Source organism: Diuraphis noxia, unplaced genomic scaffold, assembly GCF_037042655.1.
Source record: "Diuraphis noxia isolate RWA-SAM2 unplaced genomic scaffold, SU_Dnox_SAM2 contig0004, whole genome shotgun sequence".
In the NCBI taxonomy this organism is placed as follows: domain Eukaryota; kingdom Metazoa; phylum Arthropoda; class Insecta; order Hemiptera; family Aphididae; genus Diuraphis; species Diuraphis noxia.
The window spans coordinates 34,128,435-34,200,523 of NW_028301714.1; the positions used below are offsets into that span (position 1 = coordinate 34,128,435).

Sequence of the window (72,089 nt, forward strand, 5' to 3'; positions counted from 1 at the left end):
TTTATTAATGATAAATCATTTGTATTAGATAATATCTAAAATTAGATATTTCATTTGTAACTCAAATAATATTTATTTTTAATTCACCAATGCCACATAATGATATCAAATCAAATTCTGAACATTGAGGTTCGACGACTGGAGTACAACTGCAAGGCATATCTATTATAATTATTTCCTTATGTAATAATATTGTATAAAAAAAAATCACAAATAGGATGGTAATGATATCATGGTAGACAAATAATTATATTATGAACAACGATAAATTACAATAATGAAGACAAAATGTCTCAATTTTCTTTGTATAAATATCATGTGAAGTACCTCTATGCACTTACGGAAATTGCAACGCAGGTTTTTTTAACGCTGACTCATCAGTTTAAATGTAGTTAAACAAAAATGTAATTGATGTATTGAGTTAAAATTGTTAAGTATATATATATTATATATATATAATGTACATACACAAATATTACTTAGATATATATCACGTATTTGCGTTTTTTATAATTTATTATACAACCACATAAATAATTTTTATGAATTATATAGGTATGTATAACATAGAAATAACTTACAACTAATAATATAGTAAATTGTAAATATAATTCGACTTTTTTTTATATGCACCAAAAATGTGTTGTTTAAATCGTCAAATTTACTGTCATATAAATAGAAAATAGTTATTATTTATTATACTTATTAGATAGGTACAGTAAAGTTAATAGTCAGATAGTCTGTAAAAATCTAAAAATGTCTACTCAATAACATAAATTTGAAGCAACTAATTGAATATAATATACATTATTACATATTATACCACCTTCCGGCTACCATACATATAATATTTATAATATCTATATTATAAATTATATATTATAATAGTAAAGTTTAGTATCTACGATTTACCTATTATAACAATTTCAATGAATTGGTCAGATAATTAATTTTTTGTTATTATATTATATTGATAAACAATGAATTAATTGTTGCTTATATAACTACAAATAAAACTCGTAACCTTGATTTTATATTTAAAGTCATCAAATGTCAACTATAGTGAAGATTTTCTAAGTAAAAATTATATTTGTAATTATTTATTAAAGTTGATTTTATGTTTTTGTTTACAATCCCTTACAAATTACACGCTCATAAGATTCTAACGGTTCTACGACATTTTCAAAATAAACAAAAATGGTACTAAATACTAACAACCGAAATTGTTTATGAGAAAAAAATGTTTTCCTTAAATAACCCATAAAGGTACCATATGAATTATGGTTCTTGTCAATCGTTATATAGACACGACATCGCTTTGGCCCATAACAGAACCGTCAGAGCCAGTATATTAATTATCATTTATCACCCTTAAAACAAATTCTGAAGCTAATATATCCATCGACACGACCCTTTAAGAAATATTCCGAGTAACCAATCAAAGGTACATTTTCGGTAAAACTGTAAAAGTGTTTCACTTTCACCGTTATAATGCTAATATATTCACGATCATAAATAAACACTTATTCAACAATAATTATTGTCAACATTCAATGTTTTCAAAAATTGAGTACAAAAACGACAACACAACGGATAGGCACTTATATAGTCATATTAAACTGAGATGAAATAAAATATAATGAATTAAAACTGAAAAAAATATTTTCTTGTACATTTAAAAACGTTAATGCCTAAACTAAAATCTGTATCATTAAATAAGTACTAAGTACCTACATATAAATACAGCAAAAAAGTGTAATTTAAACTAACCACTAGAGAGCACTACCGGTCTTGTTATAAGATATTAATGAAGCCTTTCACTAGAATTTATTGCACTTCAACCCCTTTTAAAAATATTATTCATACTTATTGATATGTGTAAATACAAAGATTTTTTTTAAATTTAAAATAGGTATTTCTCGTTATAAAATATTTTCAATGCAATAGAATCTGAAAAAAAATATCTTAATCACAATAAAAATATTAAAAATAATATTATGCCAAGTCATAATCAACTCGAAGAAAATATTAGCAACGATTGTGTACATAATAAATGAGTTGTCTTCCTTTTGAGTATGTATGAGAAACTACATATTATTTAATATTTCATAGAGAATTAAATGTCAGTGTTGTCCAGTGTTTTTCTAAACATCGTGAAAATCTATCAAAAACAGGTCACGATAATAAGCGTCGGAATTAATTCGTCAATTGTAAGTATACTTAGGTTATATCAACGTCGAATCGCTTTGATTGACGCGGTTAGATCGTTTTGTGACTTAAGTTTTTTCCCAATTCTTGGACGGAATTTTTAGAAAAATGTGGACATTTCAATTTTCTTCTCGACAATATGTCTAATGAAATTCATCAAATTCGATATATGTATTCATCGCCACGACGTTCTTCTGACCGCGTTATAATGTTATATATTGCTTATACCTATGCTATATAATTATATGGCTATATAACCTGCAGTTAAAATCTTGGAGCCTGTTAATTGCTAATAGAAGATATTATTCCGAATGATGGAATTGACTTTTTTATAAAACACACGAACTGTCGTGTATATATCATATCAATTTGTAAAACCGCATATTCCAGTAGGAACTGTTGTTATATAGGTCCACATAATATAATGACATTCAGTCGCCAGTCAGTAATACGCGTTTTAGAGGATTAATTGACTTTTATACTACGTACCTGCAGGCGATGGAAGCACTATAATAATCGCCAACGTCTTTTATAAAAAGCACACTCGCGGATAATTCTTCTTATATATATATATATACTTTTTTAGGTATAGTGCTACCCAAAAAGTACAACACGAACGTTTAGTTCCGGCGCGTCCATACACATGTCACGACGTATAATAAAATATTACGCATTATATTATACGATCTATTATTACAATATATACCTACGCATCGCGCACATCACGACGTCGTATACCTTCTAATACATAATATTATATCGGACGCCGTCGCACTTATTATACAATATATAGGTAACGCAATGACCAACACAATAATAATATTATAATGTATAATATTGTATTATATTATGCGGAATAATAATATACGAATGCGTATCCCCCGGGGCCGACGACGACGTCTTGATCGCGCGGTAGCCGGGCCGAAACATGTGGCTCGCCGCCTTTGGTTGGCGCGTTCTTTTCTGCGGTTCTCGGTATCCGCGATATAGGTATATATTATACACACACACACACACACACTCACACACACATCGTAGATACACATGTACACGGTATTATATGCTGTTATTATTATTATATTTATGCGATTATGTTGTTCTTTCGGACCGCGCGGCATTTTTTTTTCCTCTTTGACAACCGGACCCCATCACAATCTCGGGCGTGCTGACGGGGGCGTGTGCAACGAAAACAACAACTGTATACACCGACGCCGCACCGCCGCCACTAAACATGTATATATACAATATACGCATACATATGCATTATATATATATATATATGTGTATATGCACGAGATAAGCCGTGGCGGCGGCCGTTCCGAGGAATCCGCAAGCATTTTTCACAACATAATAAATTGACTTCTGGAGGTTTTTTTCCTCCGACGTATCAAAACACTCTCGTCCGCCGCGTGTTATTTTCTGTGTGCGTGCGCCGCGCAGTCGAAACGTTTCGACATCAAGACGAGGGTTGTACAATATTATATAGTATTATACAGAAATATGTATACCAAAAACACAATATAATATGATCTGAACCCCGCGAATGGAGGTGGCAGAATATAGTAATAATAATAATAATAATAATAATATAATATAATCGTTATAACGTGTGCGACGCCGCACCCGAAACGCTGCTGATTGACTGCCGCTGCCGCTGGCCGAGAGCGGTTGCCGCTGCGGCGACAGAAGTCGGTTTTTGGGGTCCTCAGCTCTTTTGTGCGGTCGCGCGCCGACGTCACGACCGCCGCGTATATTATATAATATCTCTTTCGACGACCGAAAAAAATATATAATAACCTGAACGACCGGCTGCAGCTACTAGCTGACCCGTTGTCGTTACAATATTATTATATTCTTATAATATATTCTTATTATATTTACCTACATACACAAGCCGCGACACATTAACACGAGCCCGTGTACACATTAGAGGTGCTATCTATTATATGTATACCGATTGCGTAGCATGTATATATATTATTATATACATAATACAAGGTGTGCGATTCTTTTGTACATCGACTTCAGACATTCAAGTCAAATGTACATAATATTATGTATATATGTTTTTTTTGGCAACAATGTTTTACCATGTTTTTTAAATTTGTAAATATTTCAAACTCCTAAAGCCGAATATTTTTTTTGAGGATTTAGATATCTTAAAATGTCAAATCGGTAGTTGTTGATTACAAGTGAATACCTAAGTGATACCAAACTGTTGTAAATATATTTTAAAGATGAGATAAGCAACTAGAGTTTTGCATCAGCATTTTTAATAAGGGTACCTATGCCCCTTGCTGTGATACAACTTATCTTCCATTCATCTATATACGAAATAGTAAATGAATATTTCTTTCAAAAATGATTTGTTATAAATTAAAAATGAGGTTATAACTAAAGGTTAAGAAAATTACTTTTACATACACTGCACAATGTAAAATATATTGTATTTGCAATAACAATAATAATATATAATATATAAATAATTACACATTAGATTAATCATTGCACGGGAATCTCACATGGGAAAGACAACCTTCATTAAGTCCAACATGCAATTTACAAATTATTATTACAATTAAACAGCACGTTTAACATTGTTCTAACACTATTTATGCAATTATTTATTATTACATAATTATTATTATTACATATCCTACCATTTGAATTGAACTAAACGAGTTTTACCCTGCCGATAACCCGACCCGTACGAAAATGGTTTGTTATTATAACATGTTATATTGAATTATGATGATAGATACTTTAAGCACCAGTAATAATGTCACTACCTAAGATAATCCATTTTTTTGATTTAATTAACTTGTTATTTAGATACTATTGTGAACTTGGTGCATAAATGTAATAAATACATAAATACATGTATATTGTATAATATAATATAACAAAACTAAATCTGTTAAATTTAATTATTATAAATTGTAAAGTGTAGCCGCTGGGTTACTCCTTTTATCAAGCAACTCATGTCAACTTATTATTACTTATAGCTCATATTCTTATTGTAAAAAATCTAATTTACAGATTGTATAAATTGTATTAAAAAAAAATAAAAAAAATTATTATAAATTAATTGTCATTGTCTTGAATTGAAAACTTTTGTGATATACATCATGATTTAAAGATTGAACTGCAGTTGCAGGTTTCAAATAAGGTCAACGTTATAGGAATGAATCGACTGATTGTTTCCTGCATAACCGAATGGGATTTTAATTATTTAGATAGTTTATACCTACGACTTAAGTAACGGTAACCTAAATCTATTATTAGCAGTTTATACTGAATTATGAATTATTATTTTGTATATATGGACATGGCATTGACAGCGTTGTTGTAAAACTGTGTTAAAAGTTGCGAAATTAATAAATATAGGAATAATAATAATAAAAACAATTAAATACGAGTAAAAAGACCTCGTTGTAGTAAAATTTATAATAATGTATTATTATTATTATTTATTATGTAAATTCTATAATATTAAAATGTACAAATATATAATAATTATGTAGAAGAACAATTTCTTTTGGAGAAAATTATAAGTCATCAGTGTGACGCAGGTTTTATGCAATACACATGCAAATAATATGAGAATGACCATAATATATAGGTAAGTTATATTTAGTACATTGAGGTATATTAATGCTTTTATGAAATCTACTATATAATTAAAGTACTAAAATAACAATAGTCAATAAGCTATACTAATCAGCATCAAGCGATTGCAATAGGTTAAAATATTATTATTAAAATTAAGTTACCAGTACAGTAACTTTTTATAGTAAATTAATGTGCAATTTGTTAGTTTTGATTTTAACATCGTTACATTATTAATTATTATATATTATGCATTTATACCTAATACAAACTGTAGAGATAAAACAATATACTATATCGATCAAATATTTAAAAAATGCTTGATGTACTACTTAAAAATATAACCACTAACGATTATATTGTATTATATAGTTACTGTAATGTATAATTTATATAAGTATATAACTAATAACTTTTCGGTATTGAATATATAGGTAGGTATACATAAATATTTATGATGATTTGTAGACTACGGATGATCAGGACATATTATGCCTATTATGTACCGTATTTCATACGTATTGTTATTTTGCCCATGATATACTATATTATGCTACAAGTAGTTTAGGTAGCTCATTTTGTTTGATATGGTATTTAAAAACAATCAATTAGATGCCGAATAATGCGGATAAGTAGATAATTGAGATACCTATAATTTCTAGGTATTAATGACTATATATTTTGAGTCGATCCATTTTTTTTTTGCATTGAAGTGTTCGTGTATAAAACGATTCGGTTAAAATTGTTTCTCTGCGATATTTTTCGTGTTATTATATACATTATTTATCCAACCCAAGAATATTTAAATAAATACTCATTATAGTTACCTATGTCTGCAATACAAATAACATGCGTAAAATCGATTCGTTTAAGTTCGATCTTGCCGATCTTGGGGTACATGTCACGCCACCAAGAAAGACCGTAATTGCGCGTTATAATATTTTATGCTCAAAAACAATATAATATTATTATACCTTTATATTATTTGTATAGGCAGGTAGGTACCTATATTATAAAATAAGTGTGAGGTGCCTATAATGTACATATCTGATGTGATCTGCTCGGCGCACTGCACGCGACGACTATTGGCGGCGACCCGGCGACGGGACGATGGCAATCTGACGCGGCGGCAACAGTGAAAATATCCTAAAGTAATTTATCGTTTTATACGTCGCGCGTGACAATTATTATTATGCGATCGATTATCGTGTGTGCTGCTCCCGGCAGCTGAATATCCATAATGAGAAGAGGAGAAGCGATCGGCAGGCGGGGTAGGTATATATGTTGCAGCGAGTGAGATGGCTGGAGGGGTAAGGTTTGATGAAAAAACGAAGAAATGGCACGCTGAACCACAAAAACGTTGCACAAGAATATTCGCTAATATAATAATAATAATATCTTTGCAGTCGTCCAGACAATAAATAATAATAAATAACCACGGTAAGACGACTGTATAGATTTGTACGTATTATTATATTATACTGGTACCTACTCTACGTGCGACAGCCGACGCCCGACATTAGGTTATAACAAAATATTATTATCATGTATACATACTACATACAAGCGACAGAAGACGGCTACTATATAGGTAATACCTGTCACACTCATACAATTACAGCAATAATAAATAATAATATATATTGTAGTTAATAGGTAGGGTCCACGAATTATTAAACTGCATGTACCAATTTTTTCAGATTTTCGTTTTGGAAAATCGCAGAATATAAACCAGATATTTACCTGCATGTCTATATAGGTATTATGTGAGGTGGACAAATCTCGCATTCCGTACCATGTAGGCTTTTAGGATAAACATAAACCATAAAGTCGGTATAAGTACTTATAATATGACATTAATAAATTAATGAGATAAATGGAATACAAGATTATTATTATATATTACCTACACGCGTCAGATGAATATTGTGAATATACCGTTTCTGTTTCGTTTTAGTGTTTCGGAGAAAAATTCTACACACATTAAGACGGGTCGATATAGGATTTTTGTTTACGTTTAGAAATATGATATATATTATTTTCTATAAAATCCGTGATCCGACTGCCGGGGTTATTTTTTTAAATATTGAATTAATTATATTATACGAGTGAACGAAAGTTCCCAATGGTAAATTCAGAAATGTTTTCTAGTAGATAGCAAAAAACTGAATATTGTAATTATAATAAATTACTGATGAAGATTAAAAAAAAATATATTTTTTAAATTTCAGGTAAGCTTGTTCCGTGAAAAAAACATTAAATCAAACTCCTATAATACCTACTATTACGCATTATCACATCATATGCTACAGTGTTCATTTATTAAACTATAGTATTATAAAATACAGGTAACTACTGTATATACAACTCTTAACCTTAATATTATGTATAATACCCACCTATTTACTGCCAGCAGTGTTAGCATATAGTAAAATCGAGATATATTATTTATAATATTGTGGTAAATAATATCCTAACCTATATGTATATGGACACTGATATTTTAGTTTCTCGCAGATGGGAAAATTTGTAATTTTCATAATATAATAAATTATTTACATGGAAAACATAATACCTATATGTATAATAAGTAGCTTTTTCGGCGTGAGAAAATAAAATTTTACTACTGCGGCATAATATGAGCTACAGTATAATATTTTCCGAGTATTTGGGCGATCGTTAAACGAACCGGAACGACAATAATAATTACTATTATTATTAATTACTATTAAGTAATTATACACAAAAACATCGATTGGTTGTATACCTACATAAACATATTATTACACTCGTTAAGATCGAGTATATTCACACGCTCTAATAGTTATGACTTTATGAGCATATAATAGGTAAAAATGCACACGGGGGAACCGCACGTATAATATACATCCATGTACAGCACAAACAATACAAATTGGCACCTATTATAATACATAGGTACCTACCTATAATAATATATATTAGTAAGTTAGTAGTAAAATTATGTGATAAATGAAATATTAAATAATTATCAATGAAAGTATACGATAAATAAATTTATTAGTCGTTATAATAACTTATAACCGCATTTACAGTGTTATTAAAAGTATTTACGTGCAAACCGGATGATTAGTCATGACAATATAATATAATGTTTTATTTTATAAGTTTTTGTACACAATCATTGGTTAATATTTAATACTCAATCATAATATCATAAATACGGGAAAAATATCCCTTTATTGAATATAATATAATAAGTATGATAGGTATTTTTTTTTTATATAATAATATATAGCAGATATAATAGGTACACGATGAAAAAACGATATTGTTAACAAAACGAATAAATATTATATTACTTATTAGTTATTATTATAATTTATAAACAGGATTGTACAAACCTACAGAGAGTTGAATAAGTTATGATTATAACAATATTTTGTATAATATTCAATACGATCGTATAATATTATACACACAGTTAAATGGTGAACATATTTTAATCAACTAATATGTATAATATATACATATAGCTCAATGTATCACAAATGTTTCGCTCCGTGTATTTTAGAATAATAAGAGATATTATGTTTAATTGACAAAAAAGAAAATTATTTTTTAATATTTACTATGAAAAAGACTTGACCGTTTTGCTTAGGCACTTCGTTGTTCATCATTTGCAGCAAACATGATATATTATAATAAATTCGTCAATAATCCTTTGTCGTTATCGAAGGTATTCTGTAGTCTCCACATAACTATATATAATATTCCTACTTACTGCATATAATAAGAATAATTATATTGATATAACTTATTAATATGATATTATATATTTTTTATTATTTTTATATATATTTTTTTATTTTATATTATATACAATATATTGTATACCCTATTGGTACCTATATATACTATGTATTGTAATGAGTCCACGTCTAACCATTATTATTGATTTGCGAGATCGAAAAAATGTAGGTACCTAATAGGTATATTATAATAAATGATGCATTATAAATTTGTCCATCGGGCGTCGGCACTATAGAAAGTACAAAAATAATAATATTTATATATATAATTATAATTTAGGTACCTATTTAGTATGTACAAGTTTATTTGGATGATATTACTTATTATTATGATTTATAGTCAATATATGTATATCATTGAGATTTATATCGAATCTTGAGAAAATAAATTTTATACATTTCTTGTGAGATTTAAATAACTATATATAGGTTCATAAATTACCTTACTATATTTATGAATGAATCCGCATGTTTGCAGCCGTCGTATAAATATACGCTCGTATATTTAAATTTACTTAATATAATATAGCTGACAGTTGGTCGGTTTTTAACGACTAGGATGTAATACATATTTTATATTATGTATGCTAATTCTCATACACAACCCTATTTATTTAGTGCACCGATAACATAATATTATAGGAATATATATACCTATACTAAACAATATTGTAATACAATACATAGGTCAACAATCGTCACAATATGCGTAGATAATAATATTACAAATAATAATTACGTGATTTATAATTTGTGTTCTTTTTTATTCGCAAAACGGATAAACATCGATAGTACATAATAGCTACGTCGAATAATACACATAATTTGTCATTCACTATACAAAAAGTATAATATTATGTATCATGATACAGTTATACCATGATACATAAATGCGCACCTATCTATATACGGACTATTATATACGTATATTCCTAAATAATATATAATATATATAAGTATTTTTTGGTAGGTACCTATTTTCATAAATGTTATTTGCATAGTTGTATATATAGTATAGGTATGGTATAGGTCGTATACGGATGCAGGCGTGCAGCACCAGCTAACATAATATAATAATATTATTCGGTTCAACATTTTATAGTAAAATATATCGATGGCCATCGTATTATATTGTTGTATAGATGCATTCAAATCGGAGTTCAGACGCGCGATTTAAACGTTTTACGATCGTCTTGGACGTTTAATATTACCCATAACCTATACTATACTTTATATTATAAATATATGAAAAGAATAATTGTTACAGTGGTCAATGGTCATATATAGTGATGACACTGTACAACTATTATAATACTATTGTATGATATTATTTTAAACGCGGCGATAAAAATTCCAAACGTAAAATTTAACCGCGAAAGCGTTACATATATTTTCACATATATCCATAACTATATATTATATTATAAAGAAGTCTTGTATGAAATTAAAAAAAAATCTCCTTTAACGAGTTATGTACATACTGCACCGACAAATCCGACGACGACGTATACGGTATATCGTGCGGGGTTTACACATTGTCCTCAAGTTTTTGTAGACACTTTTTTTCTCTCTCCTTTTTTCCAGAATATTAACCTCGCACAGTGTGCAGTAGGTATATAGTAGTGTACACGACAACACACACACACACACACACACACACCCTGAATATACGGTTCTTTGGGCCGCCTAACACGCAAAGTGACACCGAATTATTTATCGGCAAACTGCATCGAACATCTGCTTGTGAGATATATATATATATATATATATTTTTTATACTTTTATTTTATTCGTTTTAAAAATACCGCCACTGCGGTGTGCGCGTATTATATTATCATGTATTACACTCAATGTGACCGTATCATTATTACATACCTATATATTATATAAATGTATGGTTTACGGTTATATATGTATAAAACGACATTACGACGTGCAGTTCTCGTGCCCGCGGTCGAGGGTTTATTACGCGCGCGCGTTGCCATTGTATATAATAATATATATGACGTGTACATACGATGTATATATATATGTTCTGTATACGATCGGGAATTCAAACGAATTTCGTATTTAGTGTGACACTATATAAAAATGAAGGAAAAATAAAAATAATAAAATATGTAATAAATGCGTTAACACATCAAAAATTGTTCAACAGGCCATTTATATGATAAAATTATAATACCTATATTATGCGTGTACGGCGTAGGTATATTGAATATTATGATTATATTCGCACGGATACATTTTATTAGCCGTTTATATATATAATCCTACAGCAAACTATATATATTTTTATATATATTGTATTGTATGTATACATATACCTACTTAATATGATTTCAGATGAATAATGTTATAGGTACTTATACATATATCTAGGTAACATTTTATTGAGCGATAGGTATTTTTTTTTCAAGAATTAGATCATTTCAATTTTTTTATACAATAATATTTTATAAATAGGTAACCTGCAGGTGACCTTCTTACTAAACTTATTAAATATATATAAACGCGTATTATATTAGCTTTTTGGCTTTACATATTATATTTATCTTATACTTTTCTAGATAATAATATATAATATATATAGGTATACCCTCACTCACCCGCTCTTACTATAAAGCTATAAGACTTCCGTAAACCAAACAATTTGAAATTTGAAAATTTAATTTTTAAGATATATTTACTACTTCAATGTTTGTCACATGAATTTAAATTTAGTTTATCGGATTATTGTAAGTATATTTATAATTGTATATCAATTGTTTAACTCTTATTTTTGCGCGAATACAACTGATTTATAATATAGTTATTATTATTAATATATTACCTAATATCTACTCGTTTATACATTAATATGGCATAATTATTAATTTGGTTATATATTATATCTACGTTCTACACTATAAACATTAATACATTATATACCTATATATTTATTAAACAATATATCGGTGACAAATTTATCAGTATGATGAGACAGTTTCTATGACGAAACAAAATCAGAACGTTCAAATGTTGTATATATTATCACAATATATTAATATATATATAGATATAGATATAAGGACGCGTAATGGTTCACGTGCGAGTCATATGCTTATGGCGCTGTTTTTCTTTACCACAACCCGCCGCGGGTATGTGCATTTGTCGGTAGCGCGTATCGAAACAGCAATGATGAATGATGAGTTATTTGGTTTAACAGTAACACATATTATATATATATATTGTTTATTGCTTACTGAAAAGCGTGCAAAAATAACAAGTTTATATCATGTGAGATAATATTATAGGTATATACATGTTGATACATGATTATATAAATTATAATATACGAACATTATTACTAAGAAATATGCTGTACACTTTTAATACCTCAACTTGATCTAGAATTGTATAAAATGAAAATAAAAAACGGATGATGAGTCTTGATTAATATACATGTACTGTACACGTTATTTTAAGCTTAAATGTAATTTATATAACTAATATATTAGTGTATTTATACTTATAGAATCATAATATTTATTTTATATTTATATTATGGGTACCCATAATTATAGTAAGTTGATATTATAATAATATATAATATTATATTATTATCTTATTATCTATATTATCTTATCCTAATTAGCATCAGTAAATTGTGCCCAACTATAAATTTGCAATGTGCTATATAGGTATAATAGCTATATACTATATACATACAGGTGAACAATTAAGGGGTTTTACTTGTTAATACGTACCTATTATGTGTACATGATTATTAAGACGACGTAATAACTCCTTGCAGAGAACCTATATGATTTTATCGTTGAACTATGCAGATACAATAGAAGATTATATATATAGTTATCCGCCTTTCTGCAGATTTTTTTTCGTCACATAAACCACCGAAACAGGATCGCAGCGGAAAAAATATTAAAAGATATTATACATAAATATGGTAAGATTCTATATAACCACGCATAAACCTATATCATATACAGTTATTATATTCTTCAGTTGCGTAATATGCATATGTATATAGAGACGGCGTGCATAAACTTATACGCACATTATATTATAAACCCTCCCCGAGTCTACGTTATAATACGAGCGGGGGCCTCACACACTGACACTACATATCCGTGTCAATATTGGCATAACAACATTCGTCAATATATTAATATTTCGTGCATATGTGTGCGTGCAAAGTACAGGGTGAGAGGGTGGCCGGCGGGCAGTTAAAAAAATAGAAAACATATAAAAAAGGAGAAGGGATAATAATAATAATAATAATAATAAACACAATACCAATGACAATAATAATAATATATAATAATACGCGATATAATACAATACGTACCGCTGAAAAGGGGGGCGCAGCTGCGACAAATGGTGTCCGGACGACGACAGCGCCGAGCGATGCACCACCGCAGTAGACGACGCTGGGCGTGGCACCGCTGCCATTGGTCGGGGGCGGGCGGGCGTTGCCGCCGCAGCCGCCGTCGTCGGGACTGCGCTTCGGCACGGCAGCGACCACATCGTCGACAACGATCAGTCTTCTGACACTGCACGATTTGTTTGCACGCGCGCCCTAAACATCGCATCGTACCGCACCGCTCGATTTTTATTTCCAGACTATAACGTCGTTTGGTCCGTATCGTTTGCTCGACGCCGCGGCTCTGATCGCGTGCGCGCACATGACACTATCCGTCGCTCGTCATTATCGTTTTATATTTTCTATCGACTCGTTCAAGTTATTTGTGATTTTGTGTTTTTAATCCCATCTCCTTAAAATGGTGACCAAATCGCTGAACGGACCTAGTTTCACCATCAACCACATATTGGGCCGTCTGGATGTGGACGACGAACGGGATTGCAAGAGCCCCGGACCGTCGACATCCCGATCGTTCACCACCGGCAGTGAGGCCAGCGACTGTAGTGGTGATGACTGTCTTTGCGCACCGGTCGACTACAGCACGCGGCCGGGCGGCAGCCCTTCACCGCCAGCGACGCCCGGTGACATGCACCACCATCACCGCGGTGGCCATCACCACCAGCACCAAAACAGGCGCCCGCATCCCCCGTCACCGGTCACGATTGAAATTAAACCGGAAGAGGATGATGACGATGACCTACCAATAAAGGGTGACAAGTCACCGCAGCAGGACGATGCTTGCAAGAACAAGGATGAAACGGCCACTACGCCGCCAGTCGACGACAAAAACAAAAAGCCCAACTATAGTTATAACGCTCTGATCATGATGGCCATATCGGAAAGCCCTCAGAAGCGACTCACGCTCAGCGGCATTTATGAGTACATCATGAACAAGTTCCCGTTCTACCGGATGAACACTCCCGCATGGCAGAACAGTATACGACACAATCTTTCGCTGAACAAGTGCTTCGTCAAGATTCCTAGGAGCTTTGACGACCCGGGTAAGGGTAACTATTGGATGATCGACCCAAACAGCAGCGATGTGTACATCGGCGGCACCACCGGCAAGCTACGGCGACGGTCCACACAATCTTCCCGGCACCGCATCGCGTACCGACCACCCATGCCACCTCACGGCGTGGTCATGCCACCGTCACCACACCATCACCATCACCATCATCACCACGCAGCCGCTGCAGCTGCAGCCGCGGCCGCCGCCTTCTACCATCACCGCGGAGGGCCGCCACACCACCCAGTAGCCAGCGCATCCGGCTGGCCCGGAGTGGCCGATTACCCGTCCGCCGCGGCCGCTGCGGCCGGCTTCGACTACCTACACCAGTACTTCTGGCCGCCATCCGTCGCGACGTCCACCAGCGCTTACCAGCAGCGGCCGTCACCGTCACCGCCCGCCACCTCCACCGGTTACTCGATCAGTCAGCTGCTCAGGCCCACCTTACAAGTGCCGCCCAAGAGGCCCACGGCTGTCATGCACCCCGCGGCCGCCGGCGCCCTTCTGCAAGCTACCATGAGCAGACACCACCATCTGCAGCAGCAGTAGTAGACGCGATGTAAGAGAGAAAAATTATTTTTCTTTTCAAAGTTACCCTAAAAGTGTGTCACACACATGTACATAATATTAAAATATTATTACGCCGTTTCGGCGATTGACTTCTGTGCTAGGTACACTATTTTATTTTCGTTTCGTTTTATATATTATAGTTATGATCTCTTTCTCGAAAAAAAAAAAAAAAAACTATAATATTATTATCATTAGGTACATAATATTATATTTACGTCGTTCACACGTATAATATAATGATCTGTGTACCATGTATTGTGTAATACATGTTAATGTTGATATTACTGTTTATTTCGTTTAGATTTTAAAAATAATTCACCACAATTTCAGACGAGAGAAATTTTTAAAATTTCTCAAATCCATGTTTTGAATTTTTTTTCACCTCTTCACTTTACATGATATAAATATTGTATATGTTATGTGTCTATGTTCTAGTCACACGAGATCGGCCTATATATATATATACGTATACGCGAAACGCGAGTATATTTAGGTGCATTATATGTTATAGGTATATTTATAATAAAATACAAAGATATAGGTTTTGCGTGATGCTTATATGAATATGTTTCCTATGTATATTATATTAGTATATAATATAGTTATATTATTACGTATTGATATTTATAATAACAAGCATGTCACAAGTGCCTTAAAATAATTATTCATTTATGTAGCGTAAGGCCAACTATATAATATAATATATACTATCTAGAATATAGGTATGCAGTAAGCCTATTACCTAAATTTAATATATTACATGTTTTAGGAAATAGGTACAAAATGTTTGTTGAATAATTATTAAAATATTATTATTAATATTAATATTATTATGTTAAACGTTTGCAAGTTCAATATCCAACGGCATCGTTAAAAAATATTAATAATAATAGTTTTATATCATGTACTCGGCTATACTCAGTTATTATATTATATTGTAATATAATAATTATCTATGAATTTTATTATTATTATGTGTATACTCAATATTATTATTGTATATTATTTTTATTTAATTGTTGTCGTTATAATAGGTACCTATATATACCTATATATAATAATATTATTAATACAATAAACGATATTTTATTACGATAAACCAATTGGATGTATTTATTTACTATTTTTTTTATTAACATATTTAATAAAGAGACGCCGCATATATTAAAAACATATCAAATAAATATTGAATAATTTATGCGGTTTCAAATTTACGAAAAAATAATAATATTCGACGAAGATCCGCGTTAGAGGCTTAAAGCGTAATACCTATATATTTTGTTTGACTTGTTGTTTGCGGATGATAAATTTTAAATATTTGAGTTTATATGTGTACGTTGTCTATAATGTGTTGTTGTACGTGCTATTGGTATGTGTGTACATTAAACGAGCACACAAAAAGATCAAATTTCGACGCACATAGACTAATGCTATAACTGGCAATGAATGGGCGCGCGCGCGTATTACAATCCTTCAAACGGATTACGGTGAGTCTGCGAGTGTTCGTATTTAATAAATATGAGTGAGTCCAGACTATTTAAGTATGTATATTATAGTAATGTATGGAATTTGAGAAGAAAAAAATTAAACGTTCGAGACGAGAGGTTAAAAAGAAATATTGTATTGGTATATATCGCATATATTATTATCACTTAAAGATATAGTACGATATTATTAAAAATTACAAAAATATTTCATTTATTGTATGAACAAAGATAAAATAATATATTCGTGAGTATTCAACCACGCTGTAGATTGACCTAATCTAAAAGACTTGTATTTGAGTATATTTAATAGTTTTTAAAGATATAAATATTATTTACTGAAATACATTTGATTGATTATATAATATAATATGTAGATCTATGAACTATAAATATTATACCTATTTGTGTGCAATGCGTACTTATGCTTTTAAAACATAGTAAATGTTTTCTATTTTTTGTATATGCTATGGAGGCACAACACACGAATGTTTGATACATCGAATGCACATATTTTTGTGTTTGCTGATATAGGCATCAAGAAGTAATATCAATATTATTTACCTTTATACCTATTACCTACCCATACAAATACCAATTTAAGTTGTCTCGTTATTATTATATTATAACAATCGATTTTGTACAGTAGTCATTTATCCTATACATTATGAAGAGAAAAGCCACAATATGGTATTTTTTTTACGTATTTATTCTTATAACGCCTACTCATAAAGAGATGGAATAGGACCGTAAGGTGCCATACCTAAATATAAATGTACCTTTAATAACATATTTTTATTATTGTAACACAACAATTGGATTTCGTGCAGTGAAATATTGGCATGTGCACTGTGGGTGTTCTTAAAATGCTCTATTTATAGGATATAGTCATCAGTCATCAATTTATTATTCTTCAAAACACACGCATTTACAAAAGAGGAAAATCACGGTTTGGGTTTTTTAGGAGCACATATTCTTATGGTTATTTATCATTTAGTTTAGGTATAATGCACCATGTACCTATCTACCTATTATATATTTAAATGATCGATTTTGCGGTTTTAGAAGATGCGCAGTTTTAAAAGTAAAATAATTTTGTGTAATGTAAGTATAAGTAATCTACAGAAAACGGTTACTCTTAACTATAATTTACTTGATGCAATAATAAATATTTATTAATATAAATAAACGGTCAATTAAATGTCATTCGCTTTTCGATAAAATTCGCATGCCATTAATTTAGTCCTCAATATAATATAACATATATACCTCATATTATATATGTACCAGTTATTAACATTTAAAAGGAGCTTCGTGATTTGAGCAGATGCCTCTACTTATATATTGTGTAGTATCCTACAATTTCAACGGAAGCAAATTCACGGTTGATAATTAGATAATGAATATTAAATTTTCTAGCTGCGGGTAGCGGTCTCTTATTATAATAAAGATTGATTGGCAATCCTATAAACCTGAACAAACTTCTGAATAGAATAACATATAGGTACCTAGTGATAACTGATAAGTTTAGGGCTGCATAGATGTATTGTACTGAACCAATATGCACATATTATATCGGATTTATATTGAGCTAATATTGTTTTATAAGTAATAGGTATATAGTATATACAGTATAGCTCCTATACCCATATACGATATAGGTCCATTATACATTTTATTGCGAATCATTTGAATTTTATAATTAACTTTCTATGCGACCCATCGCGGCATATACGAATTGTACAAAACTATTGTTGAAATAATTATACACAGAAACTGATATATATATTTTATTTTTTTTAATGGATTTTTCTGCCGGGCACATACAATATAACATATACGGTATACCTGTACCTCCTACCCATGTGTACGGCGGGGGGCGCATCGCGTATGACAATTTGACATTGAAGTTACACAGTTATATTATGTACAAAGCGTGTTTCTAATCTTCGTGCGATACAACAACAGACACCCTGCTGCAATATACAGCATAATATTATGTTATATAATAATAATATGTACATGTATACACCGCTATGCCTCAAACGGATTCCACGTATATAAAATAAGTACATACACGCTACAGTAGCTATATGTATAATAAATTGAACGCATGAGATCTACATGCCTAAAAATAATAAGCTCTGAAGTCTAAACATCATAAATATTATAATCGAAATTGAATAAATACAAAAACCGTATTATTATTTTTATTTAAAATAAATTACATCATATAAACACATATATATATATATATTTATACAGAACATATAAATGTATTCATAATATTCATATTAATAAATAATAGACATAGGTAGCTAAGATTACAGAAAATGTGGGTCATCGATGGTTTTAGATTCAAAAATATTAAATGTATTGTACCTATAGTATCTAAATATAAATTCATAAATAATTTAATAATGATAATATTTTATGTGTTTGAAATTGTTATACTTTAACGATTTTTTTTCTGTCTGACTTGTGAGATTTTTTACAACTGTGCTACAACAAATAAAATTGCTAAATTATCATCAGTTAGGTATATATTAATATGTGTGGTAATTTATTTAACAAAATTTAAAATCTCTATATAAGTATTGAAAATAAAAATTCCGTTTTTAAACAAATATCATTAAAGAAAAAACTTATTAGCAAACGCGTTTGCATAATAAACCAATAACGCGATATTCTTTTTAAACTGTTATATTAATAAATTAAATTATAATAAAAAAATAATCGATTTTATATGATAGGTATAATTGAATATTTTAAAGCATATTTAATATTGCGATGACGTTATGTTTTTTTTTTTATGTTTAACAAGAAATAAAAGATGTAGGTACCTATAATATGTTTATAGACGAGTGACAAAAACGAATATTTATGCATCTTTATCATTTAAGTAATTACTATATTATATGCATGTATATTCTATATATTTTGTATTTGTATAATAATAATAATATCTGCAGTCGGCTAACGAAAATATAATTATATATAATACGTAAATATACATGATAATTTATATAAAATACCATTAATTATGCTATATGCTGCAGAATATTATAGTAATGCTTTTTTATTTTTAACAATATTATGTATCTCGATTATACATAATAACATTTTTACCAAATTTTTTCTCACGGTAAATTTGTACAGTCTTGTCCACATTAAATATAATTATACCTATTATAACTATAAAATAGGTGAGTAGTTCGTGATTTGATGATAGTTGATAATTTATTAGGTTTATATATAAGAGCCTTGACAGAATTTTATGATTCACGTGCTGTTTCTACAGATAAATAATTTAATATCATAGGCAGAATGTATGCCGTATGGCGTATACGGTGTTAATGAATTTACAAACCAAGTACAAAATAAATCGATTGTAAAGGTCACCTAATTTACATATTTTAACAATAATTGCCCTTTTAGGGTACTCAAGATTCACATTTTCCTAGTTGCACTGAACACTCATATTAAATATAAGAAAAATATGCTACAGACAAAATCTATATTAATTGTTTTTTTTTTAAATATTATATTAAGAACTTTAGTGTATATACTTACGTTACGTTAATAGTGGTGTAATGACATATTAATAATATCAGTAACGAAACGTTTCGGGTTCGTCGGACTTGTCGGATGTTGTCGAAGCCAAAGAAGTACGCGGCGTATACCTACCCATTCAATAATAATAATAATAATAATAAGTGACTATTATTAAGACATAATATAATAATAATGATAATAATAATAATAATACGCAAGAGTAACGGTTACTATAATATGCGGTAATGTGGTATAAACGCTGTGTAAACAGTTGTACTGCAGTATTTATTTATAAACACAATATTATATAGGTACCGACGCATACACATAAGCGGCAAATGGCAATATTATCACAGAATAGATTAAATCTATTCTATGATATTATTAAAGTCAGTATATAATATAATATTATTATTATTATTACACAACAAACATTTACCGTTCAACAGATATATACAAATTCTGAATTCAATAAAAAAATGAAATAATAATAATATGTTGCATCCGACGCATGACATTCCGTTTTTTTGTAAGTACACATAGGTACACATAATAATATTATACTACTAATGCCACTGTACAAATATGTACCATAATAAACGATGGTATTTTACATTATATGTAAGTCCAAAACACATTACAATTATTATTTACAACTAAACTGCATTCACGTGTACCTATTATAATATATATACCTTTACAACTTATTCACGCGTAGGTATTTATTAAACTACACTACTACCTACCTAGATTATAAATAATTGCTACCAAGTCAGTGTTACACTCATGTAGGACTGCGTTTGATTGACATACAGACATTTATAATTATGAGATTGATCATAATACACAATTATTGTTATTAATATTCTTTAAATTAAAATTGTTTTTTATATGCCACGTGTACCGCGCAATGATTTAATAAACACAAAACTAACTCTTTAAATTTAACTGTTTACACCTACCTAATAACGAGAAAAAAATATGAATAATATTAACGAAAATTATTTTCACTGCCGTTATAATAATATGTGTTCTCGCAGCACCTATATGAAATATAATAAGATGTACAATATAATGACGACTGTTTGGGGGAGAGGGCTCACATTTCCGGAAAATTTTTTATTTTGTTTGTGAAAAATTAAAAATCCATTCCTCCATAATAGAATAATTATTGTATTTATAACCCAAAGTTTAAAATTCTACGACGAAAACATATCATCGGACTGTTAAAGAGTGGAGGGAATATTCGTATCTAAATATAATATTATAAACTAATTTAATATTATTTTAAACAACATTTATTTATTATACTCTATCTGTATACGACAAGTTCGTTATAGAATACTCCTACGTTCATACATTATAATAAAGACATTATAGCATAAGCAATAATAATAATAATAATAATGTGCTCGGATACTAGTAAAAATAAATATTATTACGACCACATTTGTAACGCTTGTAATTTGAAATTATGCACACTCTTAAACGTTAAATGAGTAGAAAATATGTCTATAAAAAACACAGCGGTCGAGAAATAGTAAGTATAATTATCTACCTGAAATAATTTATTATTTCGATATGATAAATAAATATACAGTCAAACGACTAATACGTAGAAATATTACTGAAGTAAATATTTTTACTCCGAACTTGAATAACCTATGATAGGTACTCGGTATAATGTTATTTGCAAATTATGTTTATATATCCGTATGTATCACTGGAACACCTCTTATACCAAACTTATATTCACACACACAAATATATTTTATAATCATCAACATCTTAAAAAATACCGTTTCAAAAATTCTAGGAATAAAAGTTTTTGTCATGATTTTTCAGTATCGACGATACAATACGAACAATTTTTATTATGCATAGCTGTTATATTATTATATATACCTAATATTATTTATAATGACACCGATGAGTTTTCAACGTTTCAGTTATTACTAGCTACCTACAACATCCAGTGCCGGATGAAAACTATAATAATAAAATGGATACTTATAACCATATAATGGGTTCTATATGTATTTATTATTATTTTTTTTATGTCAAATACTACAGATGGAATTTATTATTTACTACCTATATGATGGGTATAACTGCCTTAATTTATTGATGATGCACTTAGGTACTCCTTAAACAATTCACAATAGGTTACGAGAAATAGGTAAATGCACATTTTTTTTTACGATTCAATCAGATTATATACGAATGATAAAAAAAATATCACTGATCAAGATATCACTTGTATAAAGCTGTCATTATAATACAAGTGATATGTATGGTAGAACTTGGAATATTGTACTTGGAAATGTACAGTATAGTGTTGAAATGTTTTACATTGAAGTTATTAATTTTTTTTTTTAATCAACAGGTTGGGAAACATGCATATTATAATAGATTTATGTATACCGAAATGACGTAATATAAAATATACAAAGAGCGATTTCCTCTCAGTCGATATAATACATATATGTATAATACATATATGTACATATTATAATATGTACACGAGTACCGTCAAAACGATTTGTATACATCGTCTCTCCCCTACACTCATACAAATAACATAATATAATATGTAGATATACGGTAAACGTGTGCTCGGCGAAAACGTTTTCACTAATTTTGTCGGGACACCGACGACGGAAAATGCAGTGTTATATATTACACTATTATGTGTATTATATTAAATATATAGGGCGTGCTCAGTCGTTTAAGGGTGGTTTTCTCATGGGAATTATTGGGGTAAAACACAATATTAACGTAAAAATATATACAACGTGGTCGCATCGTGTCGCGGTGATTGCTGCAGTGGTGTGGTCGATGGCGAAGTCAAAAGGCGAATTCAATAGATATTGGATAACAAAATATTACATTATATTGTATGACATTGAGTCGTAATATATACTGCAGCAGTACAATATAAACGCACATTGTGCTGATCTATCGGTACTGAAAAACGACTTTCGCGACGATATGGGTAATAATCACGTACAACATTAATATATATCGTCGATCAATCGATCATCGAACGGTCTAATATATTGTATTATACCTGGTGTGTACTTATATGATGAACGTACATCCGGAATCGAACGATGTTTCGTCAGTTCGTCACACGCGTTTACACATACACATCAATTTTCGACCGCGACGAAACTATTTATATTCGTCCATCAGCATAATGGTATAAGAATTTTATTTTTTTTCCAAATGGATACCAACTGTTTTACTGTAAATTTATACGAAATAAATGATTAAAATATATATATATATATTGATGTAATTTTAATCAAAATTGTAGATTTGAACATTTTAATCGTCTCGACCAGGTTTCCCGCCCGCCAGTCACGAAGTCTCTACATTGTAAACCTCATATTATATACGTCAACAAAATAGTTATTACATATTTATTTTTGGGAAAGTTTTGAATATTTAAAAAGTTATTTGCAACTCACCTTAATTTATTAAATAATTAATGGTCATTTGATATTTTGTAGATGGCCTCCTTAAGCCCGTTCACCCTCTCCCATATCATTCCTCGACCATGATATAATTTTGCGTAATTTTATAACAAAAAAAAAAATTAAAATGGAAGTAGTAGTATTCTTCTATATATGTAGCCTATCTACGTTTAGGTTACGTCCACACAATAAATGAAGGATTCGCGGGTAACCTCTTTCATCTCATTTAGTATTTCGTTCGATGTGTCTTTCGCACTAACTTCAAGGTCATAGCCTATATAGGGTAGTTGTTATAACCATAATTCATAGTCTTGTATACCTCTATAGCTATAGATAAAAAGCACCTATCTCAGAAAATGTGTAAGGACTCCATCATGGTATCTGCATATGTTACCATTAAACATTATTGATATAACATGTATATATAGCAGGTATAGGGTATAATAATCATAGGTACAACACCTTTAATGACCATTCTGCACTCGCTGATTGGTCGAATTCACTGCTAGTTTTGTAACACATATACAAACTGTGGTGTGTCCCGGGTTAGACACTACGGGTGAGACCGTTTTCGTATTATGATTTTTAGATCGGATGGTACTATTATATTGTTGTCATTATCCACACATTCCACGGACGACGATGCAGTACTACGTTAACATAAACACACAAATCACACACAACCCATTATAATATTATATACGATTATAAAAACTATAATGTAACACGTTGTCGCCGTATAAGTACATTATAATATAGGGTTTGCAGCTCCTATACACAATAATATAAAAACGATGATGGGTGTACGCACACATTCCATAAACTCGCGTGCAGAGACGCACGAGCGCGATCGAAAAAAAAAACAATTCGTAGAAAGGAAAAGTATATATAAATGACTAGCACGCGGTAACGGCGCGGCATCCCCCCGGTAACGGACCGTGAAACCGGGAGCAGCGGTGGCCTCCGGATGGGTGTCCGCTGACCTAACAATTTATATATACATGTGTGTGTTATGATGATAATACGTGCAGCCTAGTAGCCGACCTACATGCGACCAGTTCCAATTCAATTTGTTCGGGTCGCATATGATGCATATAATATATACAAGTATCTTGCAGGAGGAGAAGGAGATGGAGGTGGAGGATAAGGCGAGAGTAGCACAGGAGTGGCTCGACGTGATTTATGTCGTGGACTACGGGAAGGGTTGCACGCGCGGCGGGCTTGGTCAGAAATCGAGAGTGTCCGAATACGCATAAAAACGAGCTATATATGGTCGTCTCCGACGGTGGTCATCCCCGCGCGTAAATGCGTATAACAGTGGGTACCTATCGTATAATAATATAATACATATTATAATACGAGTGCTGCAGTTACCCTTTTTTTCCGCGGTTCTAAAAACCCGAATTACCCTTCTCCACTAGCCACGGTCGTTAACGTCTCGCGTAAATCAGTCGACTGCAGCAATAATAATAAGGGTTCAACTTGGCAGCGGTGGTGGTGGTCTATATACTCTATTTTATACATATATATATACAACTAATATGCTCACGCGTATAAAATAAATCAGAAGCTATCACGCAGCGCGTCGATATATAACAAGAATATAATATAAGAATAAGATGAAAAGAAAGGATTATATTATATATATATATATATATATGCGCGTATTGTACGTAATAATATGTGTTTATAATAATAATAATAATAATAATATGCGACCGGGACTGCTGCAGGGGCTCGCGCGAGCGGGTGCACATTCGTCGAATTACACGGTCCGTGTTATAAAAACACTGCCCCCGATGGTGTCCGTCCGGGGCCCGGTCGTTAAGTTTCCTGTCGTTTTTATACATAATGTACTTACTCGGTTTTTTTTTTTTCTTCACCCCGATTCTGCAGTCGTTCATATACTTATACCCGCGCGCGTACACACACACACCCATGTTCGACGAGTCGCTCCGGTATGGAGACAGTTATATATAGTTGATGCACACAATACTTTTATCTTTTTTCTACTTATTCTTTCACTCCTTTGACCCGTTTTATGTGCGTCGTTCGTGTATACATATTATTACGTTTGTGTGCTGCACGGGTCGTCGCGAGCACGCGGTTGCAGTAAAATCGGACTACCGATGACGGTAACTATATTCATAACATATTATATTATATTATGCGTTTTCGATATTTTTTTTCTTCGAAATTCCACAACCCTTATACGCGTACGAATAATAATGTAGAGAATATATGTGTATACGCAACGACTTTTTCCTATATATATGTGATACACTGCTGCGGGACACCCGCCGTGAATTGAGTGCGCTGTATATACACGCGACGTTATATTATGCACTGCTGCAATTGTAAAAGGCCAGCAGAAGTCTTCCATACATATAACATAATATATATACATAATTTATTTGTATAAATGTCGTACACTCGTACACAACAATAAGCAAATTCGGTTTAATTTCCAACCAAAATTTTTTTTCCATTTCCAAACGGGTCCAAGAATAAGGGTGATTTATAATATTTTGATTATACCCGTTTGATCCGTTGTCGTATATGATAGGTAATAATAATAGGTATATAATACATTATTATTGTATATAGTAAAAAAGATTAAATTGCAATATTATATAACATATTATTATAAATACATAAGAGTTTATAACTTATACAGAATTTTATGTTGTTCTGTGTGCACAGTGCACGTCATGCATAAGTATTTATCATAAAACGACTTAGAAATTCTAAGTCGTTTTATGATAAATACTATTCTAAGTTAGAATAACGACAATGCCATGGAAAGTATGCTGATGGACAACTTGTTAATAATAATAATAATATATAAATACATTACATATAGTTATAATCATAAATTAAAAAATGTTTTAACCTGATTTATCTCGTGAAGTTTTTAGATTATTTTGAATAAATTAATCTAAACGAAAACGATTTGATTTTTTAAATATTATTTTTAAATTTTTTATAACTACTAAATTTTTGTATGATTTCATTAAATGAGGTAATCATAGTTGTATAATTGAATAATACTTTGTTTGAAGATAAAATTAATTGGTTACTTATCAATGTTATACTTATGTTTGTTACTTATAGTAAAATGTGTTATTATTCTTTTGTTTAACCAATTAGAGTATCGAGAAATAAAAAATTAAGATGGTTAGGGTAACTTATATGTAAGGACAATGGAATAATAAAGTATAAGTAGAAAAAATACTGACAAACCATGATTAATTACTATAACTTGTTACATAAAATAATTAAAATAATTAAATAAACGTCTTAACAAATAAATTTCGCAGTCGGTATGACTCTGTACAGTCGCCATTATTGTCGCGTCGTTGGAATATTATAAGCGGCTGCTAATAATATATAATAATACCTAACTACTTGCGCATCCATATTTTATATATTATAGACGACGTGAGCATCGCGATAGGTGATAGGCAATAATAATAATATTTTATTACTGAATCTCCATTGTTTTGGTGGCCGTCTCATTCGACACCTGTCACGACCTTCTATACACCGAATGAACTGCAGCGTGCGCACATAATATTATTGTTTTATATTGTTCTCTGATTCATATATATATATATATATATATATATATATATATATAATATAGTGTTTTATGTACGTATTATAATAACATAGTACACGAACTTACACATATATGTATTTTGAAATGTATTTTCCCGACAAGGATGTGCGCCTTCCTTCCTCGCCTCCCTTATTCTTTTGCTGCCCGAATATAATATAATATGTGTAGTATTATTATTATACTACTTAGTGAGCACTCTTATATAGTGCCTGCCTACTATTATATAATATTATTCACGTCATTCGTGGCATTATTTCATCTCCGGATAAAGAAGAGCACTCCGAACACGTATAATATACCTAACTCGTCTATATACATATAGGTATAGTATATATGGCCTATAATAATATAATCTTTAGGGTAGGTGTACCCGCGCGCGTAACAGTAATTAAATCAAATCGAGAGGGAGGAAAACTAAAGACTGTGGTACGTATATAATATTTATATAATATGTATTATATATCCTTCAACCGAGTGTCACACAAAGGACCGCCGACACCGCCCATCGAAAGATTTTACGAAGCCCTGTGCACAAAAGACGATGCAATATTATCGTCTCAGTTTTTTTTTTCATTTTATTTTATTTTTTATTATAAACGCATTTTTTTTTTCTTTAACCCAAACGTTCAATTTATTGTTTTGTATAAATACGATCAAAGGCCCGTCGTTGTGCCGACCGGCGTTTCCGATTACTACTTATACGCATACACGTTACCCATACATAATAATATTTTTATTATACGAACGCCAATTTTTTCACTCTTTATTCTTCAAATCCTTTTTACAGCGGTGGCGTGTACCTATATCGGTTTACCAAAGTACACCGACCAATAGTGACGTTTTCCCCCTTTTATTATTATTATCCTTTTCACGGGTTTTTTCTTCGTTTCACCACATTTTGTCCATGCGCATATATATATAATGTAGGTACCTGCAACGTACATACACACATTATATATATTTACTTGCAGCCAACAAAATAAAAGTGCGTACGCCTTTAAAGCATATTATTATATACGAAACGTTAAAAAAAAATCGGATTATTGCAATATATTAGATTTATAATATTGTACAAATAGGTATGATCTATATTGTCGTGTCCCTTACTTTATATTACATAGATACGTACTGTATAATATCATATTCCATTATTTTAATCATTTGCCGATTCAGGCTGCGAATGACTCAACGATATCTCCATTTTGATATTGTCAATTATTTACTGTTGTATTAGGACCCGACACTATAGAAGCTATTTTAATATTTTACGCGTATACATTTCATAATATTAATCAACAACTTACAGTGACTGCATGCACATATATTATATACATATTACATATCCTCAATATATGCAGTATCTTGCATATATACGTAGAATCCAGAAGCCACTGTTAATAAAATGAAAAAAAAGCGATGTAATGCGTACGTTGACTGGTTATCGTATTATAAATGCACATACTTGGACCTCCGCCAGGTATATGGATCTCGACTGATGCAGAAGGATTAAAAACCGTACTATGCAATAAAATGTTGTCGTGTTAGGTATAAGGTGACTATAGAAGCAATATATAACTCATATATTATATACGCAGCTCATAATGAATCATATCATATACACACTACATAAGTGTGCAAATTTTAATGGATTAGACAAATAGCTGAAGAGTATATAAATATATAATAGATGTAGATAAATTATATATATAGTATGAACAGGCCGATAAATCGTCCACGTGAGTAAGTAATATTATTTTAAATACGTGAACGTCGATGTTGTAAGACATGTTATATTAAATTATATTTATAAACATATCATAATATAGTTGTTACCTTTTGCGCACGTGCATTAAACTCATCTCTGATAAATATTTATATTTTATATTATTTTGACAAATATTGCTTAAGTTATCTAATGTCTATCTTAATTCTTAGATAAATAAAAGTCGTATGTATATACAGATAAATTTCATTTAAAACGCAAAAATATTAAATATCTATAGACATTTATGCGAACATTAATATTCACACCAACAGATTCATAATTTGTAAGCATGTCATAATGCTAATATAATATAATTATTACTGTTATATTTTAGGTACTGCATACTTTGGTCTCTCTCCCAGTCATCTCTCCAGTATATCAATGGAGGTTTCGAAGAAGCTACGTTGTAAAGCACACGACGATAGGATAGCAGATTAGATGCAAGAGTCAGTCGACAGGGAACTGCTCTGGCCGACAGAACCTTCCACACACAAAGAGGTTTCCTTAAAATGAGACTCCAGGCCGAACGGATGCCTGAAATCACCTGTTATATACAAATTATATTATATTCATTTTTTACCACAAGTACATAACCAATTATACATATATAATAAATGAACATTACTATATTAAACAAGTACAAATCAAGACGTTTTTATGTTATTTATTAATTTTGGTGTATTTGTGTATTTATATTATATAGTGATGTATTAGTTATACATTTATATAATGTGTGCATCATATTGACTTACTGTATTATTTAATATAATCATGACTTTATAAGTATTTAGATATTATGTATTGACAGTATATAGTGATTAGTGAAATAGTGAATTATGTATAGACGTTTTAAGTTTAATAGTCAATAAAATTCGATTGGAAATATAAAACTATCATGTATTTTGTATCTTTAGCGTACATTCACAATGTATCTTGTATCTTATATCTTGATACACTAAATGTCTGTATCATGATAATTTTTTTTTAGTATCTTCCAACCCTGCCTACTTTTTTTTTTTAAATGTTTCTTGTTTGTTTTCTTATCTACTCTGTAATTTATATGTATAATGTCTTTTTATTATAATATTATATTATACAGTTAGGTAATAATAATATCGTTCAATTGTACGTGTTATTTGGTGGAACTGACGCGAGAGACGCTCGCTATAAATTAGTAATTAAAATCATCATTCGTCGGAATTAACACGATTTTAGGGACCGAGGGCGTTCGCGTGAACCCGTGAGCACCCACGCGAGTTACGATGAAAAAGAAATAATGCATAATAATATTCGTTACACTTAGGATAAATGAAATCAGTTTAATTCATGTTTGTCTTTCGAGGAAAGATCGTTTGCAAAAACCATGACGACGATATATTCGCATGATGAAACATTGAAACGACAAAATCAAAAGACAATAACGGCGACGGTGACTCGCTGCACGTAAGAGCAATACCACTCTATTAATCGCTAGTAGACTGCAGTCTTTTAATTAGATTATTTATTATTTCTCGTCATCGTCGTGCGGGCATATTGGGTTCGTATAATATACGTATTTAATAATGATAAATACACTAACACTATTGTGTGTGGCATGTGTGTGTGTGTGTGTGTTTAATTTCTAATATGCGGTGACGATGTTGACACTGGACGCACGTGGCTGTGTGTTTATGCGCGCGGAGAAGAGTCAGGAGGGTACACATATACATATACATTTATTATTATTATATACACTTCCGGTCAAGCTGTTAACTAGGGTTATACTGTTTCAATTAACAACCGAGATCTTCTGGGTCGCACACACCAAAGCGACGGCGGTTGCGTATATACAGATGCAATAATAGTAATAATCGTAATAATAACAGTAATTAACCGTCGCCCGTCATTTTTACAGTTGGTTGTTGTATTATTAGTCATCACAGGTCCACAACACGACGATATACTATTAAACATGGATAATAATATACTTATATAGGTACCTATGTCAATTATGTTAAGTATAATATCATCATGAATTATGGCATAAGTTACCACCAATAATATTAAACATGTCATTACATACGAACTGCATAACGAGTGATGATGATAATGTCACGCCTACGTCCACGACATCGGTAGTATTAGAAGGAAAAATAATGAAAAAATTATCCACCTGCGGCAAATGTTTGTGTACAATGCGATTATAATTATATAGTTAGGTTTAATTTTATTTAAAACAGTACTACCATGATCTTCAATATAATATGTAGGTATTATTTTAACAATATAAACACGCGAAAAACAAAAAGACACGCGCTCACGAAGAGATTATTTTAATAACAATTTCATTATGTCGTCCGACGTGTTAAATTATTTTATATTTTTTTCATCTCGGTCATTTAAAAAAATATATAAAACACGATAATATACTAACTTGACTATAAATATACCTATATATTAGTAGATTAATTTATATTGTATACTATTCAGTACGCTTATGGCTCATGTTATAAAATATATAATGTTAAAAAATAAAATGATTACTTATTGAATCCAGAACGATAAGTTTATATTCATTCAATCTCAATATTTTAAAACAGGTAAGTGGATGACGTTCTGCTATACAGTATAGGTCACTATCATGGATGGTATTAAATTTGAATTCAATGATATAATATAATTGTATACAAAAAACGATTCTGAGTGACGACGGTTTGTCAATTTTAGATATTTTATAATAATAAATTGTATTGTTTATATTAAAAAAAAAAGTGTATTTAATTTTTGAGATTTTTAAACCTTTTTTTTGAACCTTGTATTAAATTTTCAATCTCTGTTTTTCCTGACGATTTTGAAAACTATTGTGGATTTTTGACTTTTGACCCCAAAAGTACCAACTAGATTCACTTTCCTACCAGCAAAGAAACTTTTGAAGAAAACTAAAAAACTGAACTATTTTTAGTTATTATTGCCTCAAAATAATTTGATGACAGATACAAAAAATAAATAAATAATTATTATAAAAAAATATATATATATATATATATATAATTTATTGTAAAATCAATACATTCATCGCTGCACTCAGAATCTAAAATACATAATCATATTATTTTGTATATGATAAATCGTATTGTTGCGATAATAATAATAATTTTATGGGTCGGACACGTAGATGCCTACGTGTTGCAGTATTAGACATTAGTAGATACGACGTTGCACATTATACATTATTGCATGTTGCAGACAGTTAATCATAAATCAATGTTAATTATAATATCTGGCAGAAAGGGTTGCGTGTGAGTAGTACAACATGTGTACATTACATTTGCATTTCAAAGCAACGAAAGGATTAATATCGGTTCGAATGTATTTGAAAATAACACGCAGACTAGGCATATTATGCGGAACGTTTATAGGTACATACGTTGTTTTCATCGATGATTCTATAGTACAGTAATTCAAACATGTTATATAATAATTTAAAACGCACAATGCATGATAATATATTACTATTATAATCTCATTATCGCGGGATCGCGCGTCATCGTAGTATTCCAGCTTTATAGGAGATAAAACGTTTCATTTTATAACACACTGCTAACAATATAATATTATAATATACACTATATTGACGGCTGACATTCGTATCGTTTTTGAATAAAGATAAAAGAGTTAAAGCCATATGGGTAGGTAGCTGATAGATATTATAAAATATTATAATATGTATGTACATTTTGTAGGAACCAATAGGCAATTGTGTAAATCACATGACCTGATATATATAACTAGCTGGACCCTGTGCACTTCGTAGCCCGTGAAAAATTCCAGTGAATTTACCCTATCTTAATCTTTCAGGACTAAAATTATATTAGGGCTGTAGGTCTATAAAAATTTATTCATTTTCCCTATAGTGTATAGTATAATATAGTCGCATGTACTACTGTTTTCTTTGATTTTATATTTTGTGTTGCACAATTTAACTAGAATAAGTACATATTATAAGACATAAGTATTATTTATATATATTGCATATTGAAAAGAAAGATCTTTTTTGAAAAGTTATTTTTGTGTTTTTATTCTATTTTTCTTCTCTCCATTGATAGTTTTTGATCTTCTGTTGAAAATAATTTTATATTGCAGGCTATACTGTTATTGATAGTAAATAATGTATTATATTAGTGCAATAGTAGTCATATTATTGTTCAGTCCATTCTTTCCTATTTAACTTTTGTAAGAGTGTACACGTAAAACTACTATTTTGTTTCATATCTATCTTTTCTATTTATTTTGTCAGCCATTATTTTTTCTCCTTTCTTTATATATGGAGTTCAAATGACTTTACGTTAGGTACTCGTCAACGGGTGTTATGAAATTCATTTTTTCGTTGGTCTGTGTTGAAAGATAACGATGATACCTCTGCCCACTAGAAATATTTCTCCTGATTCGAGAATGTAACCGCAAGTTTTCTATCTAAACTCGTAAATCACAATAATATAACATATTATTATTTTATAATTTTACGCATATATAGGTATACAAACTTAACCCAGTAGCTGCAATTGATACTTGTTGTGATCCGATTACTTTGTATTTTTTAAATTATGTTTTTTGCAAACAGACGTTTAAACAAATATTTAAAATATATTATATTTTTTTATCTTTCCGTGTTGGAATAAATCGTGTGTCCCACCGGTAGACGGTTTCTCGCCGGTCCATTAGCAAACCTCATCAGCCCAATTAAAAGTGGTTAATAGTGTTCTCGTGTACTACCTAATACTATTACCAACACTACTAATACTACTACTATAACAGCCATATATACACGCATACACACCTTATAATGATATTATAATTTACGAACTCAGCAGCAAGCCGTTCGTGCTTGCTTATACAAACGAAACGTCCTGTGATTAATTCTGTATTTCTGTCACATCGCGGTAGTCTTTTTCTTTCGATTTTAATTTTCACATCGACCAAAACGAAGGTGATAATATTAAAATGTTGTATAAAATATTTTATTAAAATTATAATATGAAAAACGGCGTCAATTCGTCCGTACGAATTCGCGATTTGTTGGATCACCTAATATTATTTTTTGACGATGATTATATAATAGACAAATCTTTGAATTCACTTCATCGGAGTTTTAAATCAATGGTCACATATTGTTTGCTATGCGTGCCTACTTTAAAAAATCCAAATTGGGTTTCTGTAGTAAAACATAAATATTGCATTGTGGCATATTACAGGGTGTCCCAAAGAGATCTGACATTCTGACAAATGAAATAACTTTTGTTCTAATCAATATTCTTTAAAAATGTCTTTTAAATATAATTCATAGACACTTGCGCTACATTTTTAGAATACATTTTTTATTTTTTAATACTGAAAATAAAAACTTAAAAATTGATAAATTTTTTTTTCGAAATATACAATATAGCCAATTTGTAAATTTGATTTTCAGAAAAATTTATAATATGGTAAAAACACTTATTTAAGTCAAAAGGCTGATTTTTCACAATTTTTTAAATATCAATATTTTCGTTAGGTAAATTATAGTAATTTATAGTTTATACATCACATATTATTAAAATAAATACAATAAAAAAAATAATTAGATTTTAACATGCACTTATTTAAAAATGTTCTTATAAAATATTTAAAAAAAAATTTATTATTATTTGAAATTACAAGGTTTCTGACATAAACTAGATAGTAATTTACTTAACGAAAATATTGATATTTAAAAAAATTGTAAAAAATCAGGCATTTGACTTAAATAAGTGTTTTTACCATATAAATTTTTCAAAAAATCAGATTTACAAATTATATTGAATATTTCGAAAAAAAATTTTATCAATTTTTAAGTTTTTTATTTTCAGTATTAAAAAATAAAAAATGTAGCGTAAGTGTCTATGAATTATATTTAAAAGAAATTTTTTTAAAATATTGATTAGAATAAAAGTTATTTAATTTGTCAGAATGTCAGATCTCTTTAGGACACTCTGTATATGGAATAATTTTTATTTTATTTTTATTAAATTTATTTAATTGCGATTTAATTAAATATTATCTTAAATATTTGAGTGGTTTAATATAACTGTCTTTATACCCAGTAATATACTATATTATAGCAGTTGGAATAAAAAAAAATAGCTTACCTACCTACATATTATAACATACTACATACTACCTCAAGTTCCAAAGAAAATTTGTTCATACATAAATTATTATGAACGACGATGAAATGATAAACATCGTAAGACCATTTTAACATTATAGTTTACACTCTATAGTTATAATTTTTACGTATGATATACCTATTCGGAGAGCGTCTTAATTGACTAAAGTTCCATGCGGAAGCTACAGGTGCACAATCATTTGATATTTGAAATCTATCAGCTGTCGCATATCATATTTTACGGATATTAAATGTATAATATAGACATTTATTACGATGGTAGTGTGGAACCTACCTACATTAGCAATACATTTTATACATATCAAATAGTGTGTAATTTTTCACTATTTTATAATCATCGTAACGCCCCACGTGTAATATTTAAGTTAAAAAATAAAACAAAACCATCTAGTAGCTAATATTATGTATATATTATATGCACTGCAAGCACTGCAAGCACTATAATATGAATAATACCTATATATTTAAAAAAAATTTCCGTATTGATATAAACAGTATGTTTATATAACGTTTATAATATATAAATATAACCATAATAATAATAATAATAATAATTTAAGTACCTATGGATTAATTAGAAGTGGATAGTTTGAATATATAACTACATCGCATTATACTATTGTTTGAATAAAAATATTAAAGAAATATATTTATTTTTTACTTTTGTGATGACAGATATTAATTAAAATTTTATTATTTTAAGATGAAATTACTGCAGTATGAATATAGAATATACAAATATATTAACTTGTCGAGTGACGGTCTGCGTGTTTTTCTATTTCTACGTAGTTACCTATATGGACGACTTATTACAATTTTCATTTTATTTACAATAAATATTTTAGAATTAAAGTACAATTCACATGTATCAACCGTGTTTATAAAGTAACTGACAATTTTTGAAATGGGAATGTATGTCGTCTATATTGAATAAGTACAATAATCTGCGAGTATCGTATGAAGATAAGAATGTATAGAAGAAAAGAAACACGTCAAAATCGACGAGTATATTTAACAATGTACTATATATAGATAATACGCGTGTGACAAAAAAGTCGGTATATTTCATACGATTTGTGGAGGTGGCGTCGGGTCCTAGGCAAAATACGTGGACAACAACAATATTGGCCGACGTATTCCCACGTGACCCGTTTAACAAACACGTCATAATAATATTATATAATTTATTATTATTACGACAAATACGGACAATTGAAGTCGACACATACAAGGAAATATAACATAATAATAATAATAATAATATTAGGTGTAGGTGAATTATATAATAGTAGGCACACGTACTATATATTCATATATATATATATATATTTATTATTTATGTATGTTATGTGAATAATATAATAATATATAAAGTCCCGAGAGCCGCAGCACGACAATGACACGTACGAAAATCATAATATAGTAAAATTATTTCGGTTTGCCATGGGAATCAATCTGCGCGTGTGGCCGCCGCCTGCAATGACTTTGACCGATGAACCGTGTGTGTGTGTGTTTTTGGCCATCTCGGTTTTACAAGTGTGCGGCGACCAACAGAATAACGACCCGAAGAAGACCATTTGTCAAACCGTCTCTCCCACGTCAAAATATGGTATATAAAAACGCGCACGCACGGACGTCCTCGGGTAAACAATGATGATGACCGATATAATGTGTATATTGTACTATATTATACATATAATAATAATATTATAGTAATACGACTATGGGTTTTGTGGTCAATACCGGACGAAGACGCAATGACGATAATGTATAATAATGGAATATACGACCGTCCTCACAACGGGCCGAAAAAGGATCTTCGTCTGTTGTTGTAGACCGTGTGACCCAATGTAGTATACTGCAAGTATGCTCCCATATCATAATATAATATAAGAGTTAACAGATTAATGGTCTCATCAAAAAATCGATCACACACACACATTAATAGGTATGTGGGTATAAAATCGACGTACGTATAAAATCGAGTGCTCGCGGGTTCAGAATTCTGCTGTAGAGTGTAACTATAAAGACTCCCAGTAGAATTTTCTAGTATGTTATAGATAATAACATTTCAAAATCTAATAGTAACCGTCTGGATACAAATGAAATAATAATACATAATACGTGCCCTCCCCTCCCCACAGCATGGCGACGAGGCAACAGAATTATTCTCCAAATTTTAACCGTTTAATACATTATCCATTCACTCTAATGGCAGAATGTTATGAGGTCTCTCGTCACAATTTCTGTCGGAAAAATGTCAACAACACTAAAACAAATATATAGATGCTACATAAAGTAGAACTGACAGTGGTATATTCGGCAATTTAGAATACCGGTATTCCGTGATTCGGTAATAATTACTACGTTGTTCCCGAAAATACCATACACGTGTTCGTCATCAATATAATGGGTACCGATCCATATTGTACTCGGAAAAATCTATTTTTGGTTTTGCTCATAATCCACGTATTATGGACATACATGATTCAAAGTCCTAGGAAACTAAGAAGCGGTATACACTGAAAAAAATTATGTTGTATAGTTTTACCAAATAGGTTTGTTAGAGATTATATCGTAGTTACTACCAGAAAATTGTTATGCATACAATATTATATTGTTTTCAGTAAAGTCCTCTTTCTGTAAGTTATTGATGGTGTAAAGAACAATAAGATTTGCTGTATTTAAAAATTATTACGTAAATACAACAGAATAAACGAATTAACAACACTTTTAATAGACGGAACAATATTTCTGGTAATCTACGTTTATTAGATAAAATCTATTTTTAAACTGAGTATACCAAAAACCGAATGATGGATTGTGGGTACGGAACATTTGTGATTACAACAAAACCTTGTAGTAATAACAACCAATAATAAGGTTTTCCCAATACTATTTCTTAAATTATCAAGTAATATATAGTTGATACAAGAGTGGCAAGGGGGTGGAGGATGCTAATCGGCACGGCGCGCGGCGGTCGACTGGAGAAGACTCAAAGACTGACTGACTGTTGTCAGCGGAGTTCGGACTGCGGGTTGCCGATTGACTCATTTGCTATTCATCTTGTATCTATACTCAGTTGTCTCATTTCGCATTTTCGCCGTTTAGCGTTTAATAATTACATTTATTAATATTATAATGGCAGACTGCGATGCAGCTGATTTTCTGAAAGCCTGGAATTTAGAACAATACATTGAAGTTTTTCGTGGTAAGTACCTCTTAACATTTGATACATTTACAGTTCACTCTATAGCAGAGGGTCCCAAAATTTTTTTTTCCCGTAGACCATTTTAATATTTGATTTTTACATATTAATCGATGTGTTGTTTGATACCTTACACGGAGCTTACAGGATTTTTTATAGAGGTCTCAATGGAACACATGTTTTTTTGCACATAAATATAAATATTTTGAATAAACACATAGGTATTTCACGTGACACTTGTATTCCGCGATGGCATTCACGTGAATTTACAAAATACGTGTATTCCGTGATTCGTTTTATTTTTAAATTTTTTCTCGGTTTTAACAATGACTATAGTTGCCAATTAGTTGGATTAGATAGATAATATCTATCTTTATTATCTCTGATATAATAAATGTCTTTTAAATACACATCGAATATTTCACGTGTAGAATTTATAAATTCACGAAATTCACGTGTAGGATTTTTAAATACACGAAATTCACGTGAATTACGTGAACTACGGGTTACACGGTTTTCATTACGAAATTTTTAATTTCACGTGTACACGTGTAAACCGTGTACACGGGTAATAAGAGCTCTAGTTTTTTATGGAGTGAACATTTATAAAATATATAAGGTGTAAAGTTTGTTTTTATTTCTTTAATTTTTTAAATATTTAAGCAACACCAAATGTTGCTTATTATTTAGTTGTTAAATTAGGTACTAAATAAGTAGCTACCTAACATGAATACCAGAGTTTTTTGAGATCCGATATCCAAATCAAAGAATTTAATTAGGTACCTATACCTATTGCCTACGGAAATCACGGATAGAAAAATTTAATTTAATTTGTTCACAAAAAAATATTGTTACTTAACGCTAAACTTTATTGTTTTTTTATAAGTAGACAATTTTGATGGAAATCTTTCATTAAAATTTCTTATTATAGCTATGAAAATAAAAACTTATATGAATTTCTAACTGAAAAATAGTTGCAACATTAATTGTAAAAATTATCATGGCTTTAAATAGCTAAAAAAGTGTCGAAATAGTTTATGAAAATGTTCCCATCTATGTAAAATGCTAATGTAAATATTTGATCAAAATTTCAATGGTCTACAGTTAATAATTTTTGAGTCATGCTCAGAATCTAAAATAAGTAAAAGCTAATAAAATAGTCTAGGATATAACACTGCCAATCATAATAATAATAAAATTTAACTATCTACAGAATTTTAATTTTTTCTTCGACAGAAAACGATATAGATATGAAGACCATACCCTTGCTAACTGAAGCCATGATGATGGAATTAATTCCTAGTGTTGGACACCGAGCACAATTAAAATCAAATATTGACCAATGGAAAAATATTATCCAGCAGATACCTTCACCCTCAGTAATTTTATATTATAATAATTCATAAGTATATAAATCAATCGTAATTTTAAAATAACTTATCCATAAAATGTAATTAGTAATGCTCCAGGTTAGGTTAGTAGGTACCTATTGTTTTACGAAATATTAAGACAATTATTTTGATAATGGTTTCATAAACAATCATCATCTGTATAAAAATATTTTATTCTCTTTTTGAAAAAAGTATTCAATTATGTACCTACTTAGACTTAGTTTAAAGTAATTACATGATGGTCTTATTTATTATTTAATTTAAAACATAATTTACTTTTTAATTATTTAGTTATCATAATCAATCATGGTTAATTTAATTTTAGTATGTACATTTTTTACTCTGGATAAATTTTGTTTTTAGTTGTGATTTTCTTTAAATTATTTTACTAATACTATTATATTTTACAAACTCTTTTTTTCACTTAAAAATTAAAATTTTTTATGGAAGTAATTTTTTGTTTTAATTTCAGGCTGTATCTTGCAGTAGTATTGACTCAGATATACAGATAACTAATTTAGTAGAAAATAATGTATGGGTAAGTCATATTTTTTTATTATAAGTACCTATATACCTTGATTTAACTCTATCTCATAATAATCTTTAAATTATTTCAATATTTCAGTGGATTCTTTTATTTCTATTTCAGAACTTGTTGAATGTTCAATGAAATATTTATATGTGAATAATATGTTTTTAAAATTTCAGTCTGAAACTCCCAGTAGTAACAGTAGTGGAAGCACAGTGAAGAAATCACCAGAAGAAATAACACAAGATAATGTATCGGTAAGCTTATAATTTGTATTATATTATATTATAATCTTCAAATAATTTATTTATTCTAATATTTCATAAGATTATTTTTTTATATTTCTAAACATTTTTCTATTATAATTCAATATTAGTACCTACCTATTAAAGTCCTTAATATCTGCATATATTGCCAATGAAATGTTTTTGTCACAATATGTAGGGTTGTAGGGATTGTATACATTAAATGTAAGACTATGAACTCAAGTACCTACTCAACAAATAATATATAATTTAGGTAATTTATACAAATATTTTTATCTTGACTTAGATCAGAACTCATACAAACAGTTTCAGAAACAGTATTGATTTTATTAGTCTAATTATTATATACCTATTAGGTAGTCTTTATTAGTATTAATGTAAGAATAAAATTGTTATTAGTGTTATGCTTAACAATTTTGTTGAATTTTTTAATAACAATTTTTTTATTAGAAAGTTTTAATGAAAATGTATTCAAATAATAAATAATTTTACTATTGCAGGAAGTATTGGAACTACTTAGAACTACAAATGAAGGAAAATCGTTATTGGCTACATTTCATCAAAGTGGTTTGTTAGATAGTACAGGTCGTAGGCATTTGTGTCACTTAATAATAAATAGAGAACTCAGAGATGATGTTCAAAGACGTATTCCATCATCACGTTTACATAACCTTGCATACCAAATCACAAAAGTTTTTAAAAATGAACGACCATCAACTTATTTTATTCCATACATTTCTTACGGACCGGGCTTAAAAAGAGCAGCCAAAGGAAAGCTTCTCGACTGTTTAAATAATAGGAGAAGGGAATATAGAAAATCTGGTTTGATTAATTCATCGAGACGAAGCTCAACATCTTCTGAATCATCTTTTAGTTCTATTCCATTACCGGAAGGACTTATACAATCGACTGAAGAAGAAGGAAATTACATTCAATCTGTTGTGGAGGAAAATCTCAATTGGTTAAGAAACTCTAGTGACCCATGGGATTTAGTAGAAATAAATTGGAATTTGACATCCAGCTTTCGCTTAAAAAGACTGATGTCACAAGACGGTCCTTCGATTGCAGAGTACATGACTGAGTTTCCATGTTTGAAAAAACCTGCAGGATATCTCCTTGTAAGTGCATATGATATTATTAATAATTTGTAATTTGTATCTGATTACTCATTTGATTATTAAGATCTTATTATTTATTCTTTAGATTTTAAAAGACTTTACCGTTGCGTATCCAAAATCTGTCGATAAACTGTATCAGAACTTACCAATATATAGAAAGAAGATTATTGACCTAACATTGACTAAAAGTAAAAAAACTAAAGATTCCACTGTACATCAAATTTTGAATGATTACTTACAGTACAGTTCTGAAGGTTAGTTGAAAATTATTTTGCTTAACAATTGATTAATAAATATTTTTATGAATCAAACAGTGTCCAAAAAAAATAAAACCAATCTTCTAGTCCTTGACTAACATGATTTTTATTAATGAATACCTATTTTGTATTCTTAAACTTATTATTCAAGCTTTAATTTGAAAATTAATTGGTAAATGTTTAGTGTTTACTGTATGTTATGGAATTATTATGTTAAAATGAAGAATTATGTCAAGTAATAAATTAAAATGTTTTTTTTTTTTTGTTTAGATGAAGAAACATCAAATATAGTTTGTCTGTTTAGCTTGGTATTCCTCATTGGGAATTCAGTTGTTAGGGGGAAAAAGGCATCAACACAATGGAAGCCATCAAAATTAGAGGCTAGAGATGGTTTCATAACTAAAATATCTAGCGACGCTGAAATACAAGAAACCATTACGAGAAGGCGAGAAAAACTGTCAAGCCTAGGCCACACATTACAGCCCTTCATAATTATTGTTGGACCAATTAAATTAAATTTTTTATTTTAAAATGTATAAGAAAATATGGTTTAGGCTACTTGATAAATAAATGGTGTTTAATAATGTACTTATAATTGTGTTCATAAATCATTATTGTCTATGAAACATTTAATTTTTTAAATAATAAGTAGTAAATATATTATTGACTAACATAACATAAATATATTAATATGTTTATTATTATGACAATAACATTGAGTAAAGTATTATTATATTATATAATATATATTGACTATATGTCTATATATTTTACTCGACGATAATAGCTACCTAATAAACATGGTTGTAGTTATTAAACGAATTACCATATTCACTTGTAATTGCAACATTACAATAATTTATATTTTCTAACGTCAATGTTATTATTACTAAACATATCAAAGGCAATACTAAGTTGTTTGGTAATCATATCAGAATTTACTGCGATAACATCATAACTATCCTGTTACTCGCACTAATCTAACTGGTACTGATTATATTTTGATTTGTATTGAGTAGTAACAAAATATTATATACACCGAAGTTACCCATACAAATGGTTTGTATGTAGAACTAATCACAGTTCGGTTCTGATAACTAAAGGTGATGTTCAAACAACATTTTATTGTTAACAAGATTTGATTAATTATTGTAACTAAAATTATTGTTGTCACTGTAGCAACCACTTTTCGTGGTTACATTTACCATATTTCGTTTCACGTAACAATATTTTTTTTTCAGTGTACGATCTCAGAATATCTAGAATAGTTTGTAGAACCTTATTTTTATTTTATATACTCTTTTTTATTTTGAGAAAATGTTCCTTTCTCGCGGCATTAGATATTAGCATATTACTTTGTGTTCACTTTTAAGTTTTTAGTAACTTTTTACACATCAATAACAAGCATAATTTTTAAACAAATATTACATTTCCGTGGATTGAAAATGTTGTTTTAAGGCGGGTTTCCAGTACACGTTAATTGTGCAGTGTACACGAAATATGCTCATGAGCAGCTATGCCTAATAAAACGGTAACATTTTGAATTAAAAAAAAATTATAAAAATTATGAATTTTAGTGAGTAAAAAATTAAAAAATTGAAAAGGTATTATGAACATTTTAAAATCCATCTGTAGATTCTTCGAAAATATCGATTACCTGCAATTACCGTAAATACTAAAATACCATATAATCCCTAATATCGTTACTGGTATCGGCATTTGAAATACCGCCAAAAAGGCACCAACCCTGACATAAAAACACTTTATTGGTACAAACGTTTCGATCTATAATAAATATTATATATATATTATATTCGACCGCGGTACCATAATATGATATATACCTTATATTATGTGTAGCAGGGTCAGAGTCGTGACGGGTCCGTTCGTTGATTGATGTCGGAGATGCCTATCTCTGTGCCCGTACGTTAACGATATTATAATGTAATATTATAATACATACCTAAAGGTAGGTGCGCATATTCTTATTATAGTGAATTGTAACGTCGCTATACGTGTCTGTTATGATAGACATGATTTCTGTCGGTATTTTACCGGCAGTATAGGTATACTTTTATATTTATTTATTGTACAATACACGCTCGCGTCTTTATTATGACATTACGGGAAAACAAAATAATAACGAAAGCTATTGGTATATGCATGTTGGATGTGTACGAGGGAGTGGGAGTGTAGGCACCGGATTCGGGGGTCCTGCGCCGCACAATCGATCTCGTAAACATAACAATATTATTATTATTATTCCGTTGGCAGCCGGCTTTTACCCGACCCGCCGTCGAGAAATATACATAATATGTGCATATAAAACGTACACACCCTGTCCGCCGATTAGCACGCGGGCAAAATGCTGGTGCAGGTGAGGGAAATCGGTATTATTATTTCGTCGACGTCGTTGTTGTTGTGATACCCGCTGACACGAAAGCTGAGGCACCCCCATTGACAGCAGTGGACCCCCTGACGATGATCGACTAGGTCGAATCCATCAAAAAAAAAAAAAAAAACAGAAATGAAAAAACCATATCCGCGCAAGCCATGCTCGCTCATATACGATATTCCAAAAATAAAATAAAGAAAATATCTCGTACGGATCGACAACGAAATAATAAACGAGTGGGTCACGCTGCAGCCCATTATTATTATTATTATACGTACCTACAATGCATTTCTATATTATTATTGTATTGTATTTATTTTATTTGAAATCTCGTTCGTGGTATACCCATCGTGGTACTAAAAACGGCGACGACAATAATCCATCAACGTATATGTATATCATTATATAGTAGGGCTCGAATGTTTATGAAATTGCATTTTTTTTTTGCTATTTGTCCAATTTAATGCTAACCTGAATACAAATTTTATTCATGTTCTAATGAATCAAATAATACTATTTTTACTTTGCACATTTTTGTATATTTAATAGTTTTGTATTTTAATTGCATATTTGGGATTTTAATAACAAAATTGCTATATTCAGTACATTTTTTTAAAAAAACAATTTAAATTAACGAACTACAAAATTAACTACCCAATTTTTATATAAAAGTTGTATAGGCGGTAAGTACAATCTACCACGCATTGATGTAAAATATAAATGTTTATTATCGACTTATCGTGTTTGTTCGAGTCTATTCTACGTTATTAGATAACCTTCAGCAATAATATAATATAATATTGTATACGGCGACAACCAGACAACGTATTTACGGCTTTAATCGCAGTGTCAGTCAAAACGTGTATTATATTTTTCCGCGGTTGGTTTTATTTTTATTTAAAAATGCCGAAAGTCAAGTCATCCTGTTCAATACGTCTTAAACATTTTGTCAACGAGTTTGGGAATGATATTTTTTCAACGGATGGCTTGGTTTTATATTGTAAGGTGTGTGAAACTAAAGCCGGAAGTGATCGTCGTTTTACCGTCAAACAACAATTAAAGACAGCTAAACATATTCGTACAGCCGATCGACAGAAACAAACTCCTCCTGTTCCTATAATAACCCGTTGGAGAACGTGGTTAGAAGCGGTATTTTATTACGCTGATAATTTACAAAATGTATTTTCAAAATTGAATCCAGATTACGCAATTTCAATCGAAAAAAAGGATTAGGATTATTGTTGAACCTAATTTAGGCCCAAACTTAACATACATTCAGTCAAATTTTAGATGTTTACCAGTCAACATAACTAAATTAGAATCCTCAGGATTGACTTTGTTCGAATCAATTGAAGTTGTCAATAATACAAGAGAAACCCTCAAAATGGCTAATGAAAAATTAGGAAAAGAAATTTATGAAAAATTTCAGAACGTAATTGAAAAAAATAAAGGATTTAAAACTTTGGTACAAATTTCGAAAATACATTCCGGTGAAGACGGTGAAGTTGATACTATATGGAAGGAATAGAAGAAGATTTGAAGGTTGAGGATCTTCCATTTTTCAAATATGCGCTCCAATAACATCAGTTGATGCAGAACGAAGTTTTTCACGCTACAAAAACTTACCGATAACAGACGCAGTTACAAGTTTGAGCAAATTAAAAAAACCATAGTAGCAATAATGTAATAAATAATAATATAAATTAAAGTAAATAAAACGCTATGTAAATTTAAAAAAATGTATTTTAAACTGTAATAAAAAAAATAATATATAAAAAAACTACTAGCTGGGTAATAAAAATATAATATTTTTGTTTTATGAATTGTAATACATTTTTTTGTACATATTTTGGTGTTTTTATTGACTAAAAATACATATTTTATAAATTTTAGCGCATATTTTGTTTGCACATTTCGTAATTTTTTAGTGCATAAATATGCATTTATGCATATTACAATAGTTTTATTTAATAGATAAAAATCCGAGCTCTAATCATTAGAATGTATGCGAGTTATCACCGCCTCTCTTTATTTCATGTACGTGTTTACAAACACTCTGTATAATAGAATATTATACTATATGAATGTACAATAAGCTCGTCGCCGGTGGTACGTATTTGGTGCGCAATAATAAGTGCTGATTGTAAATATTCTATTAAATGAAAAAAAAATATATATCTAAATATATATTTTAAAAATAACATTATAATATTTGATACAAATTGTTTTGAAAAAGTTTTGATAATATTTGATTTGAAATATATGGTGATCGGATATTTTGAAGATATTTGATGAAAAATAATATTATAATATTTGATACAAATTGTTTTGAAAAAGTTTTGATAATATTTGATTTGAAATATATGGTGATCGGATATTTTGAAGATATTTGATGAAAAATAATATTATAATATTTGATACAAATTGTTTTGAAAAAGTTTTAATAATATTTGTTTTCCAATATATGGTGATCAAATATTTTGAAGCTAATTCATCAATATTTTCACTAAAATATTTGACAGGAAATCTTCTAACAATATTTTGAAAATATTAATATTTTCAATTTGCTATGTGGGATTATACTATTATAGTAGGTACCTACTAGAATCTCTAGTCATTTTAAATTGCAAATGAGTAATAAAAAAGGAGAGAATGTGTCCCCTGAACGTATAAAATGTATAATTTACACCTAATATACCGATTAATAGAAATATAAGACATCATAGGATTTAATTTTTTAATGTCTTAATATGTCGCATTAATTTTTTAATCTAAATTGTTAGGGATAGGTACGAGCAATTATCAACAAATCATTATTAAAATGATATTATCTGCTGCAGTATCACGATATGTCCATGGACCTAATTATAGTAAAACTAGTATAATAGTTTATTATGGGAGTACAGTATAAAAGGTTTACAATCTTTACGGATCCATCGCATAAACTGCGATGGGTATCTATTAACAGCTACTGCGGTTAACAAAGTCATCATTATAATAACAATTATAGGTACAAATGGATAGTCAATTTTTAGACTTCTAAATGCTTATTATTATTACTATAGTTTCATTATAAAAATGTTTTTTTTTTGTCTGAATAACACCCAAACGACTTGAGGGCTTGTACCACCTATGAATTTAATCTAGCTCACTATATAGCTCGGCATTTAGGAAACTTATAGTTACTACCATCATATATTTTATACATTATATTATACAAAAACGGCCACTGCAGGCAACGATAGGGTTATTACTTATTAACAGTCGCACGAGTGTTTGTGTGTGTGTGCGTATGTTTGAGAGCGTGCGTGCGTGTGTGTGTTGTATATGTTTTTTTTTTTTTGTTCTTATTGGTCCGCCAAAGGTGTGGTGCACAGATCGCTGTAAACATCGCAGGGAAAACAAAAACCGGTTCGCCAATCAACCTGTCCGGCACTTCTGTCGGCTCGGGACTTAACCAATTAAACACATATCGCCCTACAGCGGGAGGAAACTACATATATAGTATGTGTTTGTACATACATATATGTATATATTATATATGCATATATAGTATGTGTTTGTACATACATATATGTATATATTATATATGCACGCGCTCAACGAAACTCTGATCTCCCGTTTATAGCTGCTGTATCATCGTTGTCATACACTCAAGATGAAACATCACGATATCATATTATAGTATTGTCAGTATCATCGTACACAACCGATGTAATAATTACAAACGGGATGACCACGTGTTCACACGAAATAATAATAGTAATAAGACGATGATGATAATGATAATAGGGTGTCACATTCGTCCGTCAGTTTTTTACTCGCGTGCTACAATCTGCCTCTAATAAAAATATTGTAATATACAATATCTCCATGTTTATTATTATTTTTTTTATTCAATTTAATATAATTATTATTGTGCTCCTAAAGGCTTATGGCTATTGAGCAGTCGCTAAAAGTCACACTCTCAACAATAAATGTTATACAGTTTTCATGAGTCTTGACGTGAAGTCATCGTAGTGATATACCTGTCGAACTGACAAAATTCACCAAACGATATTGATGCTCTGTGGTGGCGCAACTACGCAGGACAGAGGGATTTTTCGGTTTACCCTCAGTCCACGATTTAGTCTCGTTAAACTTCTTTTACTTATGCTTACGATTTTTAATTTCTAAACAAAGTGATGTTATTAATTTCTCAAACATGCTCTATTTATTTTGATAGTCGTGGAAAATGTCCAAAAATAAAACACACTATACCTAACTGATTTTATGAAGACTTAATGCCTAAATTATTTTTGTACATATTATAATTTAACTAACCAATAATTTTCTTCGGAATACGATAAAACTGCAGCGGCTTTCCGAATCGGTGGCTGTAATCATCATTGCTGTCATTGAATAATATATCGAAACCTACTAAATGGTTTATTACAAAACATATATTATCGCAACCGAGTCATGGATGGAATCGTATACATCATTTAGACATATACATATGCAGATTGTGAAATTCGTCCAGATAGTGAATTTTGACGAAAATACATTATATGGACATCCATTTCATGAAATGGACAAATACCTACCTATATTGTGTATTTTCTGTAATTATTATGGAACAAGATTGTTATGTTATTTTGCAATAAATAATTATATTATAATTTATTACTAAACTATAACTATACTTTTCTATATTGTTATATAAACAAAAATATAAACAAATTAATAATTGATCGACTTAAATAATAATTAATGAACTAAAGGTAGCTATACATTTTTCTTCCTCATTATTTATTTTTAAATTAACTTCTTTAAAAAATAATTCATGACGATTGATTATAGTATCGACTGTTACATATCATATTATTTTTAAAACAAGCACACCTACTTGATTGGCAAGAGGTTTTGCTTAACACAAATAAGACAAAAATTCTTGCTCTCCTAAAATATTTTTAATCATTTCTCACGTCGTAAATTTAACATTTTTATCTACTTGATCAGTAGTGAGAAATTAAGTTGTTGATTTTTTCAAACATTCACTACTGAACCATCCTTTACGTAAACCATATTTTGTTCCAAGTTTATGCAATTCTTTTTTTATAATTATTATTTAAGTCAATCAATCAACTATTTCGTTAATACTGTTCTTCGTAGAATAATATAGAAAAGTATAGTTACAGTTTAGTTATACATTATAATATTATGATATAATATCATTGTTTATTGCACGCGCGTATATAATTTCCAACTTGCCATGGTTCATCAGAAACGAAGCCCTTTTCATACCGACTTCAAACTCCAAACGATTAAAACCTAAATACATAATCTCACGATAAACTTTTTTGGCCAACTAAACAACGCCAAAAGCGCAAAACATTTCAAACTCAATGATAAACCCACCTTCTGGCGTCTCAAGCATGGACGGTCTCGTGATTCCCTTTATTCATTGCAAAATAACATAACAATATTGTTTCATAATAATTACACATTGCAGTCCATTTCATGAAATGGATGTCTATATAATTTATTCTCGTCAAAATTCAGTATCTGAACGAATTTCACAATCTGGATATCCAGTTCATGAACTGAGTGATTTCACCATGTGGATGCGACATATTTATGTATGCATAAATGTATGGGACAGTGATAGGGACAGTTTACTCCCACGGTATATTATTTTATTTTATATAAATTACCTAATTAATTATTTAATAGAGTAACGTACATTACATAGTTATAGGTACCATAGTCGTGTGGTATAATAATAATATATATACAAGAATAAAAGAGCGTTTTCGAATAACAGGATCCTAATGTATTATATCGTATATTATTATCATCAAAGACAATACGCGAGTGGGTATACAACGTTTATATAGGTACGCGCTACACTGTGGGAGAAAATGGAAACAATTGAAGTATCAAAACTGGCGAAAGATTGATTAACATCGCACGTTATAAGAGAGAAGAGCGTATATCATATCATATTAAATTATGTGTATAATGTATACAATAGGCGCGTTGAGGAGTCGCGCCGAACACGCCGTTCTGATTGCTCAATAAACGGCATATGTCCGATTCGTTTAAAAAAAATAAAACTCGACAAATTGCTTTCACCTCGGCATGCATATACGTATATATGTATTATATATATACCTACAAATATATCATCCGATCGCATATACGCGTTTCGAAACACAAACAGAACAGCCGCAGCCCGTACAAATTAGACTTATTCGTATATAATACAACGCACGCACGCGCATGCGCGCGCATATACACACGGCAATGGTATATTTATATTTTATTATTACTATTATTATTACGGTGAACTAAAAGTTTGACTCCCGTTGCATATTATTTTGGTGTTAAGCCCCCCCGTCGTTCGGTGTATACATATATTATTATATATGTATACGCACGACGAAAATGACGCGAGCGGCGTGCGCTGATGTATCGCCTACAGTTCGTCATATCTTTATAACAATATATAAAAAGGATACATAATGTGAGTAATGTTCCAGTTAAAGAAGTACGTAATGACCCATTCGACGAATCTCGTGTTATTTTTCTCTTCTATATTATACTTCTCCTATCGTCTCTAATACGCATATACACACCATACAGCTATATACATTCTCGCATTGTACACAACACATTATAATATACAGGGTGATTTTTTTAAACCTATAACACTTGAGTTTGAAAAAAATTAAATATTTTGAAATTTTCTTGAAACAGACGATTTCAATATTATATATTCCCGTCTATCCTAAGCAAAATATTTTGTTTTAGTTGTATAAAACTCAATTTCGTTTCCATCTACTAAAGTCAGGATAGGCGATATGAATATACAAATAAAATTAATAATATTATTACTTATTAGTTACCTATAAATATATATATATTTTGTAGATCAGACAATCCGAGTATTAATATAGTGTAGGGCCAACATTATCCGGGATACCCCTCGGCCATATGATTGCGCTCATCTACCTATATATACTTTGTCCACACCCTATATACATTCACCATCACCACCGTCCCCTCCATTACATCCACCGCTCACCATCGCCACCAAGTACATAATGTACACAAGGCGTTGTGGAATAAACACGTTGACTGAATTATTGCGCATTAGACGTGTGTATAATATCATGCATGTGTATATAATATTATAGTCGTGTTTATATACGTGTACGCGCGCGTGTATCGGAATGTAATTTGTACAAAACGTAGGACGTGAAATTCTCACCAGCTTTAATATATTATCATGTGTATATATACGATGTACCTATAGATGTAGGCTATATGGGCCGCTGACGTCTGCCGGCTGACGTTACAATACACATTATATAGTAAACACACACATAGGTACCTACGTATTTGATATATATATATATATATACATATACACATTCTAGCTGAAGTATACACAAATATAGGTAGGTACATTGCAATATTATAATGATATATTAAAATAATTATTATTATTATTATGTTGTATGTATAGTACGTCGCCCGGTGAGTTCAAACAAATATATTATATTATAATGCACTGCGTTTTTTACGCTGAGATTGATCTTAACCGTTTGAAAATTTGACAGGCAAAAAAAATTGCCCTATCAATAGCAATAGGTGTTGTACTCACTGCACGTCGAGTTGTATTATTATAATGCGCGGTCAGCGTCCGAGACCTAAGTGTGCATGTCTGCACAATAACACGATGTTTGACGTGGCTGCGGAATCAGATAATAATATATTATATTGGGCGAAGAAAGTCTCATGATCGCCAGAGTGTTGGTATACAGAATAATATTATTAATAGCCTACTGTGTTGTATGGGACGATGGGGTTTTTGCCGAGCGTGCTGCTGCAGACTTATTCGTTCGCTTATCGAATTTCAAATAGTACCTATAATATGTACGTACATAATAGTATAATATTTGGAACTGAAAACAAAACGTAAATCATAACACATCAATAGTGTACGATAATATTATATTACCTACACATATCTAATAATTATTGTTACATGGCATCGAGATTTTCACATAAAAATTACCTGTCTGTATATCATTATTAAATTGTTGTTGTTATTACTATAGTTGTCATTGGATTTGATTTTTTGTTAAAATATGGTAATTGCCTTGTTACGATCACGCATCAAACGTGTTGTTGTGAGGTTATAGATATATGCGTACAGGGTTCAAGTGCTTAAACGAAATGCAAAAATCGCGTAAATCACATGGCGTAATAATACCTGCATGTAATAGTTTAACATTCATGACATACGGTATTTCTACAAAATCCTAAGACCAAAAATGTTAAGGTACATTTAAATTTACTTGACGTGTAGCGATGATTTTCTTTCAAGATATATTATTTTATTCGTCAGTGAAATAATATTATTATGGTGTTGAAAGAAGTACCTACCTAACATAAGTAACTATATTATTGTATTTAAAAAAACTGGTTTCACGTTATCATATTGGAATGGAAATCGTTTAAAGAGTCCTAAAATCCAATGAATAATATTGACATAAATTCTCGGATCATATGTTTACACAGCAACTTTATTGCTAGGAAATATTTAAGTATATGATTTACTTTAAAAAATAATTCGCAGAAGTCGAAAATCTTACGCATAAGTATAAATCTATTTTAAATAATCTTAGGTAAATGTATAATTTTACTTAGAAATGTCAAACTTCTTTTTCAATTTAATTTATCAATAATAATATTATAATAATGTTATTTACACTTTTTTTTTCAACCAAGACCGTAAAAAATTATATAATATTTCATCGCAGAGTACCTACTATAGAATGGTATGTGCAAACCGCAAACGTACAATTAAGTATTATATTTTGTTGTGAATTAATTTTTCGATAGCTATTGTTCATAATTAGTTTAATATTGTTATGTCCATCGAATTTATAAAATAATATAAAACCTAATAAATAAAAATTAATGCAGATCGATTTTATTTCCAAACTATAACGTCGTTTGGTCCGTATCGTTTTCTCGGCGCCGCCGTTCCGATCGTGTGCGCACACATGACACTATCTGTCGCTCTTCGTTATCGTTTTATATTTTCCATCGAATCGTTCAAGTTATTTGTGATTTCGTGTCACAAATCGTTGAACGGACCTAGTTTCACCATCAATCACAAATTGGGCCGTCTGGATGTGGACGACAAACAGAACTGCAAAAGACACGTCGACATCCCGATCGTTCATCGACATCGGCAGTGAGGCCAGCGACCGTAGTGGTGATGACTGTCTTTGCGCACCGGTCGACTAATGCAGTACGCGGCCGAGCGACAGCCCTTCACCGCCGGCGACGCCCGGTGACATGCACCTGCGCCATCACCGCGGTTAGAACCTACCAAATCGCGACAAGTCACCGCAACGGGACGGTGATTGCAAGAATAAAGACAATGCGACCGCAACGCCGCTAGTCAACAACAAAAACAAAAAGCCCAACTATAGTGTTATAACGCTCTGATCATGACGGCCATATCGGAAAGCCCGCAGAAGCGACTAACGCCGATCAGCGGCATTTACGAGTACATCATGAACAAGTTCCCGTTCTATACCGGATGAACACTCCCGCATGGCAGAACAGTATTCGGTACAACATTTCGCTGAACATTTGTTTCGTCGGTATTTCGAGGAGCTTTGACGACCCGAGTAAGGGTAACTATTGGATGATCGACCCAAACGGCAGCGATGTGAACATCGGCGTTACCACCGGCAAGCTGCGGCGCTGGTTCACACTATCTACCCGGCACCACATCGCGTACTGACCACCCATGTCGCCGCACGACGTGGTCATGCCACGGTCACCACACCATCACCATCATTATCACCCCACATCCGTTGCAGCCACCGCCTTCTATCATCACCGCGGCGGGCCGCCATACCACTCTGCAGTAGCCAGCGCGTCCGGCTGCCCCGGAGTGGCCGATTACCCGTCCACCGCGGCCGCTGCGGCCGGCTTCGACTATACCTACACCATTACTTTTCTGGCCGCCATCCGTCGCGACGTCCACAAGCGCTTACCAGCAGTGGCCGTCACCGTCACCACCCGCCACTTCCACCGGTTACTCGATCAGTCAGCTGATCAGGCCCACCCTACAAGTGCCGCCCAAGAGGCCCACGGCCGTCATGCACCCCGCGGCTGCCGGCGCTCTACTGCAAGCTAGCTACCGTGAGCAGACACCACCATCCGCAGCAGCAGTAGTAGACGCGATGTAAGAGAGAAAAATTATTTTTCTTTTTAAAGTGTTACATATAATATAATGATATGTGTACCTACCATATAATGTATTGTGCAATACATGCTAATGTTAATATATTAATATTTATTTCGTTCAACTTATAAAAATAATTCACCACGGTTGCAGACGAGAGAATAAATGTTAAAATTTCTCAAATTCTTGTTTTTAATTTTTCTCACCTCTTCACTTTACGTGATATAAATATTATAGGGTTTCCATGACGCTTATAAATATGTTTCCTGTATATACATTTTTAATATTGTATAAACATTTTTATATTATTACGTATTGATTTTTATGATAACAAGCGTGCCACGAACGCCTTAAAATAATTATTTGTATATATGTATATACCGTAAGGTCAACTTTAATTTACATACTATCTATTATAATAAGTATACACTACTCAGCTATAATACTCAGTTATTACATTATATTGTCATTGTTATATTCTTAGGATTCTTCTTTTTACCTCGTGAATCATATTTTTGTCGAATTTCCTTTTTGGCTTAATCATGATTATATTTAAAGCAATCGTGGATAATAACTACACTTCTCCATATTATTGCCATTTCAAAATTTTGAAATGGAAGCCGTGTTTTTGCTGTGCTACTATATAACTACTCAAGAGATATATAATATAACATATGGCTATATGTTATTAGAAATGTGTATATTAGCTTAATAGTATGTAAACCTCTATGGCTCTGTATAAGATATTATGATAAACTATTATTCAAAGATATAAATCATCCATTTAGTTTTCAGTGGTACCTACACTCGCATCATGCAAAATAAAAACATTTTAAAAATGAATTATTGTAAAAAAAAATGTAATCCAATAATATTAAAATAACAATCATTTATAAATTAATTATTGTAAATTAAATTATTAGGATGTATTTATAATACATATAATACCTATATATATAAATAATATAATGTCCCTATATATTAATTCAAATCCAATTATTCTACAGAGCGATAATGTTTCATAATATTAAAGACTGATTAGTAACACTTGAAAATAAAATAGCTAGTACTTATATATTACAATATAAACGCGATACAAACGCGCTAGAAACTAAACTAAGAAGAATATAAAACACAATCTTCAGCTGGCCTAATTTTCCCCCGAATAGAAGGAATAAGACAATCATAAACAGACTCCTCATCGGCCACATCCGTCTTAAACATGGATACCTCATGAAAAAGGAAGAAAAAACACTGTGCATTTCTTGTGGAACTGAATAACAGTCTGCCACACAATTACGGAATGACACTAATTTACGAATGAACGAAGAAATTCAAACGTACCTACCCATCACGTTTGACCCAACTCTCGGACCGGACGCTACCATCATCGCACAAGTTCTCAAATTCTTAAAAAAACCAATCTGTATAATAAAATCTAAAAAAATAAATTGTGTACACTAATTGTGACTAATGGCCTTTGCTGCTGATGTCAAATATGTTCAATAAAAAAATAAAATAAATAAACACGATACAATAATAATATATATAGTTAGTAGACATTTTACTGATGACTATTTTGATTTTGATTAATTGTTGTAATTTATTTGAAATTGTTTGGTAAAATGTACTAAATATTATGTACGTCACCTTGTAATATTATTAAATATTTATTGATTTTAATTTTTGATTTAATTACCTACCTAATAATATAAATTAACTATCTAGACTAGGTATATTGAGATGATTAAAAATTGATAATGGATATTATGTTTTAATACTCTCGTATTATTATCTGATTAATGTGATTTACTAAATTAAGTTGATTAATTAAATATGTCAGAATTATAATAACATGTTATTTTCATTTGATGATTTCGTATAAAATCATTTTAATATTACTATTAATGATGCTTAATTTGTACATTTTGTCTAAAAAAATTTTTTTTTTAAATTTTATATCTTCAATAATATAACATGTATAGATTCTTTTCACGTAGATTTATGTGAGGGTTTTAAAAACATTAATATTTAATAATATATATTAACCACTCTATACAAATATCTATACGATTTGAAATTGATTATTTAATACTTTGTCACATCTATTAAATTGATTGTTGTCGTAAATATTATTGATAAAATATTTGTCTATACATCACAAAATCGTTACATTTGTACATAATATGGTCATTACAACCGATCAAACTTAGCATATAAAACATAGGAGTTTTGTCAGGACCTTTTTTACTGCGTGAGTCATTAATTCCGGTGTTTCACTACACGTATGGTGTGATTATAAACGATTTCTCCTAAACACAGTAACATATATTACATATTATTATTCGATCTTTATACACGCACAAATATAGGTCCGCAACACGATAAAAATTCACTCGGGGTCACGCGTATAGGTATTTAATATTATCATCTATATCGCCGTACGTATACAACAAAATACATAATATATTGCGGTGGTGGTGCGTCAATGTTTTGATGGAGAGGAGTTTGTACGGCGCGTATTGTAAATTTCCACACGGTTTGTTCCTGACCCCTTGCGCTGCTGTTGTATACGCATTTGGACACATCGCGGGCAGCAAACACCACAATAATAATAATCTCTCATCGCAATAACTTTTTTTTTCTCTCTGCATTCGTAACTCAACACTACATATAATATTATAATGCTCTGGTGCGGTCCCGATAGTTGTATAATACGCACACACACTGGCACATACACGTACATGTTTACAAACGCGCGCGTGTATATGTGTGCGTGTAATCGTACACCGCTCGGCGCGGTACGATTGTCGGAGAAATATAGAAAGATGCGTATATATGTGCAATATGTATATAACGTATACCTATAAGCTATGACTACAAACGTTGTGTATTATAAGCGCACCCGAAACACTATGACCGCTGCCGCTGCAGAGTACCGCCGCCGCTGTGTTTTGTTTGCGTTTATTTATTTATTATATTATGTTGCACGGGGCCCGAAAACCATCGTCGGGGTACATATACGCCGTGTGTAGTGGTAATGGTGATCTCTCCCTCCGTTCATCCCTTTGGGACGATTTTTACGGATCTCAAAAGTTTCATATTACCGTCCCTTGCTTAAATTAGCTGATTTTTGGATGGAAAACCTTTTTTTTCAAACGGCACCGCCACCGATTGTCATCGAACGCGCGCACACACACACACGTGTATTTCGAGAGCAGTTAATTACTATACATATTATACTATATACTTAAACTATAATACATGTCGAAAACGTCAAAACGCCCTCATCAAATAATGCGAAATAAACCGTATATTCTGTATTAGTATATATATAGCCATCTCATATAGGTAGGTACACTATATAGATGAATACGACCCACACCACCATGGCACCACATGAATGAATGAATATATTCTTATATATATATATACCTATATTTAGATATGTGCTACATTGTGAACGATAAACATTATAACATTTACACGCGCGTTAAAACGCCAAAACAAGCCCGGCTGTACACATGCAGGCCAACCGTAAAATTTGTACCACGCACTTGTTACCGCTCATTAAACAGTCGGTAAAAAGCAGATATGCAAGATAACTATCAGTGTCATAGTAGTTTTATACGAAGATATTAGGTATAATTTATATGAATATAATAATGTTGTAAAATTCATACCAAAATATTTATGTATATATATTCTTTTTCTTGTTTAACTTTTGATCAAATGTAGGCTAAAACCCTTTTGTTGTTGAAGCCTTAATAAACTTTAAAATGTATATAAATATATATATATACATAAATTATTGTTATTATATTGAGTCTAGCCTGGTATAAACGTTATTATTATTCATTTCAATATATATTCGATTTGTGTAATATTTAAATGCGTTATAATCAGTACGATTGGTTTGTAAAATATAATATGTAGGTATATTGTATTATAATGTATAACCTAACCTATAAAAATATATACCTTTAAGATATTATGACTTAAGAACTATGCTGAAACTTTATTCTAACTCCGTATCCCATAGCTTATACTCGTAACACTGGGGATTCTTTTTGTAATGAAATGCCTTGCAGATGATCACTATATTTATAAATAAGTTTAGACGCTTTAAGCTTTAAAAAAATATTTACAAATATAGTATATAGATTATCGCACTGCTAAATAACTAAATGTGCGCTAAAACAAATACTTTTATTACTTGAGTTTGTGTTTTATATATTTTTTATGTGTGTATTATTAATTTTTTCTCTTGTTGTATATATATCGCTTTCATACATACAAATGTCATCTGGTACAACAAAATTATGAATTAATACATACACATACCTTATATAATTCGAGACGAGGAGCGCAGAGCTTATTTTGTGAAAAATGGTTCTAAGCTACAAATAAGGATGGAGTGTTTAGATTCATTGAAAACATAATTTTTATCAAAACATATTATTTATTTATTTATTTATTTATTTTGTTAATTTCGAGCAAATTTGATATATGTGCAATAATAATTAAGTTTTGGTTGATATAATACAGAATATAATGTTTTATCTTAATAATTTTAGTTTTATCTTTTATCATACAAACAACAGTTTGAAAAAACTACAAGGAACTCGGCCAAACACATTGTTTTCATTAGACGGGTCTTCTTATTATCGTGTCCGGGTTAAGCCGCGGGTAAAAGGTTAATTCGTTCAAACGCATGACGATCCCCAAAACTCTCTCTGTATATCTTATATTTAACTGATCCACATCTGTTAATCACGTTCTATATATATGTATGTAAAATTATGTGAAATAAAATTCGAGATTGAAATTTATATGTAATCTTTACTTATTTTATTATGATACTTCTTGCATTTAACTCAGTTATTTAATGAAAATCCCCCCAAAACCATGTAAATGCTAAAAATTATTAGTAATTACTTTGTCAGAAAAAATGTTACGTCTTGTTTTAATAAAATATAATAATACATGTTGATGATATAACTAGTAGCTTATTAAAAAAAAATAACTTTTTTAAGATATATGAAAAATCAATTTCAATTCAGTAAACTATTTGCACGCGTATCACATAGTTTTGTCTCATTTTTCATGGATAAGAGTATTTAACTGTGTAGTAATGTATAGAATGTATCATTATATATTTGAAAAAAATATAATTTAATATAATTATTATTCATTATATATTTTGGTTTTTACAATATACCCAGTTTCAATTTTGGAATTTGGATAAATATATTTTTCGTTGGTGTTTTAAATCTTATGCACTCTTGATTTTACAGTAGTGCTACCGGCTTGACCGTTTTTTCCTAACAAAATGTTAAATATATTAACTTAGAATCATCCCAAAACACTTCTGTCTCGTTTAAGTGTTTTTTTTTTTTTAGGTACCATGAAATAATAATAAATATTATCGTTGATCGCGTGTAAATACGCAGCTACCTAGTACCTACTACCTACTATATACCTACTACTACAGAAATTATGTTTGCATTGTACTAAATCGTTTTATAACATAATAGACGACCCACCTTCCCATCATATCCTATAAGCCACTTTTAAAACACTCAAGACTAGCGTAGTCTTTAACGAAACTTATACTCTCAAGTGTTTTGACGCCAAAACGCGCGTAATACCTTCTATTCATTTTATATTTTTGTATACAAAATGACATTTTCAAAACAGATGCATAAAATATACATTATATACACAATACACATATACTATAAATGCAGCGACGAAGTCGAGAAATTGGTATACACTATATGCATAACATTTTTCCGACAAAGGACTCTGATAATTTGAAAATAAGACACATCAATTTTGTTATTTGACATTTAATTCCGCAGAAAACCCGTTGTTTTTTTCTTAATAAAAAATAATAATATAAATCCAGCTCCGCGGGTTGCGGATGAAAACAAAATGGCAGATCAATTCGCACGCATATATATTCACTATAAGAATTATATATATATACACACCGAGTACCATTATATACACTTTTAAAATATATATGTATAATGGTATATTCTTATATGCGTGGTGTTACAACTGCAGCAGTCTGAACCAGGGGCATTGTAGGGTCATCCTCTTGGAGACTTAAACGCCGCACCGCCGCCTCTTGCAGACTGTTCGTATGTATTTAAATATATATGTATGTATGCACGCGCGTATACAGACGCATGTATACATATTATTATTTTTATTATTATCATTATTATAATATCGGCGGTGAGACTTCCAGACGCGTGTGCGCGCGCACTCGTATCCTCACACTCAAACACACACACACACATATATTATATATACGTATACACAAGCGCGCGCCCGTTGCACCGGACAGAAACAACTTCATTAGAATATTTTAACAGTTTGTAAAGACATCAAACGATAGCCGCAAACACATTATGACAACCAGATTATTAAAGCACCTTTTCTAATGAAGTAAGACATGTGTCAAACTCTGGCCGAACCTGCCGTGGACGGTAAAATGCGCGCACGCTCAACACACACACAAATACAAGTCAGTGTCTACCAAAACGCCGGTTTCCCGTCGAAGCGTGGGCGCTTATATTATTATATTCTATATGCAAGAGTATATATTATTATCTTGTTGTTGTTTTGATGTATATAAACGCCGACAATGACCATGTTGTAATGTGGCGTATGTAATATGGTATACTATACATATTTATATATGTATATAAATATACATGTAGAGGAAACTTGGATTTACAAATTTAACTTGTAACGTCGAACATAGGCCATAAACCGCGATACCATTTAAAACGTAATGTATACATTTATATTTATGTATTACCTGTGTTATTTTAAAATGATCTAGGTATATAGATACGTCATATATACCTATACGAAGCGCCTGCTATACTTTCCTGTAGTATATGTAGCATGTCGCATGTATTAGAGAATTCGCAAAAGTTTCGCATCACTGGCCAACGAGTGTTATAATATTATTAATCTTGCGGAACGGTCATAAGTCAAGTCTCCGGGTGTTCGAGTCCTCACCGCGTATTCTCGATGCAATAATAATATCTTCTTTTATATTCCGTGTCCGCCGTGCGTTATTTACAATCGTAGACATTAATAAATTACCAGTCGATATTTAAAAAGAAAAAAATTTCCTTACTCTGTGCAGACTACAGATAACCTTTATTTGTATATGCCTTTTTGCTAACAACGTGATTATTCCGGTAATCCTCTCTTTCTTATTCTTATATAAGTATATTATATACCTACGTAGATTGTCGGGTAATGTCTGCCTCTGCTGCCGTCCGATTTAACACGATATAATATATTATTCTCAAACAATATCGTCGTAAATACATACACACACACACTCATATATATATGTACATACATATAAATAGATAGATATAACTTATAGGTATAAACGTATAATATTATATATAGTATTGTATAGAATAACAATTATATCACATATTATACAATTTTACAATCACCCAACATTGCGCTTATAATATAAACATGCTTTCAACAAACAAATAATATATATATATATATATATATATAATTTAGGTACATTTAACATTTGCCTCATAAATAGCTAATAGTTTTTGTTTAGTATTACATACTTAATTACATTATTTTATCTAAATCTAATATTCAAAGAAATCAGCCTATTTACAGTCTATTATCTATTACTATAGTTGATTACAGTATTGTTATAAATGTATGTTATATTATTTTCCATATTAATCAATCACATACGCGAATAAAAAACAAATGTTCGATTGAAACTGAAATAAATATAATAAATAATGTTAAACATGCTCAATACGATAACTATTTTAAAAAAAAATATATATATATATATATGATATACTCTATTTACTATATAATATTAAAAGACAGATTTTATATTATCATTTGTCATACGGTGACCAATAGGGGTTTTGAAATAAACCTATATAATATACTGTACTGTACTGTTTTGGAGTACCCTATTGGACCACTGCAGTAGTAATCCACGAGAGGGTACGCGTTATATTATGAAGGATGAGTAAATTTTTGTTTTAGATCTGTCTACAGTGACATTAGGTGTACCTACACAATATATTATTATACAAGCGTATTAGAGTTGTGGTAATTAATCGGTTGTACAATCATTTACATATCTTGCACCATACACCAAACATAATATAGTGTACCTACATATTTGTTTGTGTAAGTATATACATGAGTGTCATCTTGTAATCAGATAACGTGCGTTATTGGTACAATACAAATAATACTTATAATAGATGATGTGGGGGGATAAGAACTGAACGGTCGAGGTATTTTTTTTTTTTTGGTAGTCGATCGACGAATAGTATACATTATATTATTATATTGTCCGTTAATGTTGTTTTATTATATATTACAATATTATATTACTATTATTATTATTATTATGTTTGTACGAACGGAGCAGTGTGCAAAGAATGTGTCTGATGTGCATGCGTGTGTGTGTAGTTTATTCAAGTTTGTACTATTTTAGTCAAACACATATGGGTCGCACGCAGTGGAGATTTTCTCGGAGAGCGGCCGACAAAAGAACTACAGCAGGAGTGCAATACGGGGTGCAGGTTTTTGGCAGGCCTACTTAGTGTGTGTGTGCGCGCCAAAAGAGCCCGGGGGTGTCTATTAAACCATTGTTCCTGTCGTCCAGATGATGATATATCGCACGCTTGCGAATCGTAATGTCTCCTATACATACTTTGTTGACCTACTTTATATACCGTTATTGAGCATTTTATTCCCTTAAATTTTAAAGCGGCCCTGACAAAGGCTATATATACATTATATATAATATATATAAACAGTTATACAAAAAAATGAAATTGAAAGTGACTTAAACGCAGTCCTCGGGTCATTATTCCCTTCACACACACACACACCTACATATAAAAACGTTACAGTTATGTTATTATTATACTTTTATATATATATATATATATAATATCGCAGATATACTGGAATGGTGTTGAATTGATGCACCGCAAGGGTGTTAACGGTTTCTGTCGCGACCACCGGAGATATACGCATGCACCGTTATAATAATATTAAACGCTACTGTCCCGCAATATACTTATTATATTCGTATATATATATATATATTAGACCTCTTCTTTATGTTATAATATAAGCGATACAATCGCAGCAGATTCACGCTTTACTATATACGCATAATACCCGATGACAACGGGGTTGGCCTGGTAGCAGTCAGCTACTGCTCTGCGAAACGCAACCAGTAGCCCTTCGCTGTCCGCCTATCTATAGTGCCGGCCGTATCCTCCTCCGACGTAATTTATAGGACGGTCGGCCGGGGATGTGTATTATTATATTATATTCTATATCCTTTCACCTCTAGGAACCGTACGGGAGGGCTAGACGTGTATGTAATTTCGTTGTTTCCATTATATTCTTTTCGCACCGAACTTCGATGTGTATGCAATGTACGACGTGTTTAATACAATATAAATACCATTTATACAACACGCGTGAACGTACATATATATAAATATAATATACGTATAAAACGCCGTGCAGGCATATTGCATTACATCCGTATATATACGTAAGCGTACACAATACGCGCGCTTCGATCGCATAGTTGTACATGTATAATGTGTACACATATATAGATTACGTTTGATGGGCGTGTTTGCATTGTCCAAAATATATTATCGCTCGTAGAATTGAAACGTCCCGCAGGCTTCTGCACCGCCGTTAACACCGGGAGGAAACCGAACCGAATGATGTCTTTTCGCCCGGTCTTACGCCCATCGCGACCCTAAAGTCGTTTCCCGACTCCTGTACATCGTGTAATACGGTTAATACGTAGGTACTTATATATAAATATATTATATAATATCGTTCAATATCGTGTCAGCATTACATATTTTACGAAACGCTGCTGTAATGTTTAAGATATACGTTTGGTATAGCTATATTACCATCGCAAACATCTAAAATTATTACACGCGTGTAAGGTATACGTAAAGTATGCAGCACCAAACGTATAACTACTTAAATGTCATTGGTATAGAATTATAGTCACATTGGATATTATTATATTACCTATAGGTATTGTTGTCATTTTATATAAGTAGATACGTTCAAATTCCCCAATGTGTCATATGATAATTTATTTAATTCGGGTTGAGCATCAGATTATTTGAAATGGTTTTGGAGACTTGAACGCTAGCGATAAAATGAAATAACGACACACATATTCATATTATAGATAATTTCGTAGAGACTATATACTTAATAATGTGTAATATCATTCGCAGTGTAGTTTTCCGAACGCATTAATGATTTATTTATTCCTGAATTATATTATACTGAGTTAGTAGTCGGCTTGTGCGTATATATAATATATATTTATATACCTATAGTATAATAATAATAATCGAACGTCTGTGTAGGTATAACTCAGACAACGGTTAAAGCTCATAAAATGTTTATTGTTCATTATTAATATATACATAAATAATATACTATAATTATTATGTAACATTTTGAATATTCGAAATCAAAAAACGTTTGCTTGAATAATTGAATTTAGAGGATAGTTAATTATATACATTATAATAAGTAGGTACTACACAAGCATGATCAATGATCATGATTCATGATAGATAATAAAGGTTTTAATACATGCGTATACCTACAACAAAAGTTATGTGACAATATCATTGGAACATTATTATAGCATGTCTGCAGTAGGTTAGTTTTTATTAGAAGGTGTGAAAGTTGAAAAATATACATAGCCACATAGGTATTTGAAAAGTAAATCATTTTGTATTTTAGAATGTTACAAAATATAGTAGGTATGCGTAAATTGTGTATAATGTATTTAAATTTCAAACGTACTGGGTTCTGTTTAGTATTAGTTAGGTATTGTATTACAAATTAATAATATATCAGTGATATAGGTATATATATATTCACCAATCAGACGACAACTAATAAGCTATATACTATTTCATTGTAGAAGTGCATCCTGCATACATATGTACGTAACTTAGTAACAGTATTAGTAAAATACAATCGAATATTAACTTAGAAATAAACGAAAATATCATATTATAATGCAGGCCAGTAGGCCAATGTGACAAAAAATACATAATAAACGCGACTGAAAAACATATTATACCATGTCACTTGTTATACTAGGGATTTATTTTAATCAAAACACAATCACGTACCATTACGATTAAATATTATTTTTATACAATATACAAAATAATAATGTAGATATACCAAACGTGTGATGCGTCATGTATGTAACGTCCAATCGACGGCCAATAATTATTAAGCCCTAGGGCGGCTTAAGACGACTGTCGGTAACAAATCGTTAAATATCCCGCTTAAAAGAAAATTAATTCGTTTTAATCGCTTTGGAAACGGTACACACTGAGCACACGCTAATCGCACTTAAGACGATCCTCTGCGAGCCCATTACAAATGTCAGATTTTAATCTCATTACAACCACGTGTTATTTTTTTGGTATCCTCCCTCCCTCCAAATTGCAGCGATCGTCATCGTCTCTATTATACACGTACATGTATCGTATAGATATATAATATAACTAATTAAACTAAATTCGTAAAATATTTTTATTTCACCAGTTTGTTAAAAAAATTAAAATTAAATTAATAATATAAAAATGTTGTAGGTAATAATGTATTTTTTTTTTTTATTTAAACCAATAACGCGTGCGCACAGTATTGCAGTGCTACCTATCACGCAGAAGTATAATTATTGAATAGGGACCTATCGCCACTGGTTATATTATATAATAGTTACAAATTTTTACTAAAACACCGCATCAGTTTAATGTGAAACTCACCAAATCGTAATTGAAAGAAAACAAACTCGAAAAACTGGATACCAAAAGAACAGATTTTTCTTATACCTGATTTAAATCTTTATTGATAGTTAATATACGAATATCGGCAACGTGACATGTGCAAGACGAATCGTACGAATTTACAGTTGTGACGTGATTTATACGGACTATTAGACTCAGAAGACTTTTAAGAATAAAAACAAAAAATAAAAAAATATATTATACACTTATGTATGTATATAATATAATCATAATAATACATTAACTTGTAAGCCTAAACGATGTTATTTAAAAAAAATGTCTATATAATTGAATTGTAATCCGTCGGACTAATATATACATATTATACATATATAGTTATAAGGTAGCGAGTTGTTGTTGTGTATGTGAATGCGTGAAAGTATACGAGTATATATATATACACGTATAATATATATTAATATGTATACATGGAACGAAAAGGACTGTCGTGTGTGCGTTATTAAGTGCTAAGACACTACAACCGAGTTGACACACTGTTGCTGCTGTGGACCTGTTTTTTCTTCTTCTTTTTTACCTATCCATTCTTATTCCGATGATGGTAATTTACACAATAATGGCATACGCGTTTGAAAAAAAAAATATAAAGACCTCAGCTCATTATCAGATGTGTTGTCACAGTTAAATCCCGTGGCATTAGTTCACCATACATATTATTATAGGTATATAATAATATAATATACAGTATATACGATTTTTGAACCTAATCTCTTTTTACCTATTTATTTTAATTCAGCCGTTCAGTCACGGCGTGTATTTATTTATTTTTTTCACCAAACCGAAAGAATTTTTTAATATCAAAACAGGTCCGGGAACGATTTATAACGTGTGGATTATCAACCCGATGGCGGCTGTTTTATTATTATTATTATTCGTATTCGATATAAACGTTATGACATATTTTTTTAAATTTATTTATCGCACTGATCGGCATATATAGTCATATAGATATACTATTATTATTGGAAGAGCTTATACAATAAACATATACATATACATATATATATATACTTTATAGCTACCTACCTATTGATAAACTCTATACATTATATACATGCGATGTTCATGTCAATTTTAAATAAACTCTGTGCTCGTATTTCAGAAACCGCAGTTTGGTAATTTTTTTCAAAAAATATGCTTATATCGATTGAATAAATAAACCCTAAGCATCTTGCGTAAATATGTTACATTGCGTTATTTCTTATATTGGTGTAATTTTTTTTATCTAATAATATACAATATCATTTTCATTCATCAAAATGTTTTACGTTTATCTATTATGGACTCCAATTATTATACATAGTTTGTATATAATGTGTTTAGTGCTTGTAATAGTTATTAAATTATAAATACATGCTTAAACCACAGACGACAGTAGTTTTACTATACAATGGATTCAAATAACCAATAAAACAAAAAAGTTTTTTTTTTTTTTATTAAACGAAATATACCCTCGGCGACATAGGCCATTGGGTTACAAAATTTTTATTTCATTGGGTTAAGATTACATTATTGACAACTATATTATTTACAATGTTCATATTTTATTTTGTAGTTCTGTCTCTGTGATGAACTTGATGGTAGCTGAAAGTGAAGAACTGTTTTGACCGAGTGACTCCGATAAATGTTCTTGAAGATTTGAGGCCAGCCTTGATTCTGAGTATGAACGACATTCGGTCATTATGTGTTTTATTGACAATTCAGTGCCGCATGTCGAAAAACAAAAAAGTCTTTTACTATAAAAGTGTAAAAAGAATTCTTATTTCGGTCATATATCGATTGTCTTAACGATTGTTACATACAATTGTATGTTGAAACACACGTGTCATTTCTTATTTTATTATAATTCACGATGGATATATAAAGCCATAGATTGACCGCTCGACGAAAAATAATAGATTAATATCTGAATGAAGTTCAAACTATAGTAAAAATTTATAGTGACAGGTAGTATGTACAATTGGTTTGATAACAGTAAAATATTTTCCATATAATATCTGTAGGTATATGTTAAGTATTATAATACATAATATGATATAGGCATATACATTATACATAGCTCAAGCATCAACTTAGATATTTTGCAATGATGAAAATAAATAAAACACTTTGATTAAAAAATAAAAATAGTTGTTTCATTCATTGTAATATCAGCTTGATATAATATAATAATTCTTATTTTATTGAATTTATAAGCAATTATTGAATGTTATTGCAAATTCTTGATACTATATAATATATTAAAGATATCCGAAAAATACATAGTAATATTATTTTTTGTTTTTTTATTATTACTTTAAAGCCTCAACAAATAAGGTTATTAGCTTACATATTTAAATATTACTTCTACATTAAGGTACAATTTACAATATTAGTACCTAATATTATTATTTATAACTATTATAGGTATACTAGTAAACCAGTTACAAACCAAATGAATAATAATTACATACCTAGGTATAATATTACAAAGTATATGATTTTTTTTTTCATAATAACTTACAAATGATTAAATTATAAAATATTATAGTTTTTAATCAATTTTTTATTAGATCTCAAATGAAAATTACCACAGTTTCAGCAGTTGGATAGCAGTATAGCTATCTAACATTTAATTTTATTGGGTTTCTTAAAAAATAAAAACCAACCGATAAAATATCATTTGACATATTTTTAATATAGTTTTATTGCGTTGTCCGTATTTTCAACCGTACGAAATTGACAGTCTCAGTTATTATAAACACTAAAATTTCGACGTAGGCTATTTTTTGGGGGGCCAGTCGGTAAAAAAGAAAACTAGTTTCAAATATTATATTATTCTCGTATATTATATAGTTTTAGGGTCGTAAAAATAATAAAGAAAAAATGTTCAGTTCGCGAAGGGCGCCGACAATGGGACGAGGTTTTTTATTTTTCCCATTATAATATTATGATTACATTAACATCTTCATCACCTGTAGAGATGTTTCTGGGCGTTTGTAGTAACCGAACGTTCTCAGTGGGATATAGGCATATTATAGCTGGTGTATTCGGGTTCTGAGAGAAATATTGTGACTATTAAAAAGCGGCGAAGTTGTTTCTATTACCTAATTTATCCTTATATTTTAAAAGAAATTTCTCTCAGGTGTAAACACTCACGTAATTTCCTGTTGTAGAATGATAACTAATACATATTCAATTTTTGACACGTGTAATTAATAAACACTAAAACATACATATTATTTACATAAACAATCAATATTAATATTATTCGAAATTGGTGTAGGGCGTAAGTACTAATAATTATCAAATCTACGTATAATTTATTTTATTCAAACCTTGTGATAACCGATAGGTAAATATGATGCAGGGGTCGATTATAAATTCCACTGATTTACAGGTGGTCAATTTTAGGGCTGGATTTATAAAATGTACCGCCTAAATTCCACTGATATTTTTTTTTTTTACCTGGAAATAAAATGTAAATTCTACCGGTGTGTTTTATAATAAAATAAAAGTTATGATTTAAAAAAAAATAATAATTTATTTTATTTATTTAGCAGTATTTATATTAACAAATAAATATATATATAAAAGATATATAAAATAATAATATACAATAATAGGTATATAAAAATATTTATAATGATCAATAATAATATGCAATATACCTATACACATTTAATATACCTATATATATATTATTATTATATTAAGATACTTATATCTCTTTTATATTTCTTTAAAAATTTAAAAACAATTAAAAATGATCACTTGAGTTAACCAAAAAAAAAAAAATAATAATAATAAATATATGTTATAAAAATAATATATGAATGGTGAGTCAAAAAAAAAAAAATTACTTGAATAAAATTTAAAATTGTGACAACACTAAAGTATGAATACTCTTATTACTAACTGTTAATTGAGCATTTGGCTATGGTGTATGAAAATCATTTCATTGAGGAACAAAATATATAATAATTATTAATAATAATACATGAGTATATTATATTATGAGGTATCGTATGAGCTAATAGTATCTAAGTTACATAATTATATTGCAAACAAATATAAATTATAGTATTATACTTATTAGTTATTATTAGCTTATTACCATTTACCCTGTTATTACATATATAGGTTATATGTTTTTTAGTCTTCATAATATATTATTGGTTATTTTTGGTAATAAAATGATGTATCCTTAGTTACAACCTACAGGATTAGGAAGTAATTACAGAATGGTTTCTCATCAGAAAATTATTGAAAGTTATACGATTATTTTTGTTTAACAATTAAAACAATTTGTTTTTGTATATTGTTATCTATCTAACGAAATATTATTTTACGGGTCTTAAGATAAAATCAATTAGGTAATTTTTTATTCTTGATCCAGTTAATATTTACGAGATAAGAAAATGTTTTTAGTTCGTATAATATAGCTCGTTTAAGTTGGACACATTCATATTTTACAACCAATATGTTTTGGGATAGAATTAAATAAACATAAAACCATATGCTCGTAAAATATTTTATTATTTATAAGCTACACACAGAACTCAGGGAGCACTGGGTATACATACCTATATATATAACCAACTTGTATGATTAATTTTAAACAAGAAAAAATAAGTCAAGTTTTAAACATATACGATTACGGGCATAGTATATTCGAAAAAGCGATGTCACAATTGTTTTTAATTTTTATTAGAGTTTATTAACTAAACAATAATAGCATTTATATATATTACCCTCTATGTCACTATATCTCGTGCACCCGCCTGCTCTATACATTTAAAAATTCGTATGCTCATAGAAATTATTTTATCGTTGTCTGTGTGTGTATATACCTGAACATTAGGGGTAGCCGGAAACGGATGCGCGCGTGGGAGGGGCGGCGATGTTACGCGAGGGTTGCGTCACGCGATACGCGCGAAACAAATGAAATCTACGACCCGGCGGCGGCGCGGCGACGACCGTTCCACCCCTACACGATGCAGCACGTCATGTTATATTTAAGTGGCCTGGGGACTTAAACGACGTGCTGTTT

At 30.5% G+C, this 72,089-nt stretch overlaps 2 protein-coding genes and 1 pseudogene across 2 annotated transcripts; all 3 read left to right on the forward strand.

Moving 5' to 3' along the window:
* Positions 1-14,132: 14,132 nt before the first annotated feature.
* Positions 14,133-16,716, forward strand: LOC107165883 (uncharacterized). Its single transcript, XM_015514317.2, has one exon. The coding sequence runs from the start codon at positions 14,393-14,395 to the stop codon at positions 15,590-15,592; it is 1,200 nt and encodes a 399-aa protein (XP_015369803.1). The 5' UTR covers positions 14,133-14,392; the 3' UTR covers positions 15,593-16,716.
* Positions 16,717-38,725: 22,009 nt separating this feature from the next.
* On the forward strand, positions 38,726-43,052 carry LOC149055990 (uncharacterized). The gene is made up of 7 exons (XM_089226740.1): positions 38,726-38,913; positions 40,147-40,289; positions 40,774-40,839; positions 41,010-41,087; positions 41,597-42,214; positions 42,300-42,468; positions 42,742-43,052. Exons 1-7 carry the CDS (start codon positions 38,844-38,846, stop codon positions 42,999-43,001), a joined length of 1,404 nt encoding a protein of 467 aa, XP_089082866.1. The 5' UTR covers positions 38,726-38,843; the 3' UTR covers positions 43,002-43,052.
* A 10,754-nt stretch (positions 43,053-53,806) lies between these two features.
* Positions 53,807-55,114, forward strand: LOC107172443 (uncharacterized; annotated as a pseudogene).
* Positions 55,115-72,089: the final 16,975 nt, after the last annotated feature.

Excerpts from the sequence above, each read along its gene's own strand:
- LOC107165883 (XM_015514317.2), top strand. The coding sequence starts at position 14,393 with ATGGTGACCAAATCGCTGAACGGACCTAGTTTCACCATCAACCACATA.
- LOC149055990 (XM_089226740.1), top strand. The coding sequence starts at position 38,844 with ATGGCAGACTGCGATGCAGCTGATTTTCTGAAAGCCTGGAATTTAGAA. Across the intron at positions 41,088-41,596 it reads TAACACAAGATAATGTATCG|GAAGTATTGGAACTACTTAG; the intron begins GTAAGCTTATAA and ends TTACTATTGCAG. Across the intron at positions 42,469-42,741 it reads CTTACAGTACAGTTCTGAAG|ATGAAGAAACATCAAATATA; the intron begins GTTAGTTGAAAA and ends TTTTTTGTTTAG.